Here is a 53,233-nt window from a genome sequence, read left to right as displayed (position 1 = left end):
AAAGTGCCAAGCGGGCGCAGACGAGCCTCAAAGGCAAGGAGCGCAATTGGCTTTTGGAAGCTGGATTTCACTGGAATGGATTTTCAAGGGCCATGTCGCATTTACAGAGCCCTCGTGCTGCCCAAAACACGGAAACCCCCCACAAGTGACCCCATTCTGGAAACTACACCCCTCAAGGAATCTAATAAGGGGTGCAGTGAGCATATGGACCCGTTGGTGACGGGCACAAATGTGGAAACAATGTGACGTGCAAAGTGCAAAGTTCATTTTGCACTTTCACCGTCACAAATGTGCCGTCATCAGGGGTCATATCCTCATTGCACCCCTTGTTAGATGCTGAGGGGTGTAGTTTCCAGAATGGGGCACTTGGGGGGATTTCCACTGTTTTGGCAGCACGAGGGCTCTGTAAATGCGACATGAAATTCATCATCCATTTGGGCCAATGCAGCCTTCAGAATCCAAATGGCGCTCCTTCCATCGGAGCTTGCCCTGCGCCCAACATGACGCTTTATGTCCACATTGTGGGGTAGTTACGACTCAGGGAAAATGCTCTACACATTGTGGTTTTTTTTTTCTCTTTTAACCCCTTGTGAAAATGAAAAATTTAAGGCTAGACCAACATTTATAGTGTAAAAACTGTAATATTTCATTTTCACGCCACATTGTTCCACATTGTGCCCGACACCAGGGGGTCCATATGCTCACTACACCCCTTGTTACATTCCCTGAGGGGTGTAGTTTCCATAATGGGGTCACTTGTGGGGGGTTTTCAACTGTCTTGGCAACACAGGGGCCTTTTAAATGCAACAAGGCACCAAATTCCATTCCCCTCCAAAAGCCAAATGGGCTCCTTCCCTTGGAGCTTCCCTGCACCCGCCATGGCGCTTTATGTCCACATGTGGGGTATTTCTGAACTCAGGGGAAATTGCTCTACACATTGTGTTTTTTTTATCTTTTAACCCTTGTGAAAATGAAAAAATCAAGACAAGATCAATCATTTAGTGTAAAAATGAAAAAGACATTTACATTAAATGTTGGTCTAGCCTTGATTTTTTTTCCATTTCCACAAGGGGTTAAAAAAGAAAATAAACACAAAACGTGTTGGGTAATTTCCCTGAGTAGGAAAATACCCCACATGTGGACATTATGTGCATATGGGCACAGGGCAGCCACCAAGGGACAGAGCGCCATTTAGAGGCTGGAATGGAGGATGGAGGCCATGTCGCAATTAACAAAGCTCCTGTGCTGCCAAGACAGTAGAAACCCCCCACAAGTGACCCCATTCTGGAAATTACACCCCATAAGGAATCTAACAAGGGGTGCAGTGAGCATATGGACCCCACTGGCGACAGGCACTTATGTAGAACATGTGCCGTAAAAATTTAAAATAGCATTTTTTTCATTTTCACGGCACAATGGGGCCGTCACCAGGGGGCCATATCCCCGCTGCCCCCTTGTTAGATTCTTATGGGGTGTAGTTTCCAGAATGGGGTCACTTGTGGGGGGTTTCTACTGTCCTGGCCGCACAGAGGCTTTGTAATTGCATCATGGCAAGTCTCTAATGGGAATGGCGGTCATATCTATTTAGCTGGGGAAAAGGGACAATTCTAATTTATTTGGGGGTATTAGGCCAATTATTAGTTTATAAGGTTAAAAAATGACAGGTGTCCATCAAATTCAACCTGTGTTGATCCAGAGGAAAGGCAAAAAAAACCTCGTGAGGCAGACGACAGTAGCCTCCTCACAGGGGGAAATTCCTTCCCGACTCCATAATGGCAATGCGATAATCCCTGGATCAACATGACCCCCTGAAATAGGAATAAGGGACAGAATTTAGATAATGTAGAACCCCAGTGACGTGTGGTGCGCCTTGAAGCGATCCAGTATGCAGAGGCCGGGGTGATCAGACAGGTGTCCTACTGGAAAATGGTGTCCTTCCTGATCCCCCTGTTACGCCACACTCTGCACTTCTTCTGGGGTCTCCCTTCTCCAGTGTGGGGGACGTCACCTGGAAAATGTTGCCTGGTGCGATACGGGGTCCTTCATCCATCCAGAAGCGCTGGGTCCGCTCCATGGCTGCTAAATATTAGGGCTCTATTACTGCTTCTGATATGTTCGGATCATGCCGCAAGCTACAGTGATTGGGCAGCGAGGGACCGGAAGAGGGGGTGCTGGTATAAAGGTTATACCGTACAGATGGTAACCTTTATCCAGCAGTGGGAAGATCAGTTCCAAACTATCTCCCCACTAACTCCTAGGATGGGGGGAGGGGGCATCTGGGGGCTGGATTCGGGTGTCCCTTCCTTCATACACAAGGGTACGTGCACACTGCGGAATGGCGAAGGATAACCTTTGTGTATCCGCAGCTGGCACCCGCCGGCGGACTGATGCGGGCGCGCGTCTCCGCTCGTGTCACACTCCATTCTATGCATGGGCGGATTCCGCCCTCTGTCCAAAGATTGAATGTGTTCATTCTTTGGACGGACGACGGAATCTGCCCGTGCATAGAATGGAGTCTATGACACGGACGGGGTGGCGCGCCCGCATCAGTCTGCCGGCGGGTGCAGCTGCGGAATGCACAAAGGGTTATCCTTCGCCATTCCGCAGTGTGCACGTACCCTATATCTGTAAGTGTACCCTGAGGTACTCTACAGAGTTTGTAGAATTTCACGCCATACAGTGATATCTTATTGGGACGGTACTGGTGGGAAAAGACGTGTCTGTGGGGCAGCGTACGCTACACTAACCCCCAGATACGCACTGGATGATGAGGACGATGAGGGTGAATGGAGGAAAGAAAGATCCCCCCATTCATCCCACTGGCTGTTTCGGTGTCGGAGGCAATAATAACGTATGTGTCCGACGACGAAAACACCCTGGGGGCCATTTTTATATGGGGATTGGTATATGGGGTATGTAAATGTGTAGTGGTGTAGTGTAAAACTGTATTCTGTGTAGTGTAATAGTGTTTTTTACAAGTCTTTTTAACATTAAGTATAAAAAAAAAAAAAAACTACGCCAAGAAAGGATTTGCTGATAAGTACCGCACATAAGCGGCATTATCAGCAAAACGTGGCTGTAGGATATAGAAAAAAAACACCCTACGCCAAAAAAGGAGGAGTTGCTGATCAGCGGCGCACTTACGTGAGATGCTGATCAGCACTAAAACAGCACTAAAAAAAAAAAAAAAAAAAAAAAAACTTTTTTTCAAACCCTATAGCAACTGACAAGTGTATAATATACACTTATCAGCCGCTAGGGGGCAGTAGGTCCCGAATTCCGGAAATTGCCGATGGGAGCCGAAGCCGGGACCGGCAGAAATACCCCGACGAAGAAGAGGACGCGATCGGGACCCGGAAGTAGCGATCGGGACGCCCGGGATCAGGTGAGTATGTGCCATACCTGCTGGGGACACCTCAGCTACCTAGCTGAGGTGTCCCCAGCAGGTATTTAACACTTTTTGGGGACTTATATCGCTGTGATCACGGCGATCGGGACGTGGCACCTTGGCCGCCATTACTTTTAACAGTAATGGCGGACGGTGCCGTCCTCGGACAGCACCGACCGCCATTTTTTTCCGGGTCATCGATGACCCGGAAAGCTTCAGATCGCCGCTATTGGCTGATCTGAATTGATCAGCCAATAGCGGCGATCGTCAGCACGGGGGGAGTTAAACACCCCCCGTGCCGACAAGCTAGGATGGCCTGCTATACATTATAGCAGGCCATCTTCCAGATCGCTGCATGTGTACACGCAGCGATCGGGGAAACCGCGGGCGTAAATGTACGCCCGTTTGCGTTAAGGCACGGGTTTTGGGGGCGTACACTACGCCCGCGGTCGTTAAGGGTTAAGCTCCATTTACTTCAATGGAACAGAGTTTGAAACCCCACCCAATCTGAAGACAAGAGAGTGGGAAAGTGGCCATTTTTTTATAGCGCTGGATAACCCATTTGAATTATTGACCTTTTAGGAGCTAAGCTGCGGTTATCGGGCACAGCCACAACACAGTGAACAGAGCCATCCTCTTCCATCCCCATTCACTTCGTAGTTGCTGAAGATATGGCTCTGCAGACTAGACACAAGTTTACGCCATTAATGCAAATTTCCCTGAAAACTCTATAAAGCCAAACAAAAATCAGCTTCCAAAAGGCCTAAAAGGGCCTATTAGTAAATGTGCTTCTGAATTTCCAACTCTTTATTCCTGTATATTTGGGATCTGATTAGACAAGTCAGGAAATCCTATTTTTATGCAATTTCCTGAATCTGAATTTCCAGGAAGCAATTCATGACATCCAGGTCGGTTAATCACTAAATATGCAAAAAAGAACACTGCAGAGACACCATCACATGTCTCTACGTCCGTGAACTAGCCAGACCTCCTCCTGGAAGGAAAACCAAGCCAAGGAATATCTCCAATCAAGGAAACCACCTAAGCAAGGTATCCATCCACAGACAGTTGTTTTGGGGTATTTGCCCCTCATCAGTGTGGAGTAGGAATCTGCTAGTGGGAGCAATGACTAGTAAGTGCATGCAAAAGGACACTGGTGGACCACAGAGAGATCAAACAAAAACACAGCAGACACATATGCATATTCAATTTCCCAGGGGGCAATGCTCTAGAATACACTGACGTCAAGACATGTCATGGTGTCTTGGTTGATCTCCCTGAGGTCAACCATCGTCCTTTTGCATGCACTTACTAGTCATTGCTCCCACTAGCCAGATTCCTACTCCACACTGAAGAGGGGCAAATACCCCAAAACAGGTGTCTGTGGATGCATACCTTCCTTGGGTTGTTCTTTTGGAGACATTCCTTGGCTTGGTTGTTCCTTCCCAGAGGAAGGTCTGGCAGTTGACCGATGTCAAGACATGTGATGGTGTCTCTGCAGGTTAATCACTAAAGACTTAAACTATGGCTGTTCAACCTGCAACTTACCAGATGTTGCCAAACTACAATTCCCCCCATGTATGCTTCTTAGATACTGGCCTATTTGTGACATTTTAGGTTATACATAGGCTTAACTTGAGCAGGGTTATTTAATATATAGTGTGAAATACTGCATGGTAAAAGGCTATGCTCGGCTTTATACTCCCATCCCACTGATGCCTACTGTATAAGTAGTATCATACAATAAACCTTGCATAGTCTAATCCTCCAGTCATATTTCCTTATATTAGTTCCTACTTCATGCTGATTTACATTTGGTATACAGTACATAAAGAGCAAAACAAAATAAACATTGTAGACTGTATCCAAAGGTCAATATATTTATATTGCAGTTGCCTATATTATCTTCATAGCATACTTGTGTCTTTAAACAGTCACAGTCATTTCAAACTATTTCCACATATGATCGCTATGGCAGAAACTCCTTACACCCTGCAAACCCAATGCATCAATAACCCCTCTTTCCCCCTCCCCACATACCATCTTATCTATAGCAGTGTATTGTGGTGTGTTTTGCTGTGATTAGCTAGAGGTATGCACAAACACAGCGGGCTGTCGTGGGTTAGATGTCCAATGGGAAAGCATTTAAAAAATAGAATAGGTAAACTATGTTTTAGACACTCTACTCCAATTCTGACTTGCTGACCAACACTCCACGCATGACTACAATGGTGTCTGTCTTTCTGCCTGCATCAATTTACATCTGGTAGGCAAGCAAGTAGTATATAAAAGAAAGATTATGACTTTATAACTTCAGGATCAGACCCTTCACTGTTGCCACTATTATTACTAATATAAAGGTACAGTTATTCGCTGTAAAAATACCAGAGAGAGAAAGGACAAAAAAAAACAACAACTGATATATCTGTACAGAAAAGCTCACCTCATTAATGCTAACTTCTGCTTCCACATACTGCAATCCTTTCTGAATAATAGAGATTAAAGCAGCAGGTGGCACAAGGGCACCATTGATATTGGATTGGCTGATATGGCTTTCTATACCAAATGTAAAAGCGGAATGGGAAAATCCTATAAGGGAGAAAACACATGCAGAAAATAAAATAAAAAGTGACCTTTTGGCATATCCAGGAATATGTTTTCTATATGACTTTATCAAGCTTTTCTATGCAGAGGAAAAAGAAAGAAAAAAACCTATTGCTCAGGAAATATTCCATAATAGTAGTCAATAACTCATGCATTCACCAAGGAATACTCCTTTGCATATAGGTGGCATATAGCTCAGATGTGTCTAATACACCATAAAAGAGAGCATACGTATAATCAACTCCTGTCTCAACAAGCAATTGAAGCCCCTTTCCCTTTTTATTAACTTTGTTGCATATTTTGCTTCAAACAGTATGGCTCTGTTCAAACTACTTATCACTTCCATTCCAAATGAATGGTCCAAACTGACCCCAATGGGCCAATTGACTTCTGAAACCTGTCAGATTTCAGCTATTTTCACAAGAAAAACACTAGAGACTGCATAGTTGTGGTAAAAAAAACAATCAACCAAAGTGCCAGTGTGAACAGAGCTACAAAATATTATTGTACAGTGCATTTGAAAGCTTTCACTCACTTTTTTGCATTAAGGGCTCTATACACAGACAGATTTATCAAAGCCAAAGCTAGGAACAGACTATAAATAGAGAATAGCCCATAAAGAAAATTCTGAAATTTCTCCTTTTCAATTCCATTCCAAAAATCAGTGTGTTTAATAGGGCCTTTAGCTATGTTTTGACTGTGCTAAAATAACATTTGGCTGCAGGCGGGGGGGTTTGGGGGGGCTGGGGAGGAACATAATAAAGACATTTTACTTACCTCTCTTTCGCGCAGCATCACATCACAGGCTCCAGGATCCCGATCTGAGCTCATTTTCCAATGTCGTCAGGACCAGTGGAAAATACCCGACCTGGATCACCAGCTCAGCCAATCAATGACTGCAGTGGTGTCCCAACCCAGTCAATGACTGGCTAAGCGGGTACCCATCAGCCTGGTCATGACGTTGCTGAAGCAGGAGACCGCGGAGGCCAGTGGGGGTCCAGGCACGGGACAGGTAAGCACAGTGTCTATTTATCCCAACACCCCTGCCTGTAGCTATATTTACTTGTTGCCTGGAATACCATTTAAAAGGAAAAACTAAAATTGTTATTTTTAGTTAGTTAGTTTACCGTTTTAGTTAGTTATGCTCAGCCAATCGCGGCTGAGCAGCTGATGACGCGGCATAGGGGGGCCGGCATGAGGGACGGATGGAGCGGTTCAGCCGACCTCCCGAAGATTACATCATTGTCCCAAGATGGCTGGCGGGGACACGAATGCGGTCTATATACAGTGGGGAAAAAAGTATTTAGTCAGTCACCAATAGTGCAAGTTCCACCACTTAAAAAGATGAGAGAGGCCTGTAATTGACACCATATGTAAACCTCAACTATGGGAGACAAAATGAGAAAACAAATCCAGAAATCACATTGTCTGATTTTGTAAGAATTTATTTTCAAATTATGGTGGAAAGTAAGTATTTGGTCAGTAAAAAATTCATCTCAATACTTTGGTATATATCCTTTGTTGGCAATGACAGAGGTCAAACGTTTTCCGTAAGTTTTCACAAGGTTGGCACACACTGTTGTTGGTATGATGGCCCATTCCTCCATGCAGATCTTCTCTAGAGCAGTGATGTTTTGGGGCTGTCGCTTGGCAACACGGACTTTCAACTCCCTCCAAAGGTTTTCTATAGGGTTGAGATCTGGAGACTGGCTAGGCCACTCCAGGACCTTGAAATGCTTCTTACGAAGCCACTCCTTCGTTGCCCTGGCGGTGTGCTTTTGATCATTGTCATGTTGAAAGACCCAGCCACGTTTCATCTTAATGCCCTTGCTGATGGAAAGAGATTTGCACTCAAAATCTCATTATACATGGCCCCATTCATTCTTTCATGTTCCGGATCAGTCGTCCTGCCCCTTTACAGAGAAACAGCCCCAAAGCATGATGTTTCCACCCCCATGCTTTACAGTAGGTATGGTGTTTGATGGATGCAACTCAGTATTCTTTTTCCTCCAAACACGACAAGTTGTGTTTCTACCCAACAGTTCCACTTTGGTTTCATCAGACCATAGGACATTCTCCCAATACTCTGCTAGAGAGCATTTGGATGATCCAGAAAACTTCAGACGGGCCCAGACATGTACTGGCTTAAGCAGTGGGACACGTCTGGCACTGCAGTCCCTGGCGGCATAGTGTGTTACTGATGGTAGGCTTTGTTACATTGGTCCCAGCTCTCTGCAGTTCATTCACTAGTTCCCCCAGCGTGGTTCTGGGACTTTTGCTCACCGTTCTTCTGATCATTTTGACCCCACGGGGTGAGATTTTGCGTGGAGCCCCAGATCAAGGGAGATTATCAGTAGTCTTTTAGGTCTTCCATTTTCTAATTATTGCTCCCACAGTTGATTTCTTCACTCCAAGCTGGTTGCCTATTGCAGATTCAGTCTTTCCAGCCTGGTGCAGGGCTACAATTGTTTCTGGTGTCCTTTGACAGCTCTTTGGTCTTCACCATAGTGGAGTTTGGAGTCTGACTGTTTCAGAGTGTGCACAGGTGTCTTTTTATACTGATAACAAGTTTAACAGGTGCCATTACTACAGGTAATGAGTGGAGGAAAGAGGAGACTCTTAAAGAAGAAGTTACAGGTCTGTGAGGGCCAGAAATCTTGATTGTTTGTAGGTGCCCAAATACTTATTTTCCACCATAATTTGCAAATAAATTCTTACAAGATCAGACAATGTGATTTTCGGGATTTGTTTTCTCATTTTGTCTCTCATAGTTGAGGTCTACCTATGATGTAAATTACAGACGCCTCTCATCTTTTAAGTGGGACAACTTGCACTATTGGTGACTGACTAAATACTTTTTATCTCCACTGTAAGTATAATGCACCAACACTTTCTAGCGTGCGTGGGTGGGTGGGGGGGGGGCGACACGGGGAAGGGGGCCATTCACATACATAAACACACATTACAAAGTTGCATAACTTTGTAATGTGTGTTATTTTGTGAATAAATGATTAGCGCCCCACTACACCTTTATTAAAGTATTGTATTGCCCCCCCAAAAGTTATAAAAATCCCCAATATACACTTATTACAGGAAATGCTTATAAGTGCTTTTTTCCCTGCACTTACTACTGCATTAGGCTTCACTTCCTGGATAAAATGGTGATGTCACGACCCGACTCCCAGAGCTGTGCAAGCTGTGGCTGCTGGAGAGGATGATGGCAGGGGGACACTGAGGGACACAGGGCACTGGAGGGACACTGAGTATCCCTCTGCCATCATTCTCTCCAGCAGCCACAGCCCACACAGCTCTGGGAGTCGGGTCGTGACATCACCATTTTGTCCAGGAAATGAAGCCTTGATACAGCAGTAAGTACAGGGAAAAAGCATGTTATTAGCATTTCCCGTAATAAGTGTATATTGGTGATTTGTATCACTTTTGGGGGGCAATACAATACTTTAATAAAAATTTTCACGGGACTTCTCCTTTAAGTGATATGGGGGATATTAAAATAATACTTAGGCCATGTTCACAAACAGTACTTTTTTTTTTTTTTTAACTAAAGAACGGATGCAGTTTTTAATGTGCCTGACCCGAGTGTGGACTGATTTCCCCACCCAAAAAGCACTAATTTTGGCAGTAGTGTCTCATTTCCACTGTCTTCAGCCTGGCCGGGACTGCATTGAAACGCACATGCTGTACAGACGATGGTGCGGCCATGCAAATGATTATGTCAATTAATAACTTCCACTGTTCCATGAATAGCGGCCGATATCAATCTTCCATGCACACACAGATGCACTCTGTTCATCTGTGGTGTGTATGGAAATCAATGCTTAATTGATTTCTATACACTCCTTCAATGGGCCGTATGGAAATAAATGTTCCTGCGGCTGTCAGGGCTCTGAAGGCCGCAGGAACATGCAAACAACTGACGGTGTTCGGCCCGTATAAAAACGGCCGTTGTTAAGTTATACTGTGTGTCAACATAACCTTAAGATAACAAAATTTGAAAATAGACAAATGATTTGACTTAAAAGCCTTCTGAACGCACTGTATGTATATCAACCTTTTAGGGATGATGGTCGTCACAGTAGCCAATAAGGTTAAAGGGGTTATCCAGTGTTGGAAAAACATGGCTACTTTCTGCAGACACAAAACAACTCTCGTCTCCAGTTTTGCAGCTCAGTTCTATTGAAATGAATGGAGCCTAATTCAATCCACATCTGAACTGGACTGTAGACAACTGTAGACAAGAGTTTGTCATCTCTGGAAGTAAGGGGCCATCATATTCTAACACTGGATAACCCTTTTAATATTTTCAATATCATGCCATTTTCCAGCCATGAGGTATGACACTTCTATATGTAAGTATGTATAATAAAGTATCGAGTCAAATTTCTTATGAGAAACAAGGCAATGGTCATAACTGATAAGAAAGAAAAATGTAGAATATATTGAACACAACAAAAGAAACAAGAGCAGAAAACACTAATCAGTAGAAACCGGGCACTGCTGGCATGGCAGGGGGGGGGGGGGGGACAAAGAACTTCAATTTAAACCAGTCAAAGCCCATAGATATTAATTCACAGCTGTTAACGTTTGGCTTTTTTTTTTTTTTTTTTTTTTTGCAATAAAATGTCTGAAGTCACTCTTACAGTGAAACATTACTCACCCGATTCTTGCCAAGTATCTGTATACCAGGAAATTGACCTCATCACTGCTTATACTCATCTTTATGCCCACTTAAACCATGAGGTCACAGCAAACTGCAGTTATTTCCTAAGAAAGGAATGAAAGGCAAAATATTATTTTCAAAGTACAGAACTGAACTGAGTTTTAACAGAACACCACATAAGGCTGTATTCAAACTTGTGTTAGTGTATCTTAAGGTCTCTATCTGCACCTATTTGATTTATTGGCTAAATTAGTGGTGCCCGTCCCTTGCTATATGTATTTATGTGTTAGTGCATCTATCATATATGTTACACTAAAGCTGGTCAAACCCACAAACACAGTATAAGGTGTATGATGGCCTTCAGACGCTGCACCGACAGATGTTGCTGCTTGAGATGAGGGTCAGGACCAATGGATTTCCACTCCCCAAAATAATTACATAACAGTGACTGCAGAACTGCTTTATTCTACCCATAGCTATCAATAGCAGTAAGCGGACCTGTTTTATGCCCACCCACCCCCTCAACTGTGCCTTGTGCGGCAACTTGGTTTAGTGGCCAACAAAGGCTGGTATTGGGAGTTAACAAAACACCATCCTCCTCTTAGGGATAGCACACTGAACATGAACAGCCTTATAAATATGGGGCAAATCAACATAAAAAAATAAATAAATTATATATTATACACCCACAGCCCACAAAACAAAAACTCACTGTCGACTCACCAGAGAAAACAGATAATCTCCCAATTGCTGATGATAATGCCCGGAAAATGTAAAATAACAGCTACCTGAAAAATACAAGAACTATACAGTTTATATATATTACTAAACTTAGGTATGAATAGCACTATAAAATATAGAGTGAGTTACTGTAAAAGCAGCTGCAGACATAAACCAGAGCTCCATATTGTCAGATCGCCTACAAGAGTGAGTACCACTTACATGATCCAGCAGATTACTTTACTGAACATCTCCATGCCTAACCCATCCATTCTGTAAGCTTTTAGCAGAAGCAACACTAACATCATGCACATCCCAGCTCCTGTTCACATTTAGGCCTTATCCCCACAGTTCCTAGCACAGTCCGTATATATGGCCAGTGTGCAACAGATCAGATTGTTGGAATTCCCGGCATTATGTATCATTGTGATACGGGGAGTTTTGAAACGTTTAAATCTTTGTGGTACTGTAAGGACACAGCTGTGTGGCACAGAAAACTCCAGACTTTGGGTTACATTAGCCTGATAAGAGGCCAAAAGAGTGTTCTTTCACAGTTAAGTTGCTACTTTGTAGCGATTTAAATATGTCTCCATATACAGAACTGATTATAGTGCAAGAGCATGCTTGCTTTTAAAGTGAACCAATCACCAGAAAATTGTGCCTGTACCTAAAAAAAAAAAAAAAAGCCCCCTATTGTGCCTGGGATGCTGAGGAGGAAGGTATCGTTCCCCTTTAAATACAGTCCTCCCTAATTCTGTTTAACTGTATGGACTTCTGTTTATAGTACCCAGCCACACTGCAGTCAGAGGGCATGCTTGCCCTGCACTTTTTCCAGCAAGATGGTTACTTTTCACTGAGTTTGGTTATTTACCAGCATCCAGATCATGAAACACTCGTATCCTGCACACAAATGTCAATCAAATATATACATTTAACACTGTACTTATCCTAAACATACTCAATCTTTAGCAAAAAAACAAACAAAAAAACAAACAAAACGGACTGTTTCCTAGCAACACCTAAAAGCAACTAGGACATTTCGGACACATGGATTTTTCAGCAGGTCAGAGGGCCTGATCAGCCAACAAATGAGCATTTTTCAGTGCACGGGCTGTGTGCCAACATTATACAGGAAAATATTGGCATATTTGGCTGATAATCGCCCCATGTAATAATACAGCCCTAAATGTAGAATACTGCCAGGAAACAAGGGTCCTCTGACCGGTGGTGGGCACATTTAAGAAGAGACCAAAAGGGAATGCATGGCTTCTTGTTGCTCTTTTCAACAAGTTTATGGGAGTCAGAGGGAGAGAAACATATAGACACTTCTCACCTTTGTATAGTTCTTCAAGGGAATGTGTCTTCTAAATTTTCTTAGTGACATGCTTTACAGCAAGTCTCATGGACATAGATGACAATAGGAAGACTCTGGTCCCTTGAGATGAATGTAAACCATAAGGATATAAACACACACACCGTATACGCAGCGTATTTACTGCTGCGATACACAGCAAATACGCAACAAATTAGATCTAAATAACTGAACACAGCAGCAAATCTGCTGCAGATCTGCTGCGTATACGGTGTGTGTGTTTGTACCCTTAGAGTGTACTCTGTAATCTTTAAAAAGGTCATTCCACAGGTAGCTGCTATTGTCTCCTCTTTCTACTGGTGTCGCATTTCTGCAATTCTCTACAGATCACTTTACAGCAGTCTTCTCTTACACTACACAACAGGAAGTCCCAGCTTAGTTTTAGCCCCAGTGGTGGGAATGAGACCTGCAAGATCTAAGGAGTGCTGCTGCTAATGGACAACTCCTCCTTGTCTCCCCACCTTTAAACCCTTTGAAGTACACTCCATCCCTATCTACTCCCCCTCCAAGTGGTCATGATTTACCGATCACCAGGCACCACAACTACCTTCCTTGACTAATTCACCACTTGGCTATTGCACTTCTTCTCTACAGATATTCCTATCTTCCTCATGGGCAAGTTCAACATCCCCATCGACACATGCCAAACAGCTGCCTCCAAACTCCTATCACTAAACTCCATCCAGGGCTGCTGAGTGGTGATTGGGGGAAAGAAGAAGAAAAAAAAAAAAAAAAAAAAACACTCCAAGGAAGACTTCCAGACATACAGGCAAGTATTCCTCAACTTCAAATCTGCCCTTATCTCTGCGAAACATGATTACTTTACTTCCATCATATCCTCTTTGTCTCGCAACCCTAGGCAACTGTTTAACACCTTCAGCTCCCTTCTCCAACCAACAATTTCTTATCTAATCCGAGGAGTTTGCCACATTCTTCAAACACAAAATTGATGACATCCAAGAAAGTTTCACCTTACAGTCGCCTCAGATGCCTGTTCAGTGCTCTTCCCCACTAACTCACCTCTCCAAACAACTCTCCACATCACTCCCCTCACCATCTGTGCACCTTATCCCCAACCTTACCTCAGCGTTTGTACCAGCACTAACTCATCTCTTCAGTCTATCACTAACAACTGTAATTTCTCCATCTTAATATAAACATGCAACCATCATACCCATCCTTAAAAAGCAATCCCTTGACTCTGCCTTCTTATCCAGCTACTGCCCCATCTCATTTCTACCCTTTTCCTTGAAACTTCTAGAACATGTCTACCATGAACTATCCTCCCACTTTTCATCCAACTTGCTCTTCGACCCCTTACAATCTGACTTCTGCCCCCTCACCGAAGTTCCCAATGGCCTGTTAAATGCTACAGTTGACCATTCCCTCCTCCTACACTCTTTCATCCCTTGGTTTCACTAGCTCATCCCTCTTGTGGATCTCTGCTTCCCTCTCTAACTAAACTTTTAGTGTCTCCCACTCCTACACCACCTCCTCCCCTTGTCCGCTCACTTTCGGTGTCCCCCAAAGCTCCATCCGCAGTCCTCTGCTCTATCTGCACTTAGGACTAGGACACATCATAGAATCCCACTGCTTTAAAGTGACACTGTCACCCCCTTTGTGCATTCTGACATCTCTACACAGGTGTAAAGGGTAAATTTAGCGGTTTCATACCTTATTTCATATCATACGTCACGGTGCTTGTTGAAGTAAAAAGTGTCCTTTTATCAACTGCAGATTGTATTAGGTGGGCGTGGCCTCACGGCATCACCACTTAGCTCCGCCTACAACGGTGCCATTGGCCCTGCCCCCTTGACGGCCATTGGTTGGCCGCCGTAAAGAGGGTGGGGTCTAGACCTTTCGGCAGCCTGTTCCTATGGCCAATGAGGGGGCGGGGCCAACTGTGTCATTGTGGGCGTGGCTAATTGGTGCTAATGCCACGAGGCCCCGCCCACTTAACACAATCTGCAGTTGATAAAAGATGACTTTTTACTTGAACAAGCACCATGACGTATGATATAAAATAACGCATGAAAACCGCTACATTTACCCTTTACACCTGTGTAGAGATGTCAAAATGCACAAAGGGGGTGACAGTATAACTTTAAGTACCACCTCTGTCGATGACACTCAGATCTACCTCTTGGGTCCGGATGTCAACTGCCTACTACCCATAATTCCAGAGTGTCTATCGGCTATATCTTCCTTCTCCTCCTACTTTCTAAAATTCAACATGGACAAAACTAAACCAAATCATCTTTTTCCCATCTTTTGCCACCCCTCCTTTGACTCTCTCATGGCTGCATTCGGTCCCCCAAGCCCGTTGCCATGTCATCTTTTACTCCACCCTTTCTTTTAGACTGCACATACAATCCCTGACCACCTCCTGCCACCTTCAACTAAAAAACATTTCCAGAATCTGCTCTTTTCTCAACTGTGACTAAAAAGAACTGCTGGTACATGCTCTCATTATCTCCCACTTGCACTACAGTAACATCCTCCTCTCTGGCGTTCCATCTATCTACCTTGCTCTCTTTCAATCTATTTTTAACTCTGCTATCCTGCTAACACAACTTTCCCCCCACTTTGCCTCTGACTCTCCCCTCTGCCAACCCCTTCACTGGCTCTCCATTGTTCAATATATTCATTTTAAAATTGTTGACTATGACAACAATTAAAGGCCATCCACAACCTGACCCCTCCATATATCTCTGACCTGATGTCCCATACTGTCCCTCACGCACCCTTCGATTCTCCAACAAGCTCCTTTTGTGCTCCCCCTTGATCGTACCTCCCACAATCACCTCCAAGACTTTGCCAGAGCCTCCCCCATACTCTGGAAGTCTCAGAAACATTCGGCTCTCATCCACCATCAAGACCTTCAAAAGTAACCTGAAAACCCATTTCTTCAAACTAGGAAACAACCTACAATAATTCTGCTCCACACAATTCTGGCTGGACTCGCTTGTTTAGCGCTCTGGGGCTCTTAAAAAATAAATAGTAAACTGCAAGACTTTAGGATTCTTTTATAATATAAATAGAAAAATGGAAAACTAAAAAAGTTGTCACCAAAAATTCTTAAAAAATTGTTTAACATAAAAACATTATTTAAACATGAAGTACTTTTCTGATGACACATTCCCTTCAAGTGGAAAGCAATTTAGAGATATATTTACCCCACTGTATGAAAAATGTAACAACTATTTAGACAAATTTTTTTAGCACGGAAAAGTTGCGAAATTTTGCTCAACCGCATAGTTGTGCAAAAATTTGCGACTTTCCCTCAACATATGCTTCGGCTAAAAAGTAGGCATGATTTATCACGTGCAACTATATAAAATAGTTGAACATAGGTTAACCCCTTAAGGACCGGGCCTAAAATGGCCTTAAGGACCGGAGCAAATTTTATGAATATGACCTGTGTCACTTTATTCATTAATAACTTCGGGATGCTTTTACCTATCCGGCTGATTCTGAGATTGTTTTCTCGTGACATATTGTACTTCACATTTCTTGTAAATTGGAGTCGATACTTATAACGAATCTTTATGAAAAAAACCAAAATAACGTGAAAAATTGTAAAAAAATGCATTTTTCCAACTTTAAACCTTTTCTGCTTATACAGAAAATGGTTATGCCACATAAATTATATATTAAATAGCATTAGCAACATGTCTACTTTATGTTGACAGCATTTATTAAACTATATTTCATTTTTTTTAGACAATAGAAAGCGTAAAACATTAGCAGCAAATTTCCAAATTTTCAGTAAAATTTCAAAATCAGATATTTTTAGGGACCTGTTCAGGTTTAAAGTGTATTTCAGGGGCCTGTATGTTAGAAAGCCCCAAAAAGCACCCCATTTCAGAAACTGCACCCCCCAAAACTCTGCAAAAGCAGATCCAGAAAGTTTTTTAACCCTTTAGGGTAGTCACAGAAATAAAAGCTAAGTGTGTATGAAATTTGAAAATTTTAATTTTCTGTGCAGAGATTTTATTGTAATCCAATATTTTTCATAATTATAAACTTATTACCAGAGAAATGCACCCCAATATTGATTGCACCGTTTCTGCAGTTTATAGAAATACCCCATATGTGTATTTCAATGGCTCCGTTATATTTGGTCATTTCTGACTGTACCACTTCAGGTTGGCAGAGGCTCTAGGGTGCCAAAACCTAAAAAACACCACTAAAGGGACACCATTCAGAAAACTACACCCCTCAAGGAATGTAACAAGGGGTGCGGTGAGCATCTGGACCCCACAGGTGCTTCACAGATTTTCCCAACAATATGGCGTGAAAAAAGACAAAAGTATTTTTTACACTAAAACGTTCTACACTTCAATTTTTCATTTTCACAAAGGGATAAAAGGAAAAAAAAAAAAAAAAACATGTAACGTAGTTTCTCCCGAGTACGGAAATACCCCACATGTGGACATAAAGTGCCAAGCGGGCGCAGGACGAGCCTCCAAAGGGAAGGAGCGCCAATTGGCTTTTGGAAGCTGGATTTTACTGGAATGGATTTCAAGGGCCACGTCGCATTTACAGAGCCCTCGTGCTGCCAAAACACTGGAAACCCCCCACAAGTGACCCCATTCTGGAAACTACACCCCTCAAGGAATCTAACAAGGGGTGCAGTGAGCATATGGACCCCACTGGTGACGGGCACAAATGTGGAACAATGTGACGTGAAAGTGAAAAATTTCATTTTTTCACTTTCACGGCAAAAATGTGCCCGTCATCAAGGGGTCCATATCCTCATTGCACCCCTTGTTAGATTCCTTGAGGGGTGTAGTTTCCAGAATGGGGTCACTTGTGGGGGGTTTCCACTGTCTTGGCAGCACAAGGGCTCTATAAATGCGACATGGCGTTCATCATCCATTCTAGCCAAATCCAACCTCCAAAATCCAAATGGCGCTCCTTCCCTTCGGAGGATTGCCCTGCGCCCACATGGCGCTTTATGTCCACATGTGGGGTATTTACGGACTCGGGGGAAATTGCTCTAAACATTGTGTTTTTTTTTCTCTTTTAACCCCTTGTGAAAATAATAAATTCAAGGCTAGACCAACATTATAGTGTAAAAAATGAAATATTTCATTTTCACGCCACATTGTTCCATATTTGTGTCCGTCACCAGTGGGGTCCATATGCTCACTACACCCCTTGTTACATTCCCTGAGGGGTGTAGTTTCCATAATGGGGTCACTTGTGGGGGGTTTCAACTGTCTTGGCAACACAGGGGCCTTTTAAATACAACATGGCCCCTCGAAATTCATTCCAGCCAAATCCAGCCTCAAAAAACCAAATGGCGCTCCTTCCCTTTGGAGGCTTACCCTGCACCCGCATGGCGCTTTATGTCCACATGTGGGGTATTTCCGTACTCAGGGGAAATTGCTCTACAAATTTTGTGTTTTTTTTATTTTTTAGCCCCTTGTGAAAATGAAAAAATCAAGACAAGATTAATGATTTAGAGTAAAAATTTAAAACAAATTACACCAAATGTTGGTCTAGCCTTGTTTTTTTTCCATTTCCACAAGGGGTTAAAAAAGAAAATAAACGCAAAGCGTGTAGGGTAATTTCCCTGAGTACGAAAATACCCCACATGTGGACATAATGTGCTATACATTATAGCAGGCCATCTTCCCCGATCGCTGCGTGTGTACACGCAGCGATCGGGGAAACCGCGGGCGTAAATGTACGCCCGTTTGCGTTAAGGCACGGGTTTTGGGGGCGTACACTTATGCCCGCGGTCGTTAAGGGGTTAAAGAGGTGTTCCAAGATTTTTATGTTTTTTCAAAAATCATTCAACCTTATTGCCTAAGTCAAGAAAAACCTCTCCATATCAACTTTTCTTCTCCATCAGCTTCTCCGGTGATGAAAAAGCTTTTTCTATATCTTGTATTGTTTGTTTACAAGCTGCTGTGTCTGTTTACTTACACAGCACACCCAGTGGCCAGAGTTGGAATTGCAGTGTATAAGGAGCTAATCAAATGCCATTTTTTTACCTAACCAAAATAAAATCATATTGAATTCTAACATTATAATGATCTGACTAAAATATATATATCTTTTCTATTTTAAGTTTTTTTTATCTATTAAGAATTAGATCTATTTTGTGGACTATTTTCCACCTGCCTCACCAGCCTCTGCCTGTGGCACAATGGTAGCTATCAGGATTACTATGCTCACTGAGCAGGGTTCAGACCCCATCAGCGTTCTCCTCCCCCTCCATCTTATTTTCCAATAATGGCTTGTGCTAAGTAGTATGGTCATTGTAGAACACTTGAGGGTATTACACAAACAATATGAATTTTCAAAGAAAATAATGCTCTGTTGACTCTACCTTTTTTTTTATTATATTGTGGCAAATAGATATGTTATTTTGGTTGGGTAATACATGTATACAGATATCCATGGCAGTTTTAGAAGGAATAGAGTAAATAGGTATTGTCTATAGAGCATTATTTTCTTTGAAAATTCATCTTGTTTGTGTAATACCCTCAGTGTTTCTTCTACAATGGCCATAATGTTTAGCACAAGCCATCATTTGAAAATATGAAAAAAAAAAAAAAAAAATCAAACTGTGCCAGGATGTGAACCCTGGCCAGTGAGCATGGTAATCCTGACACTTACCATTGTACCACAGGCAGAGGCTGGAGAAGCTGGAGGCAAATGGTCCATAACAGTGTTCTGCCACACAGAGCTCCTCTCCACCCCTGTCCCGACCTCCTCCTCCACACACACACACACACTGAGAACACCAGCAGCAGAGTGCCCTTTGATATAGCAGAAGCAGCTAGCATGAGTCTTGTGTGTGTGGAGGGGGGAGGGGTGGGTTAGGACGGGGAGGAGATGATTTCTATGTTGGGACAGAATGAATGCACAAGCTATCAGGATGGCAGCAGCACAGACACACACAGCATCCCCCCTCCCAGAATGACTTTTTGATGTTCACTCTGTAGACGGAGAGACACTGTCTGTGCTGCTGCTGAGAGTGAGACACTGCTGTGACCTGCCCCTCCGTCTTCACATGTCCCCCTCCCCTGGAGCTTGCAGCCTAGTGTGTAGCCAATCAGTGCTCTGCAGCCAAAGGAGAGGTCTGACACAGGAGAACTCAGTGCAGCTGACATCACCGGACCGGAAGCATGACAGGATATGGTCCGGAGATGACAGGAAGCAAGGAGATCAGGAGCAGGCAAGTCACATGACCAGCCCAATGATCTCCCAGAGCTGACATCTAATGATAGATAAGTAATACAAAAGATAATTTTTCCCTTGAAAACCCCTTTAAGTAGTGATGAAGCGGGCGCTGAACAGGGTCTGGAGACTGTGTGGTACCCAAAATAATGTAGCAATCGGTCAGGGGTTTGTTTGTGTGTGCGTGTGTGTGGGGGGTACTTCTCCTTTAATGCTAGGGGCGGGCAATAAGGGAAGTTTTGCTTTGCTCAAAAAAGAACCTTTAACCCTTTGAGAACCAGGCCCAAAATGACCCAGTGGACCGCGCAAATTTTGATCTTAGTGTTTGTTTTTCCCTCCTCCCCTTCTAAGAGCTCTAGCACTTTCAGTTTTCTATCTATACGCCATGTAAGTGCTTGTTTTTTACAGGAATAGTTGTACTGTGTAATGGCGTCATTCATTTTACCATAACATGTATGACGGAATCCCAAATATATTATTTATGAAGATATAAATAGGTGAAATCGAAAAAAAGAATGCAATATGGTAACATTTTGGGGGTTCCTGTGTCTACGTAATGCACTATATGGTAAAAGCGACATGATACTATTATTCTATAGGTCAGTCTGAACACAACCATATGCAGGTTACACAGATTCTCTAATGTTATATATATATATATATTTTTTTTATGAAATCCTTTTTTTTGGCAATTAATAAAATGGGCCTATTGTGACGCTTATAACAGTTTAATTTTTTCACCTACAGGGATGTATGGGGTGTCATTTTTTCCGCCATGATCTCTAGTTTTTATTGATACCATATTTGTGAAGATCAGACTTTTTGATCACTTTTTATAGTTTTTAATAACAAAATCGGTAATCCGCACACTTTTTTCCCTCTTTTTGTGTACGCCGTTTGCAATGACGCTTGTTATATTTTAATAGATTGGACAATTACGCACGCTACGGTATATTATATGTTTATTTATTTTTATATATTTTATTTATATAAAATGGGATGGGGGGGTGATTTCAGCTTTTATTGAGGGAGGGGTTTTGGGGTAGTGTAATAGTGTTTTAAACTTTTTTTTTTTTTCTACACATTTGAAATCCCTTTAGGGGACTTTTACATAAAGTACTTTGATTGCAGACACTGATCACTGCTATGCCATAGGCATAGCATTGATCAGTGTGATCGTCGATCTGCTCATTGAGCCTGCCTGTGCAGGCTTAGTGTAGCAGATCGCCGATTGGACCGCACGGAGGCAGGTGAGAGACCTCCGGCGGTCCGTTTCAGCGATCAGGACCCCCGCAGTTACACTGGGGGGGGTTCCGATCGGTAAGTGACAGGGGACTCCCCCTGTCACTTACACTTATACGCCGCGGCACGATCGCGGCGTTTAAGGAGTTAATGACACCCGGCAGCGCGATCGCTGCAGCGTGTCATTACCGGTTAGGTCCCGGCTGCTCACTGCAGCCGGCCCCCACCTCCTATGAAGCGCGGTTCATAGCGGGAGAACCACCCAGGACGTACAGTTATGTCCAGGGTCGTCTGGTAACAGACTTCCATGACGTAACTGTACATCCAGGGTCGTCTAGGGGTTAAAAACCATATCACGTACTGTTACCGAACATTACAGAACAAACTATCACTGTGTTTCCACATTGGCATTTGGAATGTGATCCAAACATGGTCTAAACTAAACCCGCATGTCATCCACAATGTCATGTAATGTTGCTTGAACTATCAGCAAGATCAAATGGCTGCTGGTGAGGAAATGTTGGCGTGGTTTCAACTGTTTGGAACATGGAAAAACCCTGTACTTCTCTTCCTAGCAGCTCTTGCTGTGAGCTGTACTAGGGGCATCTTGGGGGTTAAAGGGGTACTCCAGCGAAAAGCTTTTTCCCTGTAATTGAAACACATTACAAAGTTATTTAACTTTGTAATATGCTTCAATCGCCTATCTGCCCCCCTTCCCTATCTTTTCCCCCCCTCAACCTTCCACCAGGAAATGAAGTAAACTCATTCTTACTTAATGACTGTTGACCCCAGGCTTTTCTGTGGCAGCCATTTTGTGACAATGACATCAAGAGGGAGGGGGGTCTAAGACCTGTTAAGCCAGCCTCTCTTTGTCAGATGACTCAGGTTGCTCAGCTCTGATTGGCTGAGCAAGATGTAAGCCATCTAACAGTTTTCCAGAGTCAGTAAGGCTTCACAGGAGACAAAGTGAATCATAAGAAAGCCCAAACCAGGAAGCGAAGAAAAAAAATGAAGACACCAATGGGGGGCTTCAGGGACCTGCAAACAGCGGAAAATTCAAATGGAGACCGACTCGAATTGTAAATGTAAAAACTATGTTTATGATTAATGTTTTTTTTTTTTATCAGCGTCGGAGTACCCCTTTAACCCTTTGAGGGCCAAGCCCAAAATGACCCAGTGGACCAAGCCAAATTTGGTGAATTTGACCTGTTTCACTTTATTATTGATGTTGGCGTGCTATTACATATCCTAATGATTCTGAGACTGTTTTCTTGTGACATATTCTACTTTATATTACTGGTAAATTTGAGTGGATATTTATAGAGAATCACAAAATAATGTGAAAAATAGTGAAAATTTTCATTTTTCTAACTTTGAAATATTCTGCCTGTAAGGAAAGTAGTTATACCACATAAATTAGACACTAAATAACATTAGCAATATGTCAACTTTATTGTTGGCAGCATTTTTTAAACTTGCTTTTAATTTGTAAAGGGAACCAATCACGCCAAAAATCCATCTTAAGATAAGGGAACGTGCTGGCACATCACCCAGCACGTTTCCTAAACATCCCCCTGTAACCTCCGTGCCCCCCTCCATCAGTCAGTAATCTTACTTTGAAGAAGTCCCGCGCTGTATGTAAATTTCTGGCAAGTAGTCACAGTGGGAGGATTTAGTCAAGGTGGGCAGAATCAGTCACAGGTCCTGGGCGTCTGTAATAGCCGTAATCTTCCGGAGTCCGCGCATGCACAGTACGTCGGCGTAGTCTCCCGCCGTACTGCGCATGCGTGGACTACAGAAGACGTCTGCGCTGCGTGCGGATGATGTCAGCGCGCCGCCGACGTGAAACGCAAGCCGCCAGGTCACGTGGATGGAAGGCAGAGCTCAAGCACGCCCCTCTGGGCGTGATTACAGCCATTACAGACGCCCAGGACCTGTGACTGATTCTGACCACCTTGACTAAATCCGCCCACTGTGACTACTTGCCAGAAATTTACATACAGCGCGGGACTTCTTTAAAGTAAGATTACTGACTGATGGAGGGGGGCACGGAGGTTACAGGGGGATGTTTAGGAAACGTGCTGGGTGATGTGCCAGCACGTTTCCTTATCTTAAGATGGATTTTCGGCGTGATTGGTTCCCTTTACAGACATTAGAAAGCTTAAACGTTTAGCAACGATTTTCCAAATTTTTGCAAAAAAATCTAAATCAGATTTGGTTAGGGACCGGTTGAGGTTAGAAGTGAATTTAAGGGGATTGTATGTTATAATCCCCCCACAAATCACCCCATTTCAGAAACTTCACCCCCTAAACTGTTCAAAATCACTTTCAAAAAAAGTTTAAACCTGTAGTCACAGAAAAGCTAAATGTGTAAAATTTTCTGTGCACAAATTATATTGTAATCTAATTTCTCTCATAATAGAAAACCTATTACCAGAAAAATGCACCACAATATTTATTGCCCTGTTTCTGCAGTTTATAGAAATACCCCACATGTGGACATAAAGTACCAAGAGGGCGCTAGGAAAGCCTCCAAAGGGAAGGTGCGCCGTTTGGATTTTGGAAGCTGAATTTGGCCAGATTGGAGGATGGAGGCCATGTTGAGTTTACAAAGCTCCAGTGCTGCCAAAACAGTGGAAACTACACCCCTCAAGGAATGTAACAAGGGGTGTAGTGAGCATATGGACCCTACTTGTGTCAGGCACAATGGGGCGAGAAAATATAAAATTACTTTTTTACTAAAAAGTTAGCCTCGTATTTGTCATTTTCACAAGGGGTAAAAAAAGAAAAAAAACCTGCTACACATATAGAGCAATTCCCCACCAGTACGAAAATACCCCACTTGTGGACGTTGAATGCCAAGCGGGCGCTAGGAAAGCCTCCAAAGGGAAGGTGCGCCGTTTGGATTTTGGAAGCTAGATTTGGCCAGATTGGAGGATGAAGGCCATGTTGAGTTTACAAAGCTCCAGTGCTGCCAAAACAGTGGGAACCCCACTCAAGTGACCCCATTATGGAAACTACACCCCTCAAGGAACGTAACAAGGGGTGTAGTGAGCATATGGACTCTACTGGTGGCAGACACAATGTGGAACAATGTGTCATGAAAATGAAAGAAATGAATTTTTTCATTTTCACAGCACATTGTTCCACCTATGTGCCTTCCCACACTACACACCTTGTTAGATTCCTTGAGGGGTGTAGTTTCCATAATGGGGACACTTGTGGGGGTGTTTCACTGTTTTGGCAGCACGAGGGGTTTGTAAAGTCAACATGGCTTCTGTCCTCCATTCTGGCCAAATCCAGGTTCCACAACGGTGCTCCTTCCCTTTGGAGGCTTTCCTTGCACCCACTTGGCAATTTACGTCCACATGTGGGGTATTTCTGTACTCAGGGGAAAATTCTCTACATGTTTAGTGGGTATTTTTTTCTTCTAGACCCTTGTAAAAATGAAAAATGTAAGGTTAGACTAACATTTTAGTCTAAAAAATTAAATTTTTTAGACTAAAAGGTTGGTCTAGCCTGGAATCTTTCATTTTCACAAGGCGGTTAAAAGCAGGGTGTGGGGGGGAATGAATAGAGCAATTTCCCCCGAATGGGGAAATACCCCACAAATGAGCATAAATCACTATGTGGACACAGGACAAGCCTCCAAAAGGACAGAGTACCCTTTTGAGGCCGGAATGCCCTTTTGACCCCTGATGCTACCAGGACCTCACTGGTGACAGGCACATAGGTAGCAATAATAGAGGAGAAATAAATTAGACATGCACGGAATTGGCTGACAGTTGAAGACATTGTCAGGAAAATAAATAGCGAAACACCCAAAACACAAACCCAGAAATCTGAGGTTCAAAATTTGGGGGGGCTGGGATGGAGAGGGGGTCCCTTGAGGTGAAGGCTGCACGAGACGTTCGCCTTGGACACCTTCTGCGCCTTGGGGTCTCATTATCGCTCGATAACGATAAAGAGGAGGAGGTCGAAACGAGGAAGGTACGAGCTTCCTCTTCTCCTTCACTGGCTGTTTCGGTGTCTGAGGCAATAAGAGCATATGCCTCTTCTACCGAGAAAAAAAAAAAAACCGACTGGCCATTTTTTTTATGTGTGCTGTGTAGTGTACGTGTAGTGTGTAACTTTATAACAAAAAAAACCCCTGTGCCCACTTGTTGCTGTTCAGTGATTAGTCACTGATCAGAATAAGAGAGACGGGGGAGGATGGCACAGGGGTGGGCAGGTGAGGTGGGGGGGGGGGGGGTGAAGGAACGGTCTGAGGGGCAAAGAGACAGGGGCAGCAGCAGAGTCAAAACTTTCAGGGGATCAGCCAGTCAGCACACAGAGGGGGCACTGCTGGCTGATCACCCTGCACTATGCCACGAAAAAGGCTGACACAGCTGGGAGGGGGGGGGGGGGGGGGAGGTGTCACAAGGGCACACAGAGGTGGATCGGGGGGGGCTGGGGCGGGGTGGAGGCTGACAGGTGACTATGGCACAGGGGTGAGGCAGATGGCACAGGGGAGGTGGCAGATGGCAGAGAGTAGGTGGCAAAGGGGGAGGTCGGATGACACAGGGGGCGGGCTGAGGAAGGTCTGACAGGCAGGGGGACTGCTAGCACAGATGGTGCTACTAGAAGGATCTCCCTGCCAGGTAGCAGCAGTGGCACGGGCAGCAGATCACACACGTGGATCCCTCTCTGCACAAGTTCTCCTGACAGAAAGGACCTTAGGAGGGAGGGATCACTCCCACAATCCCCCTAAAAGGCTGTGATTGGCTGTTCAGAATTGAACAGCCTATAACAGCGTTCCAGGAGGGGAGGGGGGAACGATTTCCCCAGGTCTTTGTCAGTTCACATGTGTGCTGTACGGAGCAGCAGCCATTGTGACCATATATGGGCATATGTAACCCCTGCAGCCCTGGAAAGCGCAGGACATACCTGTACGCCCAGGGTCGTCTGGGGACCAGTATCCAAGGCGAACAGGTACGCCCAGGGTCGTCTAGGGGTTAACTACAGTACTAGAGGAGTCATGGGGGGATAACAACAATACTAGGGGCATTATGTACACTTAACTACGATTCTTGAACAGACATTCATCTTTTTCTTAATTTCCCAAAAATTGGTCTGGATTTATTAAGTAGCCTGAAACTGACATTATGTGGTACTTCCCACAGTAACCAATCACAGCTCAGGTTTCATTTTACCATAGATTATTAAGATATTAATGATAAATTACCCCCAGCGTGTACAAATTTTTTTTTTTTTTTAACTTTTTAATAACGTTGTTTTTGTTGGACTTTCCAAGAGGGAGAGTTGGTAGATTCAGGTGCAACCTGGGTTGGGATGCTTTTGTTTCACCAGAAAGTAAAGTCAGGAACACAGACATGCTTATATAATTCACGGTGTCTTTAACATGATCATTTTTTGTCTGCCTAGATTTAAATAATAAGCTTGATGTAGACAGAAATAGAGAAGCAATCCAAAGGTCATCCTGAAGTACTGAAGCAGTTGCCATGACAACAATGCAAGCCTGGTGTTATGCATTCAGTCTTCATACTACTCCCGAGCTGATGTACGGCAGTGTAAGGGCCGACAGAGGAGACCAGACAAGAATCACCTCTAAAGAGGAGGGAAAAAAATATACCCAAAGCACTAAATCATTAGCAACTTATTGTCTACAACCACAATAAAGAAAGCGTGAGACCTAAACACTCTGAAAACAAGACACAACATAGATGGCTTTGGGTAAGAAGCCACAGTCACAGCTATGTTTAACCCTTTGAGGACCAGGCCCAAAATGACCCAGTGGACCGCGCAAATTTTGATCATTGCGCTTTCATTTTTCCCTCCTCCCCTTCTAAGAGCTCTAGCACTTTCAGTTTTCTATCTACAAGGCCATGTAATGGCTTATTTGTTACAGGAATAGTTGTACTTTGTAATGGCGTCATTCATTTTACCATAACATGTATGATGGAATTCCAAATATATTATTTATGAAGATATAAATAGGTGAAATCGTAAAAAAGAATGCAATATGGTAACGTTTGGGGGGTTCCTGTGTCTACATAATGCACTATATGGTAAAAACGACATTATACTATTACTCTATAGGTCAGTCCGAACACAACCATATGCAGGTTACACAGATTCTCTAATGTTATATATATTTTTTTAATTAAATCCTTTTATTTGGGCAATTAGTTAATAATATAATGGCCCTATTGTGACGCTTATAACGGTTTTATTTTTTCCCCCATGGGGCGTCATTTTTCCGCCAGGATCTCTAGTTTTTATTAATACCACATTTGTGAAGATCGGACTTTTTGATCACATATACATTAATATATATATAATATCACTTTTTTCCCTATTTTCGTGTACACCGTTCTCCGTTCACAATGACGCTTGTTATACTTTAATAGATCGGACTATTACGCACGCTACGGTATATTATATGTTTATTTATTTTTATATGTTTTATTTATATAATAGGAAAGGGGGGGTGATTTCAACTTTTATTGGGGGAGGGGTTTTGGGGTAGTGTAAGTGTTTTTAACTTTTTTTTCTACACATTTGAAGTCCGTTTGAGGGACTTTTACATTCACTACTTTGATTTCTACACTGACCATTGCTATGCCATAGGCATAGAATTGATCAGTGTTATCGGCCATCTGCTCATTGAGCCTGCCTGTGCAGGCTTAGTGCAGCAGATCGCCGATCGGACCGCACGAAGGAAGGTGAGAGACCTCCGGCGGTCCGTTTTAACGATCGGGACCCCCGCAGTCACACCGTGGGGGTCCCGATCGGTAAGTGACAGGGGACTCCCCGTCACTTACACTTAAACGCCGCGGTCGCGCCGCGTGTCATTACCGGTGAGGTCCCGGCTGCTAATTGCAGCCCCCACCTGCTGTGAAGCGCGCTCCGCTCCGGAGCTCGCTTCATAGCCGGAGAAACACCCAGGACGTAGAGTTACGTCCAGGGTCGTCTGGTGACAGGCTTCCATGACGTAACTACGTCCTGGGTCGTCTAGGGGTTAATATGCTGTCCCAAGAAACAAAATAAGTCTAAAGCCCAATCCCTTAACCAAGCGGCTGAGGCCTCTTTTGGCCTATGAGGTCAGCTATGTAGCGCAGTTGGTGAAACAGGGTGACAAAATAGGTCGCCAATAACCAAATAGTGGTCCTGCCATATTGTAAGCCCCAAGTGTACGGTGACCTGTCTATTGCCCTGCTATAGGTTTGAACTTGGGCTCGGCAATATGGCCAAAAAAGAAAATCTCAATTTTTGGCTTAGTGGATAAGGGGTGTAGTAATAGTGGAGGTATAAAAGTTGAGGGGTGTAGTTGTAGATAAGGTGGGTAGTAAAAGGGATAGTAGTAGCCTTATGGAAACACTCTTCTTAATGTTATAGTGTCACTTCAGTATAAAGACTCCTTCTCTATGTTATGAGGACATTCTACAGTATGGGGGCAACTATATTGTGGTGGAATTCTTCAGTATGGGGGAAACTCTCTATGTTATGGTGTCTCTCTTCAGTATGGGGGCGACTTAAGTGGATGGGTCTATGCTGTATCCCCCTACAGAGACTCGGTGCTGCAACTGCCCCTCACACCTGTCACCTGAGCCCTCCTCACACATACCACTCCACTGCAGCACTGCTCCTGGCCGACCTCTTCTAACTCTCACCATATTGCAGCTGACTCTGTGGACCGCCTCTCCCCGTGCAAAGGCCTCGGTCCTCGGCCTGTCATAGTTCAGTGCTTTGTCCCCCCCCCCCCCCCGTTTGGTCATCTCATAGGGTTCCGGCAGCGATCTCCTTGGTGTTTGATATAGTGGAGTCCCACATTTTTTACATCCATATGCCCTAATAGGGATACCCCATTAATTAACTAAATTGAATTACTTCTAAATAGGGTACAATAGACACAGTACATGTCCACCGGCATTCAACCACACATTCTTTACACTGAAGCTGTCTCTTCAGCTTGGCAGCCGAGTGCAAACATAAGCCCACAAAGAGTTCAAAGGGGATAGCCCAGAGATTTGCTTTAATCTATATGGTTCCTAATATGTGTGGTTTGTTGCCACAATTCACAAGCAGGGACAGATTTTCGGCCTGATTATTTGTTTATTGCAGCTTTAGAAACTTCCTTCTACACGGCGAGTTACAAACACGTTGTTAATTAAAAACACCGGCGCACACAGCCTTCAGCTCGCTGGATTTACGCTGCCTTCACAGAAGAGCTTCATTTGTTCCTAGAACCTCCTGTTGGTTCAATAACCAGCTGGCATCCTCCCCACAGCATGCAAGTGTGTAAACAAGCTCCAGAGAACGTTTTCAGGACTACAGCAGGGGCGGTTTTTCAAATTTAAGGGCACAGGCATAATCTATTTCACTTGGGCAACAAAGAAAAAGATGGAAAATGCCAACATAGCCAAAAGGACCAGAACTATAGAAAAACTGCCAAAAGAGGAAGTGTCCAGACACCAAGGCTTTTAATGTGTGTATGAAAGTTGCCTAAGGGCTCGGCCACACTAGCGTTTTTCTTTGTTTCTAACGGATCCGTCTATATTAATTAAATGGATGAGCATAAACTGATGAGCAAACTGATGAGCAGACTGATGCAAACGGATTGCAAAATGTTCATCTTTTTTTAATGGTCCGTTTGTATTTTGGCTTAAAAAACTGACTTTTGTACATCAGTTTGCATCCGTTTGCATCAGTCAGCATCCGTTTTTCTATCAGTTTATTTTTCTTCTTTGTTTCTTGCTGCTTCTGCGCATGCTCAGTGCAAAAACGGATGAAAAAAAACGGATGTGAACTGAAATACCTTCCGTTTTAGATCCGTCCTCATTGACTACAATGTAAAAAAAAAAACGGAAGCGCACTTTCCGTTCGTGATCGGTTTTTTTAAGCGGAAAGAAAAATACTGCAAACACTATTTTTTCTTCCGTTCAAAAAAAAACGGATCTTGAACGGATTGCATGCAAACGGAGCACAATTAGGGCAAACGGAGCACACTAAAATAGCATGGGAATCTATGGGGATTTTAACGGATCCGACAGTTTCCGTTTTGCTTACTCTAAAACGGAAAAGGTAGACAGAATGGTGCCGGATGGTCAAACGCTAATGTGAACGTAGCTTAATATGTCAGGCGAAGGTAGTTACTGAGGTTGAATAGCTATGAACCATAATGTGGTATTTAGAGGTTTTCCACTGTCCCTTATACCCATAAAAGAAGCTTTTTGCTGGCAGTGATGACCATGCATATATGCAATTTACCGGTTATTTACATGATTCTCCCTCCAATTAACCCTTTAAGGACGGGGCCAATTTTCGTTTTTTGCGTTTTCAGTTTTTCCTCCTTGTGCTTAAAAGGCCATAGCACTTGCATTTTTCCACCTAGAAACCCACAGGAGCCCTTATTTTTTGCGTCACTAATTGTACTTTGCAATGACAGGCTGAATTTTTGCATAAAGTACACTGCGAAACCAGGAAAAAATTCAAAGTGTGGTGAAATTGAACAAAAAAAAAAATTTCTTTTATTTGGGGGGGACTGTGTTTTTACGCAATTCGCCCTGGGTTAAACTGACTTGTTATGCATGCTCCTCAAGTCGTTACGATTAAAACGATATATAACATGTATAACTTTTCTTTTATCTGATGGCCGTATTTGCTCAGTGTGAACATAGCAAAGAAAGATTGCAATGGCACTACAGGTGGCAAGACTCCGCCACTTGTATTAGGTGTAGGATACTCACCTTCTAGTGTGGTGGTGGTGGTCTGTTCAAAATAGTAGTCCATGAAACTCACATATAGAAGAAATAGGCGAATGGCAAATCACTAGGGATGGTCCGAACAGAGTTCGGTTCGGGTTCGTACGAACGCTTGGCATCAGATTACCGCTGTCTGCCCGCTCCGTGGAGCGGGCGGATTCAGGGGGAGGACCGCCTGGAAAACTGGGATACAGCCATAGCCATAGGCTGTATTCCAGTTTTCCAGGCGTTCCTCCCGCTGTATCCACCCGCTCCACGGAGCGGGCAGACAGCGGTAATCTGATGCCGAGCGTTCGGGTTCATACGAACCCGAACCTCGGCAGGTTTGGACCATCCCTACAAATCACCTTAAAAAGATTCCACCTTTATTTTTCCATAAGACAGTACAACATAGAGACATCTGAGAGGACCTCACTTCACGCCCACGCATGTTTCTCGCTTACAAGTGCTTTCTCAAGGCATTCTCATGCGAAGTGCAGACCGCTCGGGACCAAATCACTGATCAGACGTAAGCTTTAAAAAGGGTGTGTTTTTTTTTGTTTTGTTTTTTTAATTACTTATCTAGTCACCCAATATATATTTTTCAAATAGTATTAGCTTTTTAGTTATTCCTTTCCATCTAAAAACGGAATCCTTTCCTTCAGCTGCATCATGTGATCTTGGACATATATGAGCAGAAAATTGCCCAAACCTAATCACCAAATGTGTTTGGGCCGCTACTAGTACAAAGCAGGAAACACTGCATTGCATCTTGACAGGATGCAGACATATACAAATCATGTATGGTAAAATTTGTAATACAAATGCAGCTGTAGAACCAAAGTAAAAGGGTTCCTTGGTGCTGCAGATTAACTGTGAATAGCGCTAGCTGGCTTATAACAGATTTAAAAAAATAAAAAAATAAAAAAAGAAGAGGAAGAAGAACAGAGGCTCACCTAATCCTCCACCACCACTGGTCTAACAGTGCCCAGTCTCCATTGCGACCAGCCATTCGCCGGAGCTGCACTTCCTGTGTGTTGAAAAATGCACCAGGAAGTGCTGGACACCATCTGAATGACAGTGGTGAAAGATCAGAAGATTAATTATCAGGTTTTTGTTTTTTTTCTTTAATAAGCCAGTCTAAGCTCTAAAAAGGCAGGTTGCAGCACCACACAGCCACTTTGATATGTACTGCCAAAACTTCTGTCATGCATGACCATCAGCTCCAGTGTGGAGAGATGCAGTCTACATTGGGCTGTCGGGTTGATCCCCCACCCCCATTTACAACAAACCTGAACAGGAGATGGGCAGGCATGTTACTCGCCCTCACCAGGCTATGTCTGCTATGCACTCTTCCTGTTGACTTACATGGTGCTAGTGAGCTGACAATTGTACTATAGGCTGTAAAACAAAGTGCTTTTCATGTGCAGCCTAATTCACCACTAGACGTAAGCACGTGTAAACAGCAATATTTCATATCTTATATGGACAGGCATGGCAAAATAATAACGTAGGACATAAATACCTAACATAACTGTCAACCATGCTGTCTAAAGTGGCTTCAAGATTTCCTTCCTATTTGTCTAAGGTTAAATACACACTAGTCAGTGTTTTGGTTTTCAGTATGACTGGATATTATCCTGCTCTGCCAAATTACCAGTGCTGATGGACCCCACTAAGGTTGTGCTGAATTCGGCGTGACATCAAATGATCCAATGTTAACAAAAAGAAAGTCAGCAAAGTTCTGACCACAGTAACAAACCGAGCTTCCATAGGGGACACAATCTTGATCCAAGCCACGGACCCAATCAGCCCAATAGACATGATGTTGACATAAAGGACGACAGCTTCCTCAAGCAATCAACGTTTCAACTGAGAAAAGCCCTTATCAAGCTCAGGACTTGGCAAAAGCTGTTCCTGGTTGAAACATTGCTTCTTTATTGTAATGAAGGATTAAAAGATACTTCTATTTTAACTTTCTGTGGATGCTGTAATCCTGTGTGTCTACAGCATAGGTCCAATGATTCATTTTTTCACTGAAGCCAACTGGGAAAATATGCAACAAATCTGCTGCGTATTTACGACCACTACTGCAAGGATTTTATTCATAGCGCAGATAACATTTGTCAGATCTCCCTGTGTTTGAATACCTTAAACTGGGACTGTAATTTCAACAAACTTCACACAGATCATAGTACAAGCAAATACAACAAACTTTAGGTCCCCACACACTTTATACTTTAGTCTGCCGCCACCCACCCACTCAACCCTTTTGCTCTGGGAGAGAGAAGCCGCAGCCAGAGTTCTCTGGCTGCAGCTAGACCCTCCCCTCTTCATAGAGAACACAGAAATGCTTCACTGCACCAAATATTACATTGTATGGGTTGATGGGAACTAGACAAGAGAGAGATTGAAAGTGTATAGCCACCTTTTGTGCAATATATCAGACAAAAACACTTTTGTCTCCTGTTAAAAAGCATTTTCCCTTTCCCCATCTCCCTTCTACAAACCAGCTCAGTCCTGTTCTGTCGCTAGTTCACTGATCAATTTACAAGCAAGTCTATGGGCGGGGAGGAGGGACATGAGAGGAGGACTGCCTGAATACATAGGCAGAGGCACAATGACAACACCTTTAAGAGTGTACTAGACCAGATGGGTTAAGGAAGCTTTTGGGGTATTTACGATTCGTCACCTCGACCTAACTATTGATGCCTAGTGCCATCATTTATTTTTTTTAAAGCAACTCCGTACCCACAATCTGATCACCCCAAACCGCTTGTACCTTTGGATAGATGCTTTTAATCCAAGATCTGACCTGGGGGCCGTTCGGCAGGTGATGCAGTTATTGTCCTTAAAAAACAACAACAACTGGCAGCCCTGTGTCAAACTGCCGTGGCCTAGATTGTCTGTTCAATAGTCTTGCACACCCTCTCTATCCCTCCTCCCCACCCTCTTCATCATTAGGAATGCTCCAGGCAGATTGTCTTCTATTCATCACCTGTGTCAGCACAGCACATTGGCTGGATCGTTAAGGCACCTGTGCAATGCTCAGACAGGAGAAAATGTTCTAGGGGCATTCCTAATTATGAAGAGGGTGGGGAGGAGGGACGGAGGGGTGTCGCAACGCAAAGGCATGGGTACTCTATGCCAGTTTGACTCAGGGCTGCAAGTTTAAGGGTCTGTCCACAAGTACAGACTCGCAGCGTAAATCTTGCTGCGAGTCTGGCAGGTCCTGGCAGTTCCCTGTCACTACATAAACGCAGCTGCCTGAAAGACTGCTGCGAGTATGTAATTCTGCTGCCCCCTTAACCCCTTCGGCCCCCGCTCTGCTGCGTGTATACATTACCACTCCTTGCTGCACGGGGTCCCGGCGTACTGCTCTCCCGCCCAGCCAATCAGTGTGTTGCCCAGCCGCAGCCACGGACTGGCTGGGCGGGAGAGCAGTACGCCGGGACCCCGTGCAGCAAGGAGAGGTAATGTATACACACAGCAGAGCGGGAGCCGAAGGGGTTAAGGGGGCAGCAAAATTACATACTTGTATGTAGTGATAGGGAACTGCTAGGACCTGCCAGACTCGCAGCAAGATTTACACTGAGTCTGTATGTGTGGACAGACCCTTAAAGTTGTTTTTTAGGACAATAACTGCATCACCTGCCGAGCGGACCTCAGGACAGATCTTGGATTAAAAGCAGCTATCCGAAGGTAGAAGTGGTTTGGGAGGGACAGATTGTTGGTCCAGAGTCACTTTAAACAGGGTACAACTTTCATCCAAACCATGCACAAGAGTAGCACTCTGCTACTAAAAACTGTCCCCACCCTTTAAGTGGCAGGTGCAAGCTGTATATTGGCAGCTTTAATCCCTAGGTGCTGCAGTCAAAAGCCACTGTGGCTTCTAGACAGCTAGGGGCCAGCTGTCATGCTAATCTTTCCCTCTTACTCCCTACAATGCAATTGCATGGTACCTTTCATTTGTCATAGCAATTGAGGTCTGTAAGTGCATGATTGCCATACAAGGATTCCTATAACTCTCTTGCCATGGTAATATAACTGTACACTGTAATACACAGATATTAAAGGGGTTTTACAATTTAAACTTACTTATCCCCAACTGGGACAATACATTGAGGGGGGTCTGATCTCCAGATTGCCCCCAGCTCCTTTATTTTGAATGAAGCAAAAGGGTCAGTAAATGACCCGTGGCTCTATTCATTCCCTATGGGGCCGCCGGAAAAAGCAGAGTTGCCGAGATTTTCTTTATATCCCCACATGGAAAGACTAATTACATACAGGAAATGCTTCTTCGTTGGCTGACTGGATTATATTTGTGTGGTCCATTCAATCTATTGTTGCCAGCCCACAGCTCTGTGTAAACAGGTGATGTGCATGCAACAATGATGTCAATTCAGCCAATCAGTGTATTGCGATGGGACAGCGCTCCGATTGGTGTCCAGTCAGTGACCTGGAGAAGCAAGCCAGAGCGCGATCAGGTAATGTATGAGCTTCTTCAAACGTCCAGCAAACAATTAGGTAATAAAGCAGTGGGGCTAAATTTTTAATCATGTTTAATTCGCTGCGAGAATGCAGCGGTCATTGGGAATAACTGTCGCATACCACAGCAGATTTTGCTGCAGAACTTGCAGCGTTAAATCTGCTGTGGATGCAGTACGTCAGCAGCGATAATCTGCTGCAAATGTAGCAATAATAAAACAATGAACAAAAATTAATTTTTATGTCACTTGACTGCCTCTTTTGAGCTGACCTTGTAATTTGCAGGGATAGTTATATATTGCAATTAAACGAGATCATATTAATAGCTTTTCGTAGAGATTTTTCATTTAACCCCTTAACCCTTTAAGGACCGGGGCAATTTTGATTTTTGCGATTTTGTTTTTTCCTCCTTGTGCATAAAAGGCCATAGCACTTGCATTTTTTCACCTAGAAACCCACATGACCCCTTATTTTTTGCGCCACTAATTGTACTTTGCAATGACAGGCTGAATTTTTGCATAAAGTACACTGCAAAAGCAGGAAAAAAATTCAATGTGTGGTGAAATTGAAAAAAAAAAAACACATTTTGTGTTTTAGTGGATATGTGTTTTTACACCGTTCGCCCTGGGGTAAAACTGACTTGTTATATATGTTCCACAAGTCGTTACGATTAAAACGATATGTAACATGTATAACTTTTCTTGTATCTGATGGCCTGTAAAAAATTAAAACCATTGTTTACAAACATACGTTGCTTAAAATCGCTCCATTCCCAGGCTTATAGCGCTTTTATCCTTTGGTCTATGGGGCTGTGTCAGGTGTCATTTTTTGCGCCATGATGTTTACTTTCTATCGGTACCTTGATTGCGCATATACAACTTTTTGATCGCTTTTTATTAAATTTTTTCTGGATTTGATGCAACCAAAAATGCACAATTTTGCACTTTGGGATTTTTTTGAGCTTATGCCGTTTACCGTGCGAGATCAGTAATGTGATTAATTAATAGTTCGGGCGATTACGCACGCGGCGATAGCAAACATGTTTATTTATTTACTTTTATTTAAAACCTGGGAAAAGGGGGGTGATTCAAACTTTTATTAGGGGAGGGGGCTTTTTACTAATAACACTTTTTTTTTTTTTTTTTTACACATATACTAGAAGCCCCCCTGGGGGACTTCTAGTATATACACTTTGATCTCTCATTGAGATCTTAGCTGTATAGTTAAACAGCAAAGATCAATGAGATTAGCACTCGTTTGCTTTCGGCTGCTGCAGCCGAAAGCAAACAAGTGCAGAGCCGGAGTCAATGCCATCTTGGAGCGGACCCCGGCCTGCACCAGACACTGAGATCACTCCTCAGGGACAACATCCCGGAGGAGCGATCTCCGCCACTAGACACCAGGGAACGGCTGCATACGGTAATCGGATGCAGCTGTCAACTTTGACAGCTGCCTCCGATTACCTGATTAGCGGTCCCGGCGATCGGACAGGTCCCCGATAATAGACGCGGTCCCGCTCTGGACACCTCTTGGGGACATATGACGTACGGGTACGTCATATGTCCCTAAGAGGTTAAACGGTTATCGCTTAAGGGGGAAGTTCAGCAAAAAAAAAAAAAAAAAAAATTCTTTCAAATCAACTGGCGCTAGAAAGTGCCAGAGACTTGTAAATAACTTTTTCAAGTCTGGAGAGCAGGAGAGGTTTTGTATGGGCAGGTCTTGTCACAGACAGAGGTGGCAAGCATTATGTCAGACTGGAAAGAATACACCACTTCCTGCAGGACATACAGCAGCTGATAAAAATCTTAAGTGTTACAGTACTTAATAGAAGTAAATTACAATCTCTGGCACCAGTTGATTTAACCCTTTAAGGACATGGCCCATTTTTCGTTTTTACGTTTTCGGTTTTTCCTCCTTGTGTTTAAAAGGTCATAGCACTTGCATTTTTCCACCTAGAAACCCACATGACCCCTTATTTTTTGCGTCACTAATTGTACTTTGCAATTACAGGCTGAATTTTTGCATAAAGTACACTGCGAAACCAGAAAAAAATTCAAAGTGTGGTGAAATTGAAAAAAAAAACGCATTTCTTTTATTTGGGGGAAATGTGTTTTTACGCCATTCGCCCTGGGGTAAAACTGACTTGTTATGCATGTTCCTCAAGTCGTTACGATTAAAACGATATATAACATGTATAACTTATATTGTATCTGATGGCCTGTAAAAAAATTCAAACCGTTGTTAACCAATATACGTTCCTTAAAATCGCTCCATTCCCAGGCTTATAGCGCTTTTATCCTTTGGTCTATGGGGCTGTGCGAGGTGTCATTTTTTGCGCCATGATGTGATCTTTCTATCGGTACCTTGATTGCGCATATACGACTTTTTGATCGCTTTATATTACATTTTTTCTGGATTTGATGCGACCAAAAATGCGCAATTTTGCACTTTGGGATTTTTTTGCGCTGACGCAGTTTACCGTACGAGATCAGGAATGTGATTAATTAATAGTTCGGGCGATTACGCACGCGGCGATAGCAAACATGTTTATTTATTTATTTACTTTTATTTAAAACCTGGGAAAAGGGGGGTGATTCAGACTTTTATTAGGGGAGGGGGCTTTTTACTATTAACACTTTTTTTTTTTTTTTTTTTACACATATACTAGAAGCCCCCCTAGGGGACTTCTAGTATATACACTTGGATCTCTCATTGAGATCTCTGCAGCATAGATATGCTGCAGAGATCCATGAGATCGGCACTCGTTTGCTTTCGGCTGCTGCAGCCGGAAGTAAACGAGTGCCGAGCCGAGGACGGCGCCATCTTGGACGCCTCCCCGGCCGGCATCAGTAACGGAGATCGCTCCTCCGGGACAAGGTCCCGGAGGAGCGATCTCCCCCACTAGACCCCAGGGAAACGTTGCCTCCGGTAATCGGAGGCAGCTGTCAACTTTGACAGCTGCCTCCGATTAGCTAATTAGCGGGCACGGCGATCAGACCGTGCCCGCTAATAGCATCGGTCCCGGGCTACTCGCGGCACCCAGGATCGCGGCACTTCAAAGCGGGGCCGCCGCGCGGCCCCGCTTTGAAGTGCAAGTGAGGACATATGACGTACGCATACGTCCTATGTCCTTAAGAGGTTAAAATAATTTTTTGTAGAACTATGCCTTTAAGTATGGGCTGTTAAATTATTTGTCATTTAATGTGATTGGCCGGTACCAACCACTGAACAACAGAACAGTACTTTAGAACACAGAGGAAATTAATGTGGGAAAGTAATACAGTGGTCCCTCAACATACAATATTAATTGGTTCCAGGACGACCATTGTATGTTAAAATCATTGCATTTTGAGACCAAAATGAGAAAAGTGAAAATTTTAATGAAAATAAGCATTTAACTAATATGGATACAGCACGTCCTTACATACAACAGTCAGAAAGAGCTACAAGAGACTCTAAATTTCTTTCTTTGTAGTGGACTGGAGCATTTTCAGGTCCTGTACAGGTCACGCAGGGCCCCAGAGATGTAAAATATAGCCCCCTACCTTGCCTGGTGCCAAAAGGTACAACCTGGCACAGGTAAAGAGCAGTACAGGACATGTAGTATCACGCTGTTATGTAGAGAGGAGATACCAGACACACACACACACACACAGCATTACAGGACATGTAGTATACTGTACTGTAGAGAGTTAATACTAGACAGTCAACCAGTGCATGAACTTTACTAATTCTGGGATTTTACCAGTAAAATGACCAGTTTCAATCAGCATGTTTTTTTTTTTTTTAACATGTTCCGCAGGTCTGGACTGTCTGTAGCATTGTATAGCATTGAGTTTGGTCTCAAGTTACGATGGTCTAGAAAGTAACATTGTATCTTGAGGCACCACTGTACCTACATTAGGTTCAAATTATTAAACCACGCTACTTTGGTGAGAAAGCCCTTTAACTATGGCTTGCCAAAATAAAATAAGTTAATAAACGTAAAGAAAAAAATCATTTTTTAAAAAAATTTCCAGCGTCAGTTTTAAATTACAGCCTTATTTTTGAGTTTGTCACTTTTCATTCAGGGACTTTTCTTTTGGGGTAAATCATTCTTTAAAAAAAAAAAAAAAAGAAAATTGTTAACAACTATGGCCATTTTCCTCTACCATGTGTGCAGTGATGGCTGATTTCCCATAGGCTTAAATAGAGCACATTATTACTATGAAAAAACAGACAAACAACTTTTCAGAAATCAATAGTAAAAACAAATTATACATATATAAAAACCCTTTGTAATAGGTTTTATTAGGCAAAAGAGCTTCCTTCCCTACAAGAGCTTTTATTGTATTAACAGTTGTTTCCCAGCCACCCCCCTCAAGTCTTATCGTGAGGTACTGTCCTTGATTTAGGAGGTTTGTATACTGGAAACTCGCATAAATGACCCCATTTCGGAAACTACACACCTTAAAGAATTAATCTAGGGGTATAATGAGCATTTTAACCCTACAGGGGCTGGAGGAAAGTATTCACCATTAGGCTGTAAAAAAATGAAAAATTAAAATTTTCCAATAATATATACATTTCGATTAAAGTTTCTCATTTTCAAAAGGAACATGAGAGAAAAAGCACCCCAAAATTTGTAACACAGGTTCTCCTGAGTACAACGGTACCCCATATGTGGGCGTAAACCACTGTATGGGCACACAGCGGGGCTCAGAAGGAAGGGAGCGCCAATTAGCTTTTCCAATGCAGACTTTGCTGAAGAAGTTTCCGAGCGCCAGGTGCATTTGCAGTGCCCCTGTAGTGTCAGCAGAGAGAAAAAAAAAACAAAAGTCACCCCATTTTGGAAAATACACCACTCAAAGAGTTCATCTTGGGGTAGGATGAGCATTTTGACCCCACAGGTGTTAGAGGAAGTATTCAATATTAGACAGTAAAAAATTATAAACTCGAATTTTTCCAATAATATGTTCCTTTAGTTTGAAATTTCTCAATTTCACGAGGAACAAGAGAAAAAAAGTACCCCAAAATTTGTAACGCAGGTTCTCCTAAAGTAAAAAGGTACCTCATATGTGGGCATAAACCACTGCATGGGCACACAGCGGGGCTCAGAAAGAAAGGAGCGCCAATTAGCTTTTCCAATGCAGATTTTACTGAAGAAGTTTTTTGAGCTCCAGGTGTGTTTGCAGTGCCCCTGTAGCACCAGCGGAGTAAAATCTCGCCATATGTCACCCCATTTTGGAAAGTGCACCCCTCAAAGAATTCATTTTGGGGTGTGGTGAGCATTTTGACCCCACAGGCATAAGAGGAAAGTATTCAAAAGTAGACAGTAAAAATGAAAAACTCGAATTTTTCCAATAATATGTTCCTTTAGTTTGAAATTTCTCAATTTCATGAGGAACAAGAGAGAAAATTCACCCCAAAATCTGTAACACAGGTTCTGAGTACAATGGTACCCCATATGTGGGCATAAACCACTGTATGGGCACACAGCCGGGCTCAGAAGGGAAGGAGCGCCAATTAGCAATTTTAGGGCAGATTTTTCTGAAGAAGTTTCTGAGCGCCCCTGTAATGTCTACAGAATAGAACCCTCCCCCCCAAAAAAAGTCACCCCATTTTGGAAAGTGCACCCCTCAAAGAATTCATCTTGGGGTAGGATGAGCATTTTGGCCCCACAGGTATTAGAGAAAAGTATTCAAAATTGGTCAGTAAAAATGGAAAACTTAAATTTTTCCAATAATATGTTGGTTTAGTTTGAAATTTCTAAATTTCACAAGGAACAGAAGAAAAAATGTACCCCAAAATCTGTAACGCAGGTTCTCCTGAGTACAACGGTACCCCATATGTGGTTATAAACCAATGTATGGGCACACAGCCGGGCTCAGAAGGGAAGGAGCGCCAATTTGCTGGAGCAAAAACCGCAGCTAGTAATAGTTATTAGAATAGCGCATTTACTAAAATAAAATAAAAAAATGAGATTACAGGTAATGCGGGGTGGTTACGGGCAATCTGGCATGGGTCACGGGCAATTTGGGGTGGTCAGAGGCGACGTGCGGTGGTCAGAGGCGACGTGCAGTGGTTATGCGCAACCCGCGTTGGTTACGGGAAACCTGGAGGGGTTTACAGACAATCTAGAATTGTTACAGATAGACTGAAGTGCTTATAGGTAATCTGGGGTGATTACGGACAATCTGGACGGGGTCACGGGCAACGTGCGGTGGTTACGGGCAATTTGGGATTAAACTGCAATTATTACTATAATAAAAAGTTGTGTGTTTTATTTTTTTTGTATGTTTGTCACTTTTTGTACTTTATACATTCATTTTCACTGTATTACTATGATTACTGTGATATTTTCTATTAATAATTAATATGTGCCAGTGGCTTCTATTATATTCTGGCCCTCTCTCGTTTGGTGGACAAGTGATGTTTTCCAGGATGCCCTAGGGCTGCATCCAACTTCTACAGCCGCAAGGAATTAAACACCAAGCATTCAGGTTCAGAAACCGTTGCCGAACCCGAACAGTTTGATAGGTCTGCTCTAGCCATTAACTAATAAAGACATTTCCAGTAAAAAGAAAACCTTGAATTTCTTTTTTTAAAGTAAAACCAACACATCTAGTACTCCATGAGAATATAACATTCCCACATGATGCACAGATCAAGCTAAAAAATACAATACATTGTTATTGTGCATTAAAGGGGTTATCCAGCGCTACAAAAACATGGCCACTTTCCCCGTACTGTTGTCTGCAGTTTGGGTGGGGTTTTAAAACTCATTTCCATTGAAGTAAATGGAGCTAAATTGCAAACCACACCTGAACTGGAGACAACAGTAGGGGAAAAGTGGCCATGTTTTTGTAGCGCTGGATAACCCCTTAAGGGTGCCTTCACACCTACCGGATCCACAGAGGATCTCACTTCTGTAGATTCGAAGCGAGAACCGCTGCGGATCCGGTACCATTCTCCCCCATTATAGCACATATTCGCAGCGGGATGAACATCCCGCTGTGAATATGTGCTTTAACCCCTAGCTGTCCGCAGACCCGCCGCCGCATTAGCCCATCCTCGGCCGCATCCCCCATCTCCGGCCGCATCCTGCAGCCCGCCGCCGAGAGCATAAAGTACCTGCTCGGCGGCGCGGCTTCAGTGAGGCTCCCGACTCCGGTCCCGCTAATGAGCCCTGCTCGGCAGCGGGCTGCAGGATGCGGCCGGGGATAGGGAATGCGGGCTGCTGGATGCAGCGGAGGATGGGAGGATGCGGCCGGAGATGGGTAATGCGGCAGAGGATGGGCTAATGCGGCGGGGCTGTGGACAGCTAGGGGTTAAAGCAAATATTCACAGCGGGATGTTAATCCCGCTGCGAATATGTGCTATCATAGGTGTGAATGGTACTGGATCCGCAGCGGTTCTCGCTTCGAATCCGCAGCAGTGAGATCCGCTGTGGATCCGGTAGGTGTGAAGGCACCCTTAAAATGTATATAGCAAAAAACATGGTCATTACCTCCTACAATGGTCCAAAGCAAGTGAGTGTAAAACCAGCAGGCCTGTGAAAACATAAGAGGAAGAATAACTTTTAGTTTAGAAGCACAAAGATTCATCAAATGTTTACTGAACATATATGTCCTATATGCAAGCACAATATCCGATTGTCATAACCTCACCATGCACAATTCCTTTTGGATGAAATTCCAGCAAAATAAGCCCCATGCCAAAAGTTATTTAAAAGAGTTACTGCCACGAGTCCTCTGTACAAGTCCTAATCAGGAAACGTTTGCTTCAGCAACAAAATCTCTCCATGTGAACTAGGGAGAGCAAGTAGCAACTAATAGAGGCAGAGTTATATACTGGCCTCCGGAGTGTCCTTCCCAGAAGCCTGCATTCTCTGCTTGCTGGGCCCAACATGTCACAGAATCAGCTTTTAATACTCAGCTTGTATAGAAAGGCCACATCAAGCGAAGTCTGTGAGGTGTAAGGGTATGTCCACACTCCGGATTCCCGGCGGATCACCCACCGCGGATTCCGCAGCTCACCCCCGCTCGCATCTCCGCTGGTCCCATAGGATTCATTCTATGGTTTGGCAGATTCCAACGTCTGTCCGAAGAATGACTGGGTTTATTCTTCTGGCAGATGGCAGAATCTGCCAAACCATAGAATGAAGCCTATGGGACCAGCGGAGATGTGCGCGGCTACGAGCGGGGGCGAGCTAGGTGATCCGTCGGGATTTCATAGTGGGTCATACCCTTAAGGTCCTATTCCACCAACAGATCTGCCGACAGATTATCAGCCAAAGATTTGAAGCCAAACCCAGGAGTGGATTTGAAAAGAGGAGAAATCCAGTCTTTCCTTTATGACCTGATCTCTGTTTATAGTCTGTTCCTGGGTTTGGCTTCAAACCTTTGGCAGATAATCTGTCGTCAGATCTGTTGGTGGAATAGGGCCTTTAGACTAGGTTCATGCTGCTGTTAGTTTATCGCATAATATTAAAAGTGAAAAAGACAGATGCAAGAATGGAAAACACGTTGTCAAATGTCATATTGCAGAATCCGTTTGCCATTGACTTACATTATATAAAATAGATTTAAACAAATCCATTTTTCTGGCTTAAAATTTGATTGACCACACCTTCCTGTATGTTAAAATTAAACATCCCAAAAAAAGTTAAACATAGAAGAAACTAGGGTAAAAAACAAACAAAAAAAACAGTGTGAGAAGGAGCAGAGACTGCAAGCTGCTTGTGACAGCACACAGGAGAGATAGATCAGTAGTACAAAGCTTCCTGGGCAAGGGTAAAGTGGCAGATTTAATAACTGGCAAACCTAACAGCTGCTGGATTTTGTTTAAGCCCAGAGATTCACCTACATGCATGGCAGTGATTGTGCCCCCACAGCTAGGTCCTGATAGCTTTGTCCACCTTCTAGAGAGGTGGAATCAAATGCACCGGTCTTCTCTATATACTCCTTGTGACACAGCCCACTAAAACTACACATGCATCAGGTCTTACACTGTTGATAATCAGTTTGTTATTGCAAAATCTTCAATTGAAGGAACCACTCACACCATCCAAATACCAACCTGCTTGTATCCACATACAGTGAAGGCTTTGACCTAACAACTACACACTATGCTGTCGGCCATCTCCTAGATGCGCTCAGGTGCTTACCACCTCCCACTTGTCCTCTTCTGAGAAGAGATAACTTGCTGTTTCTTCTAAGCTGGATGGGCCCAGTTGCCGCCAAGGATTCCCAATGCCTCCTGTATGTCCTCGTCAATGCCAGATACCCAGCATGAACAGAGGAGAACAAAGAGGTGGGAAACAGGGTTACCAGGCCCATCCTATAGTGGGAGAACAGTACAGTGAGGAGTTAGTTATATCGAAGCCTGCACAATGTGTGAATACAAGCTGGATGTCCTTGGATCAGGTGGTGTGCAAATATCTACACGTCTAGCCAGATTGTTCAAGGACTTGTCGCTACACACTAGCAGACACGTATACAGAAGTAACTGAGTTTCACATAATATAGCATTTCTGCCTGCCCATAGGGCACCATCAGAGCTGCCGAAGCAGTAGAGTGCAGAAGACTAAAAAAAAAAAAATGCACACTTAAGTTTAAAAAGTTTTTTTTTTTATCTATTATTAGGAAAATACAAGTGTATGCTATTAAAGGCTTACACACAAATCTTTGTGTCTTTAGCAAAAAGCAGCAGCTCAGAACTGGGGGAAGGAGACCGAAACGATAACAAGTGTGGAATGGACTATTCAAATCACCATGGGCAGCAATATTTCAAAAAATGTTTGAGAGGAATATCACTTTAAGGACTGCTGCATTCTGTGAATGGGTTTGTTCACATGGGTACACATTGTGATACCTTCAAAAAGGTATTCCGGCACACAAGTATAAAAAAGGTTTTTTAACAGTTAATATTACTCTGTACAGACTGGGAGACTTACTTTCCCCCCCCCCCCCCCCCCGAATTTGCCACCTCAGACTTCTGACAATGGGTCTGATTTTTGTTGTCAGTAAAAGTATATTATATGTTGGTCTCAGCATGTAAGGAATGTTTATTAGAAAAACCCTTTAAATACAGAATTGAACACATACTGTACATAAATTATATCATATAATAATTGCAGGGGGAACCTAAAACTTATCCATTCCCGCATCGCTGCCTTTCTGCTCACAGACCACCGCAGGCCTTCTGGATCTCCTGCTCCAGCAATGTCGTAACCCGGGTATAGATTGCCTGCTCTGCCAGTCACTGACTTTGGGTGGGACACCACTGCTGTTAGTAAACTGGCTGAGCAGGCAATCCATCAGCTGGGTCGGTTATTATTTCCTGTGACTACACCAGAACCCAGGATAAAGTACTTTTGGGGGGGGGGGGGGGTCAGTAAGCCTGTGAAGGGATCTTGTGGGGCCATGGAGCATTGGCTGTTCCCCTTGAACTTATACTTTTGTTGAATGGGATCACAATTGGTTACAAAACCACTTAATACACAACATATGGACATGGTAGAGTACCAAGGTGGTTTCTCTCTGGCCTCTAAGAATCACGATGGATAAGTGGTTACTGTGACTGTGAATAACCCCAGGAGATAGACATGTTAGCCGCGTTCTTGGGCCCAATGTGTCGGCATACTCTTTTCAAAACAGCACTCTGATAAAACACCAGCAGAAGCCCAGGCACCCTGACAGCTGCCCCACAATAATCTGGTATATCAGTTTGCATGGTGTTATGAGGCTGGGGACCGGGCTTCCCCTTCTGGCTGCCTCATGAGCATATCACATGGCAGAGCATGCCCACAACAACCACCAGGGATTGCTGCTACCTGCAGAGGAACTATTAACCCACTCGCTGCTGAGGATCAGACATCACATGTGTGTACAATGGCTGGACAAGAAACATTAAGTCAGCGCAAACAGTGGCCTCTCCTGAAGGGATACACGGCCACACACAGCACACCGTAGGGATCAGTGCCCTGCTACACACAGCACACCACAGGGATCAGTGCCCTGCCACACACAGCACACCGCAGGGATCAGTGCACCACTACACACCGTAGGGATCAGTGCCCTGCTACACACAGCACACCACAGGGATCAGTGCACTGCTATACACAGCACACCGCAGGGATCAGTGCCCTGCCACACACAGCACACCGCAGGGATCAGTGCACCACTACACACCGTAGGGATCAGTGCCCTGCTACACACAGCACACCACAGGGATCAGTGCCCTGCTATACACAGCACACCGTAGGGATCAGTGCCCTGCTACACACAGCACACCACAGGGATCAGTGCCCTGCCACACACAGCACACCGCAGGGATCAGTGCACCACTACACACCGTAGGGACCAGTGCCCTGCTACACACAGCACACCACAGGGATCAGTGCACCACTACACACCGTAGGGACCAGTGCCCTGCTACACACAGCACACCACAGGGATCAGTGCCCTGCCACACACAGCACACCGCAGGGATCAGTGCACCACTACACACCGTAGGGATCAGTGCCCTGCTATACACAGCACACCGCAGGGATCAGTGCACTGCTATACACAGCACACCGCAGGGATCAGTGCACTGCTATACACAGCACACCGCAGGGATCAGTGCACCACTACACACTGTAGGGATCAGTGCACTGCTATACACTGCACACAGTAGGGATCAGTGCACTGCTATACACTGCACACCGTAGGGATCAGTGCACTGCTATACACTGCACACCGTAGGGATCAGTGCACTGCTATACACTGCACACCGTAGGGATCAGTGCACTGCTATACACTGCACACCGTAGGGATCAGTGCACTGCTATACACTGCACACCGTAGGGATTCAGTGCACTGCTATACACTGCAACACCGTAGGGATCAGTGCACTGCTATACACTGCACACCGTAGGGATCAGTGCACTGCTATACACTGCACACCGAGGGATCAGTGCACTGCTATACACTGCACACCGTAGGGATCAGTGCACTGCTATACACTGCACACCGTAGGGATCAGTGCACTGCTATACACTGCACACCGTAGGGATCAGTGCACTGCTATACACTGCACACCGTAGGGATCAGTGCACTGCTATACACTGCACACCGTAGGGATCAGTGCACTGCTATACACTGCACACCGTAGGGATCAGTGCACTGCTATACACTGCACACCGTAGGGATCAGTGCACTGCTATACACTGCACACCGTAGGGATCAGTGCACTGCTATACACTGCACACCGTAGGGATCAGTGCACTGCTATACACTGCACACCGTAGGGATCAGTGCACTGCTATACACTGCACACCGTAGGGATCAGTGCACTGCTATACACTGCACACCGTAGGGATCAGTGCACTGCTATACACTGCACACCGTAGGGATCAGTGCACTGCTATACACTGCACACCGTAGGGATCAGTGCACTGCTATACACTGCACACCGTAGGGATCAGTGCACTGCTATACACTGCACACCGTAGGGATCAGTGCACTGCTATACACTGCACACCGTAGGGATCAGTGCACTGCTATACACTGCACACCGTAGGGATCAGTGCACTGCTATACACTGCACACCGTAGGGATCAGTGCACCACTACACACCGTAGGGATCAGTGCCCTGCTATACACTGCACACCGCAGGGATCAGTGCACCACTACACACTGTAGGGATCAGTGCACTGCTATACACTGCACACCGTAGGGACCAGTGCCCTGCTATACACAGCACACCGTAGGGACCAGTGCCCTGCTATACACAGCACACCGTAGGGACCAGTGCCCTGCTATACACAGCACACCACAAGGATCAGCGGCACCGGCGCTTCCAATGAGCCGGGGAGGAAGGAAATCCCGGCAGTGACAATAACAGCGGACACGGCGCTCTGTCCCGGAGGGATCCCGCACCACGGCCCCCGCCCCTGTAACTAATGGTTCCCAGCACGGCTAATCCTGCCTCCCCCTCACCCAGGCCCCGGCACATACTTGGCGCGGCGATAGAGGAACCACGTGTGCAGCCACACTCCGCTTCTCCACTCACATGCCCTTGTTTACTGCCCCCGAGACAGAAGCAGGCGGTAACCCGGTCATACGGGCACGAGCCGGTGAGGAATAGAGGGGACTAGGGGGAGGGGTATTGCAGCCCCCCCTTAAAGAGTTCAACAACAACCGCCCGTAGGACGCGTCGCACTTCCGGGTTAGGTGGTGTCGCTCAGTGAAGTGACGTCAACAGATACTTCCGTTCTTCAAAAGACGTGCTGCAACATGGGTACCGAGGATACCGGAAGCGAAGCTGTGACGTAAATACGTAGCGCGTTGAATGGGCGGGGCTGTACGTGAAAGCAGCCGGCGCCTTGAACTACAGACAATAGGTCTTCCCATGTGACCCCGGGGGACAATAGCTCCGCTGTGTGTGGAGGAGGGGCACAGATCACAGCACGGGCTCAGCACACGGCTGCAAGATAGTCTGCTGAAACCCGCCAAATCCAGGCTGCCATTCCCTGACTGTCCCTTCTGTGGTGACGCTGCTCATCAGCCCAGTCTGCTGCATGAAATGCAATGAAGAAGCGGCCAGCTGTAGTAACTCATCACAGGGCAGCTTACTGTGGTAGTTACTGAGGGCATCTGCTTCTTCCACAACAGCTCATACATTTACCTCTAAAAGCATCCACTATACACAGCAGATAGTCACACCCAATGCAACTAGAGATGAGCGAACCTTGAGCATGCTCGAGTCCACCCGAACCCGAACGTTCGGCATTTGATTAGCGGTGGCTGCTGAACTTGGATAAAGCCCTAAGACTATGTGGAAATCATGGATATAGTCATTGGCTGTATCCATGTTTTCCAGACAACCTTAGAGCTTTATCCAAGTTCAGCAGCCCCAGCTAATCAAATGCCAAACGTTTGGGTTCGGATGGACTCGAGCATGCTCCAGGTTCACTCATCTCTAAATGCAACGTTTCAGCTTTTACATATGCCGTTCTCTAAAGCCAAAACGTTGCATTGGGTGCGAATAGTCACGGTTTCTACAAATGTGCAATCTCAATTGCTTTGTTCCTATCAGTATTCCGTTCATCGGGCTGTGGGCTTTAAAGTCTGCTCTAGAGATGAGCGAACCGGGTTCGAGTCGATCCGAACCCGAACTTGGGGCTGCTGAACTTGGATAAAGCTCTAAGGTTGTCTGTAAAACATGGATACAGCCAATGACTATATCCATGTTTTCCACATAGCCTTAGGGCTTTATCTAACTTCAGCAGCCACCGCTAATCAAATACCAAAAGTTCGGATTCAGATCGACTTGAGCATGCTCGAGGTTTGCTTATCTCTAGTCTGCTCTGCTTACTGCCGCTCCTCCTGAGCTGCTGGGAAAAGATGGATCCAGTCCTGGGAAACTGGGAGAAGTTTCCCAGAACTGGATCCATCTTTTCCCAGCACCCGGGGAGGGAGCGGCACAGAGCTGAGCAGACTTCAAAGCCCATAGCCCAATGAGCGAATACAGATCGGAAACAAGTGACACGCTTCATTCCTACTGTAAATTCACTCATTACTAGTCTGATCCATTGGGCTTATTTCTGTTTCTGTTATTACAAATTTACCAGTCACACAGCTGATCTCCTATGCCATGTACACTACAAAAGTGTAGTCCCCTCAGGGCAGGAGCCATGGTGGCTGCTGTATATTTCAGGTGACATCGCTACAGAGGTTTGGGATCTGGAGCCTTTAACACATTGGGGGCCTATTAGATGAAACTATTTCTCATGTTCTCTGATAAGCACTTTTGAGAACGATCAGAAATCACTCACCACAATGCACTAAATGATTATCGTTAACGACATTATTGCGGTCATCAACCACACACAAACGACTTCTCATTTGTCGTTTAATTGTTGCCTGTACAAAAACATTATCACTTTAATTCAAACGACATATCAAACAATAATCTTTATGTAATGGGGCCCTCGAATGCTGCAGACAATAGCAGCCCTAGGCTTTTAAAAAGCGATTATCAAGCCCAGGGGTGGGGAACCTCCGGCCCGCGGCCGCATCCGGCCCTGAGGACCTCCCCGATGCGGCCCGCAGCTCCCCTGTGATGCGCGCCGCTCTGGAGGAGGAAGGAGCCGGCATACACAGCATCCTCCGGTGTCTGTGACAGCTGCCGGACACAGGAGGATGCTGTCTACGCCGGCTTCTTCCCCAGCAGAGCGGCGCGTGTCTTCAGTCTCCTGCGGGCCCGCGCGCGATGACGTCATTTCATCGTGCGCCGCCTGCAGGAGAAAGACCGGCACAGAGGACCTAGGACAGAAGAGGACATGGGCAGCGTGGAGCGGAGGTAAGGTGAGTGGGATGTTTTATTTTTTATTTGGGGGTTAACTAGGCCACCAGGGACATGCCTGATGGGGGTTAACTAGGCCACCAGGGACATGCCTGATGGGGGTTAACTAGGCTACCAGGGACATGCCTGATGGGGGTTAACTAGGCTACCAGGGACATGACTAGGCCACCAGGGACATTGCCTGATGGGGGTTAACTAGGCCACCATGGACATGCCTGATGGGGGTTAACTAGGCCACCAGGGACATGCCTGATGGGGGTTAACTAGGCCACCAGGACATGCCTGATGGGGGTAAACTAGGCCACCTGGGACATGCCTGATGGGGGGTTAACTAGGCTACCAGGGACATGACTGATGGGGGTTAACTAGGCTACCAGGGACATGACTGATGGGGGTTAACTAGGCCTACCAGAGGCATCACTGGGGGGGTTTACTAGGCCACCAGGGACATGCCTGATGGGGGTTAACTAGGCCACCAGGGACATGCCTGATGGGGTTAACTAGGCCACCAGGGACATGCCTGATGGGGGTTAACTAGGCCACCAGGGACATGCCTGATGGGGGTAAACTAGGCCACCTGGGACATGCCTGATGGGGGTTAACTAGGCTACCAGGGACATGACTGATGGGGGTTAACTAGGCTACCAGGGACATGACTGATGGGGGTTAACTAGGCCTACCAGAGGCATCACTGGGGGGGTTAACTAGGCTACCAGGGACATGACTTGGGGGTTAACTAGACTACAAGGGGCATCACTGGGGGGGTTAACTACAATAGCAGGGCATCACTGGGGGTTAACTACAATAGCAGGGGAACTAGGGGAACAATACTTTGCCTTGCCCTGGGTGCTGCAAACCCACGCTACTAACTGCCGCGCACAGTATGCGGCCCTCGAATGATTTTATTAATGCCCGACCGGCCCTCGACATGGAAAAGGTTCCCCACCCCTGATCTAGCCTGTGAAAGGTGATGGCCTGTCCTCCAGATAAACCATCAATAATGGATCAGAGGAGGTCAGGCAGATCAGCTGTTTGATGGACATGGACATATCGCAGCCTCTTCAATGTTTCCTCGCTCTCATTTGGGACTGCAGCTTTTGTCCTATTAACTTTAATGGGACAATGCTGTACATCTTTGCATTACTGCTATTAACAGAGGATACAAGGACAGTAAACACATCAGTTGTGGCCGCAGCACCTTTAGGCATCCAATTAGCTGGGGATTCAAGATGAGGGTCCTATTAGAAAAAGTGATTTTTTCGTTTTCTCAGATTAGTGATAAACAATTGCTACAAGCACTTTTAGGAACAACCTGAAATCATTCACCATAGAACATGGTACGATAATCATTAGTTATGATCTTCATATACTCTAGTGTACGAGTGATCGTAATTACGAATAAAAAATGTATACATACACCGAAAGATTTGCAAACTATGTCAGCTCAAAAGAGCGAACGATGACATGAACAAATCTTCGTTAGTCATCTGATCATTTGCCTGCTTACACACAAAAAAGATTATCGCTTGTGTAATTGACCCGTTGTCATCCAATGGACATGGCCAAATCTGGGAGATAGACCATGCATCTTTACAGGTTGGATTCCCCCTACAAACAGATATAGTGCCTATTGGTCTATTAGTTTTAAAGGGTTGTCCAGAAGACAGCTGATTCCTTCTCTGCTCCCCAATGCTCACTTCCTGAGATTCCAGGTCTTGGGGGAGTTTCAGCTCTTGAAGCAGAAAGGTCTAGCCGTCATCTCCTCCCCAGACAACACCTTTAAACTGCCTAATATATTACACTGCAGTACATATTTATTGCTATGTAGTATATGAACAATCAGATGATCCAGAGTGTAAATCTGGCTTGAACTGAAAGGGAAAAAAAAGTTTTAGGGTCCATTCAGGTGTCCAGGATCTGCAGCATATTTAATGTTACAGATGTGAAGCTGCATTTTCTGCTGTGTTCCATCATTTAGTTACAATAAAATCTGGAGCAGATACTGTACATGTGAATAGACCCTTAAAAATGTTTTAGAAAAGTATATCACCTTATCAAGCAGTACGTATCAGTATTTATTCCACATGTTGAACGTTGTAAAAAAAAAAAAATGCTAGAAATGTCAGGTTTGTTTGTTTTTTTAATCACCTTGCCTTTCAAAATTAGAATAAAAGGTGATTAAATATAGAGCAAACCAAATATAATATGAAAATAAATTATAACTGACCCTTAAGGGTGTGTTCACACCTACAGGATCCGCAGCAGATCCGCAGCAGATTTGATGGTGCAGATTTGATGCTGTGTTCAGTTATTTAAATGAAATCTGCTGCGGATCCGCAGCAGAAAATACGCTGCGGGTCCGGTAAGTGTGAACGTACCCTAAGGGTGCGTTGACACCTACAGGATCTGCAGCAGATTTGATGCTGTGTTCAGTTATTTAAATGAAATCTGCTGCAGAAAATCAGCTG

General features: G+C 44.4%; 1 long non-coding RNA gene across 1 annotated transcript; it reads right to left on the bottom strand.

Moving 5' to 3' along the window:
- Positions 1-10,684: 10,684 nt before the first annotated feature.
- LOC138774965 (uncharacterized) lies at positions 10,685-48,677 on the bottom strand. The gene is made up of 4 exons (XR_011360446.1): positions 48,416-48,677; positions 42,922-42,964; positions 11,394-11,458; positions 10,685-10,774 (listed from the first exon to the last, which is right to left on the bottom strand). It is a non-coding gene; the product is annotated as an uncharacterized lncRNA (long non-coding RNA).
- Positions 48,678-53,233: the final 4,556 nt, after the last annotated feature.

This window comes from Dendropsophus ebraccatus, unplaced genomic scaffold, assembly GCF_027789765.1.
Source record: "Dendropsophus ebraccatus isolate aDenEbr1 unplaced genomic scaffold, aDenEbr1.pat pat_scaffold_1166_ctg1, whole genome shotgun sequence".
NCBI classification, from domain to species: domain Eukaryota; kingdom Metazoa; phylum Chordata; class Amphibia; order Anura; family Hylidae; genus Dendropsophus; species Dendropsophus ebraccatus.
This window is presented reverse-complemented; position numbering and strand designations above follow the sequence as displayed.